Genomic DNA, 60948 nt, shown 5'->3' on the forward strand with positions numbered 1-60948 from the left:
GATATTTTCAATATTTATGATATATATGATATATTTCGTTTTTTTAGTACACGATATATTGTCCGAATTCTATATTTTGGTCCTTGCCCATAATTCATTTAAACAACAATATCATAAATCATAATGGAAACTTAATTTCTCAAAATTCGCTTCACCCATAATTTTGATGGTAAACTTTGATAAAACACCTTAAGACTATATATATATATAGTAAATTAAGTAAAGGCTACCTTGTCAGCTTAAAATAACATCCTGTCTTGACAGCTTATCTTAACAGACTAAATATCCAAGTCTTTCGTCTATCTTAAAATATTCCACTAATGCAACCAATAAGAAATTGTCATATATAACCATTTGGTACCACTGAACGGATAAGAAGACTGACCGCCTGACCGCCTCTGTGCATAAACACGCAACAGAACTATGCTACTTGCAACAGATTTTTAATAACTAAACTAAACGCACGTTTATGGCAAAAATGTTTGACAGCTCCGTCAAAACGTTGTGTGAATTTGGCCAATTTTTCAAATTAAATTACGTTCGTTCCTAAACATAGACAATCTAACGGCGCTTTCAATCTTGTAATCTTAATCATTTCCCCAGCTTTTTAGATTCTAAACATCTAAATTATAGTATAAAATATCAGGATATGGGAATTTATCGATATTTAATTTCTAGATATGTATCGTAGATATATTTCTATTTTTAGAGATATTTGATATTGTTTCACATGCAAATATCGTAGATATATCTAAAATTTCTAAAATATTGTAGATATTGTAGATATTTTTAATATATCATGATACATCATTTATATTTATTTGAAATATAATAGTAAATATTAAATAAAATTGTTATATACACAAAATATCACAAAATATCTCTAAATATCACAAATATCAACCTCATCGAAATATCATCGATATTTAGTAGTCTTATATATTCTGAACATATCATGATATTTATATATTTTTTTGAAATCTAGATAAATATCCTCAAATATCGGATATATCGGGATATTTTGTAGTATAATCTAAACCATCTTTGAGTTCGTCCTTACATTACCTGACAATAGTCCTGACAATAGTCGATAGTAACCAACAAACAATGTGACTGGACAAGTGGAATACATTCAGTTATGAGTTCAGATGTTCAATATCTTCCAATTTGTATTATGCTCTAAATACTTACTGGTGGGTGGTGACGGCAAATTATGCAAATTAATACTTGATGCCTAGCACAGTTATTATGTGAACCTGTCATCTCAGATAGCCAACATCTGTTTAAACGGGTTTTTTACTAGAAGAGTCAACAGGGATGAAATCTGGTAATACATGGTACCGAGAAAAGAAAACAAAAAACATCATGGTACGTACTCCTAGCATTTTACAAAATATTATGATATATCGTGAAATATCTCAATAAATATTGAAATTTCAACAAAAGATATATAAATATCGCAATAAATTTTAAGATATATACAACTTTAAATATCAGTGATATTTCAACAATATTTATTATATTTTTGATATTTTATGATATATTGTGATATTTAGTGATATTGTGTTTAGATAACAATTTTATTTAATATTTACTATTATATTTCAAATAAATATAAATAAGATATCGTGATATATAAAAAAAATAGCAAGAAATATTTATAATATCTATGATATTTATCAATATTTTAAATATATCCACGATATTTGCATATCAAACAATGTAAAATATCCCCAAAGAGAAAATATATCCATGATATATATCAAGAAATTGAATATCGATAAACACTCATATCCTGATATTTTGTAGTATGCTCCTTAATTAGTATCATATCCTGATATTTTATAGTATGCTCCTTAATTAGTACCAATTGTGTGAAGCAACAAATAAAATGACCATAGTCAGAAATAAAGCTGATGGAGGAGCTTTTGACCTCTCCAACACATAAATTTGCTTAACTAACTATTTATCTTCCTCTTGTTAAGAGTCCGAATTTGTTCACCAGCATATCAGCATATTTGGCGGGTGAAATCCACCAGCGCTAGTAGAAGTCCATGTTTATTACTAAAACTCGTTTTATTTTTTTTATTTTTTATTTTTTTTAGAGAAACTAATTAAAAATATATATGCAAAAAACTAATAAAGGAAATAACGATTTCCTCTACGATTTTCTCTCCAAAATATTGGAGCACTCTCTCTCCCACTTCCCATCAACTTATGTTCTCTCCCTCCATCCCTCTCTCTTCTCTACGAGTATTTATTTATTTATTATTATTATTTTTTTTAAAGGATGGAACCAATATTTGGAATGACATTCAATAGTGTTAAACATGCTCATAATTTATGCAATGTTATTTGTTCTTGTTCTAGCATTGATATCAATTCATCTTATTTCAATAGCTAATATGTCTAATAACTTGAGTACAATTATAATGGTGGAGATTTATCCTGAAGTATAATGCCTGCTGAAAACAGAGTAATATCCTCTGTTTTTGTACTCTGTACTAAATTAGGCATGTAACTTGTAGTGGCCAAATGGGGACATTTTTCTCGGCTTCTTTAGAAATAAGAAAGAATTTGTTCTAGTAGGTTGAGATAAAAACAGTAACTGAAAGAATAGTAATTTGGATACAAGAAAGAATTTGTTCTAGTCAGTTGAGATAAAAATAGTAACTGAAAGAATAGTAAGACAAGAAACAAAAATCCATGTGTAAGGCTCAAGATTTTGTTTGTGGTTGAAAGGAAAAATCATAGTAGTTTCCTATCTTCTTGCTTGACCCCCTTGTTGAAAATTATTAAAACTAGTGGAGAAGAAGAGGAACGAGTGAGAGAGAAGAAGTGGGAGAGAGAGTATGGAGGGTTTGGGGAGAAAGAAGAAGTGGGAGAGAGAGAGTATGGAGGGTTTGGAGAAAAAAAAATATTAAAACGTGGAGAAAAAGAGGAAAGAGTTGGGAGAAAAGAAGTGGAAGAGAGAGTACGAAGGGTTTGGGGAGAAAATCTTGGACGAAATATTTATTTCTTAGAATATTTTCTGTTAATTAAAAAAAAATTAAATGAAGAGTTTTATTAAATGATTTCACTACACGTGGGCTCATTTTAGCGCTGGTAAATATCACCAACAAATATGTTGGTGAACAAATTCGGACTCTCTTGTTAACTCTTCACCCTTTTAAATAGGTGTGAAGTACAACTGAAATTCTGAAAATAAGGAAACACTTATCACCTACGACTAATATGGACTCTATTCAAATAACCAACCACTCTCCAACAGAAAGACCACTTCCTATTCTAACAGAACATCTACTCACCCACTACTAAGAATTACTACTCACATGTAACACATCAGCTGGTGAATAAAAGCAATTGCTGGTAGCCTGGAAACAGGCACATATGAAAGGACAAAAGGAACAACTAGCTGATTCTCATGGAAATGATCTATGACAAAAAAGATAAATATGTCATAACTCCACGCTTGCCACTTATTTTTTGCAATGCAGAATAACATAAGAACCACAGCACAGATGTGTGACTAAACTCCCTTCACCCACTTTCATGCTAGGAGCCGTCTACCAACTCTAGTAATATAATCTTAAGGTATCACAGCACGACTGACTCATTGAGCTTTCCATCGGCAATGAATGCCAATTCAAAGACACGATTTTCTGTAAGGGTCCGAAAGTTATATATTGATCTCTCTTTCCTTATATTTTACCTAGCAGAAGGGAGAAACAGAGACTCCGGCATAGCTTCCACTGTACACCAAATGATCCCAAATGAAAGAGAACATAACATCATAAATGATTAACTAAGATACAGAGTGCTGTGTTGTCAAAGGTAGGCCAAGGTGGCCCCTTTTCCATTAAGTAGTTGGAAGGTGCGGTCAAAGAAGTAGTAGAGGACTACCAAGGCGCCAACTTGGGAAATCTAGCACCTCTCACATACCTGAAGATGTGGTTCACAAGGAAACAAACCCAAAAATGAAGATATAGTTGATTATGAAATATTACGCTGTACAGTTTCATGAATCCATAAGTATACAAGTGTTGGAGTTCAACTTGAGGTACTTGCATGAGAATGATGAGATCCTACGAAGGATGGAGGAAATGGTGAGGGGTTACTTTCCAAGGGCTCACAAGCAAGTGATCTACCTACGCTTACAGTTTTATAAAGCAAACTTGGAGAAACAAAGACTCCTGCATAACTTACGTCCACCATATTTTGGCTTAAAAGGAAAAATAAAGTATCAGCAGTCGCCGATATACAATTGGTGCTATGAAGGATACAGACAGAAAAGAAAACGGATCAGCTCGATATAAACAATTAGTGCTATTGCTCATTCAGTCTGAGCTACTTTCATGATGACCTACACAAGTAAAGAGAAAATGCAAGATAGAGAGTATTCAATATTTACATAGCACGAACAATAATAAGGGTATATTATCCTTAAACAGTTTAGGTCATCTACCTTCTCCTAATGACATAGCAGAATTGAGAGCCAAGACTCCTGGACAATGTACCATAAGTCCCCCATATCTGGAGTATGTGGCAACGGAAAAAATGCATGGTGTTGCTCTTCTGACAGTGCCTCTTCTGGCTATTGTTTCATCAAATCACAGAGGATAGTTGTAAGGGAGTGATATCCTACTTCAGGAATATCAGGCGCGTACTCAGCATGATAGAAATACCACACCGACCTATGTAACCAGATCGCGTCGACAAGCTGAGAGAACGCTCCAGCACAGTTCGCGCCAACACGCGAATCAGGCTATAACGTGACTCGATCAGCTTACCTTCTAGAAGCAATCATGAATAAAGAGACACATGCACAAATCACTGCCACTAGCTACTGACCACTGCTGCAAGCTACTTGCCCAGACTACTAGTCCCCATCATCACAGCAGACCTATAAAGGCAGTTCTCGCACGCCTCCTTAATCTACACCCCACGTTTGTGATGCACTTTACACGTGATAGGCGAGGATTCATTTTCAGCATCTATAAATACCCCTCCTATGAACTACGCCAGACCTGATTCTTCTCTCCCTTCGAAACCGAGAGCAAGATACGTAGGCAGTTCGCTCCTAAGCCGAACTCGGTCCCTTCAATAATCCATTCCAATTCCCATTCAACTGTGTATGTAAAGGAAAACTAAATCACGCCTTTACATTGGCGCCGTCTGTGGTCTCGATTACTTGAGACACCATCTTCACACAAACCAAAAGAACTAAAAACCAAAAACCGAATATCTCAAGCCCACGAAGCATGGCAAGCCTCGAAGCTCAAGTTCAAGGCCTCGCAAACCAGCTAGGCTTAACAAATGAGGCAAGGAAATGCTGCTCTTCGTGCACAAGTTGTCGCTCAACAACAGCCAGCTGGTAACGTCGCTGAGAACGGCATCAACGAAGTTAATCAACAGATTAACGAGTCATCAACGACGACCCGACGAGGCCTTGATCACGCAAAGACGCAACCCAGATCGTTCAGAAAATGCTCAAGACATACTGCGCTTTCCCGTTCACCACAGAGGTACTCAGTAAACCTTCTCCTCAAGATTTTGTTCAGCCACGTTTCCCAATGTACGATGGCAGCACATGCCCCGGCCAACATGTAGCCTGCTACATTCAAAGCCTGGCCCTTTACAGCTCCCCGGAGTTCGACCATCTTCATTATCGTCTCTTTCCCGCCAGTCTTAAAGATGGCCCACTCGATTGGTTCTTTTCACTCGAAGTCGACTTCGATCAAGACCTTTCGAAAGCGATCCGATTTTTGCCGGTCGATGCGTGCCTGATAATAGGCGTAAAAAGCAAATCTAGATTCACTCTTCCAGTTATCATTTGGAGAGAATGAGACCATCCGCCAATTCCTAGGTCAGTTCAAAGCCAAACTGTTATGCATGGAGAGTGGCCTCAAAGAGTCTTTTCGCCATTAATCGGCATTCTCCAACGCTTTGTCGGTGCGAATACGACCTCTCAAAGTATCTGATGAGGTCGCGTCCAGAAACCCTGTCAGAGTTGTACGCTCGGGTCGACAAATATATTAAGCAGCAAGAAGGGTTACTATCAGACGACCAAGAAGTCGCGGAGATCTCTGACGACACTCCACCTGCCAAAAAGCGGCCCAGGTCACAAGCACCCAAATCAGGGAACCGTTTGGATAACAACAGAGAGTTCGCTGTTTTGACACGCTCTCCCAGTTACATATTAGAAAAGATCAAGCTAGCTTCATATTTTCGACCTGACGTGCGGCAACCGACTGACTGACCTGACAAACCTTATTGTGCATTCCACAAAGCAAAATGTCACGAGACCGATGCTTGCTGGGGGGCAGAAGCACTATCTCTAGGACCTCGTCGAAGCTGGATAGATCAAACAGTACACCAACATTGCCGACGATGACTTGCGCCATAAGCTCATGGCTCCCCGAGTACGCAGCAGATCTCCTCCTCGCCAGGAACGCCAAAATGTTCAAGCTTCCCTCCCTGCGGGGCGTCCCATAGACCGTTCGTCATGAAGACGCCAAAGACTCGTCGATCGTGACAACGGCAGAACCATCCATATGATCACTTTCCCAGATGATTCCGTTACTTCTTCCAGAGAGAAACGAAGGCATGTGGGCACTCTTCAAGAAGTTTATCATTTTTCTTCACAAGCATCACACGCCCCGCGAAATTCAGGTCGCCAATCAGGGGATATCACCTTCCGCGGAGGCCTGACAAAACAAGGTCTCCCTCCCTCACAATGACGCTGTCGTCCCATGTAAATATCGGCCGACCGGGCGCTTAAGCCATTCTGATAGACCCGCAGCTCATGCGACATTTTGTTCTACCACACAATTCAGGAAATGAGCCTACCCAAGTCAGTCTTCATAGATCCTATTGCTCCTCTTTATATGTCCAATGGCTCCAGAGCCAACCCAATCAGTGATATTATACTCCCAGTTTCAGTGGGATCAAGAGAAGATAAAGTCAGCTTCAATACGTGTTTCAGCGTCTTAGATATCAAGTCATCCTATAACATCATCCTAGGACGGCATTGGATTCATCAAATGCAGGCCGTACCGTCTACACTGCATCAAGTCCTTCGCTTTCCAGGCCCCAGGGGCATGATGGAGCTTCGCAGCAACCAGCTCGAGGCCTATCATTGTAATCAATTTCTTTTAGCGAACAAAACAGCTGACCTGTCAGCATAAGAAACGAGCCCACCAGCTATACCATGGCCAAAGACTTGGTCGCTGAGGTCGAGGCGGCCAGACTAACTTCGATCGATTTGGGGCCCCGGAAGAAGGTCTATCCATCCGTCATTGACCGAAGTCGCTAGAGGCGGTTATTGATTCACCATCAAGACCCCCGAGGTCGCCCCCCGCGTCAATGATCCACTGTTTCGACCCCCAGGTCGCCCCACCAGATCCCATACAACCAAAACAACTTCTGGAAAGTACTCCAGCTTCTGTTGTTATGACCACAGAAGTCATCCCAAACCCTGTTGTCGTAACCACAGAAGACGCTCTGGTTCCTGCAGCAACTCCCATCACTCATCAGACCAACAAAGCATCCACAGAGCTCAGTCCCCCAGAGAATGCTCTCCCAATACAAGCTACGACACCAACTGAAAAGAGGCAGCGAGTGAACCTATGAACGGAAGACGACCCTAAGTTCGTCTATGTAGGGGCTAACCTCGACCCCACACTCAAAGCCCAGTTTGTAAACTTTTTATCCATAAATAAAGATGTTTTCGATTGGTCGTATATTGATGTGTCAGGTATAGATCCTAGCGTTGCATGCCATAAGTTAAATGTCAACCCTAGTGCCAGACCAGTTCGACAGCGACCTAGGAGACTATCACTACGTTTTCAAAAAGCAATCAATGATGAGGTCGATAAACTCAAACAAGTTGGCTTCATCCGAAAGGTCAACTACCCAGATTGGATTGCTAACATAGTGACAGTTCTAAAAAAGAATGGCACGGTCCGCCTTTGCGTTGACTTCACCAATGTCAACCAAGAAACACCCAAAGACAGCTTCCCATTACCAAGGATCAACTAACTTGTGGACCAGACCTGCGGCCACGAGCTCCTCTCCTTCATGGATGCATATAGTGGGTACAACCAAATACCACTTGCTGAAGAAGATCAAGAGAAAACGTCCTTCATTACAGAACAGGGAGTTTATTGCTACAACGTCCTCCCGTTCGGCCTCAAGAACGCTGGAGCGACATATCAATGATTGGTAACTGACATGTTCTAGGATATGTTAGGCGATACCATGGAAGTCTATATTGATGACATGGTCGTCAAGAGCAAGAAAGTAGGTGACCATCTCACTCGCCTTGAGCAAGCGTTCTCCAGGTTACGCAGAACCCGCATGAAGCTGAACCCAGAAAAATGCCTTTTTGGAGCGTCTTCTGGCAAATTACTGGGCTATCAGGTCTCACAGCGCGGGATTGAAGCTAACCCAGATCAAATCCAAGCGTTCTTGGATATGCCCGACCCGCATTAAAGAAGCGATCTGTAGTTTCGCCGCATGGTCGCGGCACTCAACCGATTCATATCCAGGGCATCAGACAAATGTCGACCGTTCCTACAACTCCTCAAAAAAGGCGAGCAGTTCTCATGGAATGATCAATGTCACCAAGCTTTCTCTACTCTCAAAGAGTATCTCACAACACCTCCCGTCCTAGCCAAACCAACAAATGGAGAAATGCTGGGGCTTTATCTAGCAATATCAGACTTTGCTATTAGTTCGGTTCTCTTCAAGGAGGACAACAACTCAGAGAAACCAATCTACTTTATAAGTAAGACACTAACTCCAGCCGAAAAGAACTACTTTTACATCGAAAGAGCAGTATTAGCACTATTATATTCTGCAAGGAAGTTTAGGCCATATTTTTAAGCGCCCCAATCAAAGTACTCACCGACATCCCGTTGAAGAAAATACTTCATAAGAAAAATAAGACAGCTCGCATGGCGGTTTGGGCCGAAGAGCCCAAAGAACATTATATCGAGTTTGTCCCACGCACCTCGCAGAAAGGACAAATCGTGGCTGATTTCCTCGCCGACTTCCCTGTAGACGATCTACATTGGGAGCCAGAGACAGACATCCTACCCCCCAAGCACAACGACAAGACTGTTTGGTCTCTCTTTGTAGATGATTCCAGCAACCCCAGCAGAAGTGGAGTTGGCGTTGTATTAGTATCGCCCGCCGGAGCAGTGATGGAGAAATCAGTTCGCATCAACTTTGCGACCTCCAACAACGAAGCGGAGTACGATACAGTAATTATGGGGCTTCGAATGGCACTACAGCTCTGTGTACAAAAGCTTTAAGTCTTTAGTGACTCGCAACTGGTCGTTCACCAGATTGCTAAAGCGTACACTACCCATAAAGGTAATCTTTCTAAATAACTTAAAGTTGTTAATCAGTTACTTCTATCTTTCAAGAAGGCCACCATGCACCACTTTTTGCTTGACGAGAACCGTCACGCAAACAGTTTAGCTTACTTGGCTACTCAAACACCGAGCTGCACCCCGAGACAACTCCTCATTGAAGTAGTTAACCAACCTGCCTACCATGTAGAGCACGTCTTAGAAGTCAGTGACCTATGCCCACTCTCTGAGGATCAGATGAGCCAGACATGGATGCAGCCCATCATAGAGTACATCCAGAATGGCATACTCCCAGAAGAGCGTACCAAAGCCAGATAGATTCCATATCAAGCACGTCATTATTGTGTATTGAATGACAAATTGTTTTGAAAATCCGCTGGCGGACCTCACTTGAGGTGCATAAGTCCAACACAAGGCCAATTGATTTTTGCTGAGATTCATGAGGGAGAATGCGGCAATCATGCTGGAGGTTGCTCTTTGGCCCACAAAGCAATCTCCCAAGGATACTTTTGGCCTCGCATGCCAATCGACGCCAAAACTTATGTTCTCAAATGCATCAAATGCCAAACCTTTGACCACAATATCATCCAGCTGGCTCGCGAGTTGATCAGCATTGCAAGTCCTTGGACATTCCACATGTGGGGCATGGACATCATGGGACCATTCATCCTACAGAAAAGCACCGGGTTTCGCTTCGTCCTAGCTGCAACCGATTACTTCACTAAGTGGGTCGAAGCAGTTCCTTTGGCACATGTCAGAAACTTCATTTGGACTCACATAATCACCAGATTTGGTCTACCACACACCCTGATGATGGATAACGGGTCCCAATTCAAAGGCAAAATGGTCAAAGATTTTCTGGCCAGGTGGAAGATCATTCGCGCATTCTCCACTCCCCAGTACGCTCAAAGTAATGGCCAAACTGAGGCCAGCAACAAAGCCATATTAGAAAACTTGAAGAAAAAGATTGAAAAGAACAAAAGCCAATGGCCAAACCAACTAGAGAACATTCTGTGGGCTCACCACACCACAGCTCGCTCCAGCACAGGCGAATCACCATTCTCCTTATGTTATGGCACAGAAGATGTTATTCCCACCAAGCTGACAATCACGACAACTAGATCCGAGCTTGTCGAGTCAGGACACAATCTTGCTAAGTTGAGGAGTAAGTTGAGGACTAATACTTCTAGGATCACCTCCGTGAGAACGCTCTCAATGAGCAGCACACCTTCAGAGGCTAAATATGCTCTCCGCGAGCAGAACGTTCTCAAGAGCTTACAGGCTCATAGCCTCTCCAAATCTCGTTAAGTTGAGGACCTATACTTCTAGGATCAACTCTGTGAGAACGCTCTCAGTGAGCAGCCACGCCTTCAGAGGCTAAATACGCTCTTTGCGAGCAGAACGCTCTCAGGAGCTTACAGGCTCATAGCCTCTCCAATTCTCACTAGTCGAGAACCTATACTTCTAAGTTCAGCGCAGTGAGATCGCTCTCTTGAGCATACTTAACAAGCAAAACGTTTTCTTAAAACTAAATCTCAGGCTTCATAGCCACAATATACAACAAGCATCATAAACTGAACACTAGCTACAAGAAATCAAGCATAAGCAAAAGCATGTATTCCATACACATCCACCAATCGAACTGCCTGGCCAATGCCCGGAAACCAGTTCCAATCCACCGATCTGCTGGGTCTACCCAGAAAATCTAGATCGGCTTTTTGAACAATTGGAGCAAATTAACGAACTGCCACTTTCATGGAAACCAGTTCCCTGTATCAATTAAGGCGAACTGCTTAGGCAAGCCTGAAAACACAACTTTATTGTTTAAACTCTCATAGAGAGGAGAACAGACAAAGCAATCATCAAACTTCAACACTTTTCAAAAACAAGACGAGAAATCACCATCAAGGAGCAGCCACAACATGTTTATCCTTTGGGGCAGCACTGGTCGAGGGAGTGTGCCTTGCAGACCTCAACACAACGCACATACCCATACCCTGGTCCCCATATGCCTTCTTCAACTGGAAGTATTTCTCATCCAGTTCGCATATTGATACGTGACTATGGTATACGATCTTAAACTTTCGTCGCGCGACCCTCTGACATTGCTTGGTATACTCGGTGACTTCCGCTAACTTCCCTTGTAGATCAATCATCGCTGCAACAAGCTTAACGTTCTCATCAGCAGCAGCACGGTACTTATGTGTCATCACGTCCAGCTTCTTCTTGTCAACTCCCCACGCAGCTCGCAGACATCCCAGCTCGACTTGGGAGTTGACATCAGTATCAGCATGCTGCACAGCATTCTTCAGCTTGTCATACCCCGCCAGAAACTACAAGTACAAAATCAAGGTCAGGATCACTCACGAAACAGAGCGACAAATCTAACAAATAAACACTCACTAAACAAGTAGCCATGTCTATGGTTCCCAATAGCGTCTCCATATCTTTATCCTCAACTTCAGCTTTATCGCCGTCCAACACGATCCCTTTCAGAAGACTGGTCGCTATGGGAGCTGAGTGGAAGCTGCAATCAAAATGTTTCATAGCACATTTCTTCCCCGTCCTCCCCATATAGTAGAATTTGCTCCCCACATCCCCGATACGAGAAGGCAAACTCTCACTAGCGACGTGGTGACCTTGCCCCAGGTCGCTAGCTCCCTCAGCAACTTGATCGGTGTCACCAACTTGCTGAGGCGACCTGAAGACAATGCCACCCGTCGAGCGACCTAAACTCCTAGGTCGCTTGTTGCTCTTGGCCCCTGAAGCTACAACCTTTCTTTTGCCACGATCTCCATGCACATGCGGGTGGAACTCCATTTCCTCCATTATCAAAGGGGAGGTCTCTCTCAAACTCCCCTCTCCCCTAACATATTTGTGGCACCTGGCCATAATGAAACCTACGCAGGACGCAGGTTAAACAAACAAGCCACAGGTTTCTTTTCAAAAACCAAATAGAGAAGCCAAACGTACCTGAGTAAAGCGACAAAGCAAACGACGCACCACAGTTGGGAGAAGCGAAGCTGCAGTAATAAGAAGAGCAAAGGAAGAGCAAATGCCTTCGCTCTTCCAAGAACACTCCTATTTATGATGAAGTAACGTATCTTCCCAAGACAGGTCATGATGGCATCGAGACGCCAAACGGCAGGCCACCTGGCAGCCATCATTTCATATCTCCCGACCACCCATATTCCTACACGTGCCACGCACGCACTGTAGCTCAAGCAGCTCCAAGGTAGAGAACACCCCTTACGTCCTCAAGATATGTGCAACCTACAACGTTTAAATCAAATAACAAGCATGACAGATCAACAAAGTCACAGGTCATCGAGACTATACCCTCCGTACAACAAGTCGCAACAGCATACACACGCTTACAGAATGCAAACACACATATCATACACAATCCTACTTGAATAAAGCAAGACAACATATTTCTCATTCACGAAAAGGAGAAAATTGATGACCTCAGTGAAGCCTCAATTTGCAGACTAATTGAGCTGCTGAGGATACTTAGGAAATCCAGCTCAGTTAGCCACTATTCATCATTATCACAAACAAAGCAGAAAAACGAACTGCCCGGGTTATCCCAGGAAACCAGTTCTATTGTTTCCGGCCAAAAGCCGATTACAAACACACACACCAACTACCATTCTCAAACAACATCATTAAAACTTTCAACAAGAGAGACGTTCAACACTTGGGTAGAGCTCGGATCGCCAGAAGACGCCACAACTGCCTCGGTTAAGGTCTCATCCAGCTCGCCAGAGTCCCGAGGCTGATCAATCACCACACCAGTAGTAGGAGGAAGCACGACCACAAGTACAGTACTAGTATCTTCGAGTGTCCCGACCTCGCGTTCCCCCGAAGCTCCACGTTCATGTTCTCCTTGCAGCTCCTCGTATTTTTTCTCCAGCTCCTCTACCTCAGCACGAATGGCAAGATAGGCATCCTTCGCCTCCAAGGTGGCAGTTTTACATCTTTCAAAGATAGGCGTCGGCAGAGCCTTTACTCTTCAAAGACTTCCACCTCGTGCTTCAGCTCGACCGACTCGTTCACTGCAGACATCCTCTCCAACGTCAAAGAAGTGAGTTGCGGCCTTAACGCATCCAGTTCTTTCTTTTCAGACTGCTCCACCTCTCGAAGAGTCGTCAGCTCGTCCCTCAGCGTCTCGACCTCTGTCTTCTCTAGCTCGGCGAACTGAGCGGCCGTTTTCAGCTTCTGGTACCCAGCAATAAGCTAAGACAGTTCGCACAACGATCCCCATTAACATCGAGCAATAACAGGATGCACAATACAACAAAACAGCCTAATACAGAAGGAACTTACCAGACACAGTGCCTTATCCATGCCTTTGAGGTTCGATTCTAGCTCCTTGGAGTCCAAGTCTTTTCTATCTCCATCCAGCATCATCCCCTCGAGCAAACAAGAAGCTATCAATGCGGACTTGTAGCTACAATCCGACCTCCTCACATAGCGCTTTTTACCAGTCGCTTCATCTACATACATCAGGTTGTGCTCCAGCTCATCTTTCCCAATGCTAGCATGCCCTTTACCAGTATCTTTCATACCAACCTTCCCTTTCATCTTGCTGGAAGTATCTCCAGCAACCCTGGTCGGAGCGACCTCCGTGGCCTCCTCACCCAGAACGCTGAAGTTGGGCATTGACCTCGCCCTCGAGCTACGAGCCGCCCTTCCCCCGGTTTGCCCTTCACCACCCCCCAGTGCGGTCTCAGCTACCCTCGTAACTTTGGAAGGGCGAGACTCTAGGTCATTACCATTCTTCATCGGCAAGCGAGGCTCAGGGATTTCAAAGAGGATATCGTCCAAGTCGAACGGAGTGTCCTCCTGACCAACTCCAGACCCAGACGCACCAACACCCCCAGCGGGTCGCTTGAACCCAGAACGGCTTCAGTTTTTATCTTCCCTCGTCACCAGATCACTCCTACACTTTTCCATCACAGGCTTCCTTGAGGTTCTCCCGCTCATCTTACCTCACGCCCTGTTCTTTTGCACCTTCCTCTTCTCCCTAATCGCGGGTCCTCCCCGTTCTTTAAAGAAATGCGCAACTTCCGGAAGCTTTGCTCGTTTCTCAGCTTCGCCAACCTAGAGAAACTCTCAATCACCTCTCGGCTCGTCTCCTTTTCTAGGGCGATATCCGCATGCATAAATCTAAATAGTCATATCAGTAAAGTCAACCAACGCAAGATCAAGATTTTCAGATAGTGTACTGGTACCCACCAGTAAAGTCGCATATTTTATTTTTCATACTGAACCCACTCGCACAATAGTTTCCAACAAGCAGCAACGGTCTTTTATCCCAAGACTCGTTACTCACACTATCCAGAACGCTCGACAGCTTAGCTAGGGTCTGCAAGCTAAAGTTAAGCGACCGAGATCGTTTTAATGAGAAATGCTCAATAATATCAGCGACCTCTATCTGGTATTCACTATTGGCGTTCAACAGGTCAAACACCTTGAACAACTGCCATGTGTTACCCACAAAATGAACAGGCGCTTTGCCACAGCGGTTCAAGAACTCACAAACCAACTTCGAGAATGGTATCGTCATGTACGCCCTCAGCTGCCCCTCACAGATTATAACCCCATAGTTCGGTGGGATGTACCTATCATTATAGACTAGAGCGTTCTGATCGGGCTCATGGATCTCCAGACCGCTTACGGTTATCCCATATTTTTCCTTTAAATAGGGGAACGCCCTCAAAGCGTAATGGTCCCGCCCACACCGGGGCGACGACCGCTAGAAGACGACCTTTCACAAATACTGTGCTAGCTTCAAAGAACTACAAACGCAGATCGAGCCTTATCTTCCCCACTTCCAGCCTCCTCAACTGCCTCATCTTCATCACCACCCTCACTTACCCCACACACCGACTCATTTTTCTCTTCCTCTTCATCATCCCAACCAAGAGAAACTTCACGAACCTCATGAGATCACGTATCATCTAAGTCAGACATCTCTCTTTTAGCCCTAACAGTTCTAGCCGCTAGTAACTAATCGAACGTCCTAACAACTCTAGAACAAAGACTAAGCACGAAACACGAAGCAAGAAGCAGGAGTTCAACAATGGCAGAAAACTAACCTGAAAGTTGTTGCTGTAGTGAAGTGTTTTCTACAAGGCAAAGCAGTAAAATGATGTTTCAAAGAACCAGCGCAATCTTTGAACAACCGCCCCTCCAGTTTCCAAGGCATCATGATTACACCCTAGCCCTAGCCGCACACGACTTCCAACAAACTGTCATGTCTTTTCAAATCCCGAAAAAATGGGGTGGCACGTTTTCTCTGCAATTGCTCAGATCCTCTCACGTGTCAAACATCTATGCCCACTAGTTCACAGGATAACACAGATCGTTCTCCCTAACTCGTTGGATATTTCCACATCTAACATACTCCACACGCTTTCCATCGTTCTCTCGCCCGTAGCTTCCATGACCAAAGACGCCTCTACCGAAGGGGTTGTGTAAGGGAGTGATATCCTCCTTCAGGAATATCAGGCGCATACTCAGCATGATGGAAATACCACACCGACCTGTGTAACTAGATCGCGTCTACAAGCTAAGAGAACGCTCTAGCACAGTTCACGCCAGCATGCGAATCAGGATATAACGTGACTCAGCTTACCTTCTAGAAGCAATCATGAACAAAGAGGCACATGCACAAATCATTGCTACCAGTTACTGACCACTGCCGCAAGCTACTTGCCTAGACTACTAGTCCCCATCATCACAGCAGACCTATAAAGGCAGTTCTCGCACGCCTCCCTAATCTACACTCCACGTTTGTGAAGCACTTTACACGTGGTGGGCGAGGATTCATTTTCAACATCTATAAATACCCCTCCTATGAACTACGCTAGACCTGATTCTTCTCTCCCCTCGAAACCGAGAGCAAGATACATAGGCAGTTCGCTCCTAAGCCGAACTCGGTCCCTTCAATAATCCATTCCAGTTCCCATTCAATTGTGTATGTAAAGGAAAGGTAAATCACGCCTTTACAATAGTCTAACACGATCATAGTTGTGAATGCGATACAAGTAAAGAGTAAAAAACACCTATGGGTCCGACTTGCAATGAGTGAGAGGTTGAAGAGCACAGGATCCGTTGTATTTTTCTTCACATTCTTGGCTATTTTTTTCATTTTCTTGACCAATCCAATCTCTGATCATTCCAACAGGAAGGAGTTTAACATAAAAGTATGTCACCATTCTTCCTGTTCCTGTTGCAGGCCTCATTAGACAGGAGTCCCTTACTAAATAAAAGCAAAAGTGAAATAAATATAACAAATTCATTTTTGAGAAAATGATAAAAATCTTAAAAGGAGAACCAAGCTAGGCTGTCTACTATCAACATCCAAATTATTATATACCATACACACATTACGACCTGAAACCAACGACCTACCAGGCAACTTTATAACCCGATTTTCAATCTCCAAACCAAGAGGACAATATCTACCCACAACCAACAACGGCCTATGACTCCAGTCCTCCTTACTAACCCCCACGATAATAGGAGATTTCCCTTTACCGACCTGAAATCTAAAATTCATAACACCCGATCTCCTCACAACAAAATGCTCCAGCACATCTGATAAACATATGTTATAGCCCCTGTCATTCAACAAATCCAACACATGGAAAAACCTCCAACTATTCCCTACGAACTGACAAGGGGCTTTTTCCAAAAAATTCAACACCTCCACAGTAAGACGGGATAGAGGCAACCTCATCCCAGCCTTCAACTATCCATAGCAAGCAACTACTCCTCCACCCCAAGGAACGTAGTCGCTATGAAACAAATTCCTCTCTCCCCTCAGGTCGTACATGGCCAGGTCGACTTCCACCCAACCAAACTCCTCCCTCAGAGAAGCATAACAATCCTCCGACTTAGGCCTCCTCGGATCCTCAGCCCCCATCTCCAAAGATGAAGACTACGAGGCCTCTGTACCACTACAGACCCTATCATCAACCTCTTCATCACTTACCGTTCTCTCTCTCTATTCATCAACTTTAACCTCACCACTCAAACTATCACTAGTCATAGACATTTCAAGTTCAGAGCAAGATTAAAAGATCAATTTTTTTAAAGTTGAAAACATGCACCTGATAGCAAAGGAAGAGAAGGTTCTCTCTTTTCTTTCTTTCTTTCTTTCACTCCGGTTTTTTTTTTTTTTCCTTTGCTTGAAAAGTGAACAGATGAAAAACCTTTACAAGTCAAAACCCTTTAGCTGCCAAATCCTCGAGAATACAAAAACATTTCCTGTTCCCAAAACCTAAATCATTACTCGCCCACAAATCGCCATAATTTCGGGCCCACGAATCCAGCCCAACAGTTCCCGCACATTCCCTGAAACCTAAATTCAAAACAAAATAGCTGTCAGACACGTGCTTTCAAACTTTACTTTTTAACCATTCTTGTTCCACACAACAGCTGTCCAAAGAACAAATAAAAAATAAAGGAGGTTGTTTAAGTACCCTCCGTTCCACACTACAATATACGTGTCCACATAACAGGTCGTCCAACACCATCATACCGTACCCAACGACCCAACACCCAAGTCGTCCGAAGCGTCAGTTACAGCCATTTATGGAAGGATATCAACTAGCGCAATATTGGAGCTCAATCAACGCCACAATCAAGGAAGCATTAACTTTGTAATAGCAGATTCATGGCAAATCATCAACATAGCACACAAGGTAGATCTACAATTCATAACAGTCCAAGCACATATCTATAAATAGAGAGAGATGAACTATGTAAGGCTTGACTCAAGTTTAGTCCGAAAAACTTAATACGTAGACAACTCTTATCCCAAGAAGAGTGCAGTCATTTCCTATTACCCAAATCATCAGGTCGTTGTCTAAGTAACACCAACATCTACAGCCTTCCAATTATCTCCTAAAACTTCATCCACTTATCTGAAACTCCTGCATAGTGCATGACTAGACAAATTTTTTATAAGAATAAAAAAAAACAAGAAATTTATTTACAAAAAAAACAGTAATGTTTTTTATTGGGTCCTATTATTGACAGACCATTTTTGTGTTAGGCAGACCCCAGCCCAAAATGGGGTCTGCAATTTGGTTGGGCACTACCTGTAGCCAATACACCCCCCACCAACGAAAACCTAACTGAAAAGAAACCGAGAAAAATGGTTACAACTAGTTGTTTCCTTCTTCTCTTACCCTTCGAGCAATCCAGCCTCCAACGACTGATCGAGCAATCATGTTTGGGTTGAGGAGTATGTGTGAAAAGCCAAATATTGGGTCGAGAGTGTGTTTATTACTTCAAAGAAACAATGCTTCCTCTAATTGTTCCATCATCTTCTTTGATCTAGAGAGAGATAGAGAGAGAAGGATGGGGCCAAATGAATAGAAATGAAGCTTAGCTTTTTTTAAGCAAGCGATGTTGTTCATCAATTTAACTTCCATGACTATGATGCTTACCTTTTCAAAAAAGAAAGGAAAATGTTCGAGTTGAGTGTCGCGCTAAACGAAGTGTCAAAGAAGCATAATTCTTCTCAGCAATAAATCCTCTAAGCTTCTTCTTAGCTTTGTCTACTGTTTTCAAGTAGTCTTCAGTCGCTGTTGAATAACACTTCACTATCTTGAATACCTTTTAGCATTTAAAATGATCCTCATTGCTCCACATGTGTGCTATGACTGATTCACTACTGTGGTGTTTGATAAAAAAGATAAGTTGATAAAAAGAGAAGATACGGAAATCAATCAACTTGACTAACATACATTGATTGCACTTCATCGGAAAAAAAAAAACAGTCTTTGTGGAAACAACCCAGCCGTTTCCATCTAGTTCCCACGGCCCACCCATGCTGTGAGGTTTTGTTTCAAACGATATACAGCGGCCGAACACAAGAATTGGTCCTTGGGGGTCTCGTTTTCATCCCTCCTAAACTATGTGGGGGTGCCGTTTGAAATACATTTATGGTTTTTTAACTTTAGAGCTACACTACCGTGCCGTGGGAGGTGTCCATTCAGTGGTTGGGTGCTGAAATTAAACAATCTAAACGACTCCGAAATTAAAGGCACCAAACGACATCGTGGTGCCTTTTAAACACCGATCACATTTTATGCAAATTACACCTACCATACACATAATTTGACATTAAAACATAAAAATTGTCTGCCATATACTTAATTTGACAATGTAGTAGTAGTAGTAGCATGGGTCATCAATTTTAAAGGTTTGATTGAGATATGGAGAGGAAATTGTTAAGGACTTGGGAGTTTTGAAAGTGAAAAGTGTATGAGAAGGCAAAAAAATGGGGTCTTTGAGGGTAAGGGCAATAAGAGGTTGCAATAGGATACTCTTGATATAGATGGGAGGTGCCCAATACAAAATAAGATTTTTAGTACAATGGCAAACTTGTAATATTTCTTTTTTTTATTTGGAGTCTGCCCAACACAATTTGGTAGGTGCCCGTAGCGGATACCTTTTTATTTGAACTAACAAAACCACTGAAATAAACTTACATCCATAAACTAGAACGAAATAAAATAAAAGATTGTGTGAATTATGGAAAAAAAACTTTCTAAACTAGGGTTTTAGAAACAGAGTGTGAGGTATGTTACTCTGTAGGTGTATTTATACAAGAGTTTGCATTTTTCTACGTACATAATGTGTAAGCTAACCGAGTAACCGGTTTGGCATTATGTTTAAGCTATAGGTCCTGTATTGGGCAACCACTGAATTCGATTGGGCAACTTCCAGCCCAAGCCCAATGGCCATAGCCCAATACACTCTCCTCACCTCAATGCATATCGGTTACTAGTTTTTGCAACCGTTCTAACTGGTATCATCTCTCTCGCGAGTTCTGAAACAAAAAAAATCCAATTTTGTTTTTTTTTTCACTCTCTTGCTGCCTTAATCGAAAAAAACCATTTATATATCGGAAAAAAAACGATTTTACTCACCACATCAGTATGTTCTATTTCATTCCATTCTTTGTTAAAGCCTTGAAGGGCCTGGGTAAGTTCATGACGTAGATTGTATCCAACTTGGATGAAGGAGGGGCATATTTGATTCTGGGGGCATACGTAGTTGGGCAAGACCAATTTGGATTTTAATTAATGAAGTTGTTCTATGATCAATTTGTACTGATAAAAAAAAAACGAATTGTGTTCTTTATCTCGATAAAGGAGAGTGTCCAACTAAGGAGCTCGTAATAGTATGTCCATATAATGATTCTATGACCAAAAAAATAATAGAAGACTACAAGATATGAAAGTGACCTAAAAACAAAATGAACTTTTTAATTTTTTTTTAGTCCAAACGACCCAGCTATGTCGCCTAAGAGAGTCCCCAAACGACCTAACCATGTTGTCCTAGAGACTGCCCAAACGACCCAGCCATATTGTCTAGCTAAAAACTCAAGAGTTGTGTTTCAAACGACATGCGCAAACCGCTTGAGTGTACACTGAAATGACATGGCGAGATCGTTTGAGTGTACACTGAAATGATATAGCGAAATCATTTGAGTGTATACTCAAACAACATGGCGAGACCGTTTGAGTGTACACTCAAATGACCCGGGGGTTTCAACATGGCGAGACCGGTTGAATTGGTTGTTGGGCTTGGGCTTTCATGGCAAACTTGTAATATTTCTTTTTTGGGAAAACTTGTCCAAACCCCCCACTTTTGTCACCACTTTTGAATAATCCCCGCACATTTGTAAACATCACGATTTGCCCCCGTGCCATCTGACTTTCATTCCAATTCCGTTGGTATTTCACCTAATACCAAAAGTGTAGGAACCATTATTTCATAATGTGAATTTCTACAAACCGTGAAAACCATGCGCAGCGGAATTAATGGGTTCTCACGATTTTGGATAGAAAATCATACCTGTAGATCAGCTTCTTGATATCTCTGAGAATCCAAGCTTTATGAAATCAACAACCTCTTGATCTTCTGTTGTATTCCTATGCACATAGTGGACATTGTGTGGGCAATGATCTTCCAACCTCTTCTTTCTCTCTTGGCCTCTATCTCTCTCACACAACCTTATAACCGAATTTTGTATCTGTTTTTGCTTGAGTAAAACCTTGAGAGTTAAGTGTAAAAAACAGCTAGAGAATGAGGTTTCTTTTTATAGGCTACAACATGGACCATGAGGAGAAATTAGGGTTGGGCCTCCTCGACGGGCTTGGGCTTCCCATGTTCGCCGAAACACACCCAAGTCCGCCAACAAATGACTTATTCCACTAAAGGTCATTGTTGCAGACTACCGCCTAATCCCAAATTACGCGGTTACGTTTATGGGCTCCATATTATATGCTTGTTGATCTCCCGTGTTTTAAGATATCGAATACCCGTTGATTAAGTCAAGTTACTGACAACTACATTAATCAACTTCTTATGTCTTTGAGTAGTACCACTCAACCTCACTGTCATGTCGGATTAAATCCACCTGCAGGGTTTACATGACAATCCTTATGAGCTCTTCAAGGGGACATCATCAGCCCGACTTCTTGCGGTATACGGATTCCTTCTATAATCAACAACACACCTTACATACAATGTCATTACCCAATCCATCGACACTACAAGAAAAAAAGCTTTATATCACTGTTAAAAACCGTCACAAAAAGTCTTTTGTCACTGTTTTTTTTTTTTTCTAAAACCGTGACGGAGTGAGAGTCATTTATTTTTTTCCAAAACCGTCACAAATATTTGTTCCAGACTAGCCTTTCTCTACCATAAAAAACGGTAACAACTGCTCAAAAACCGTCACAACAAATCATATCATTTGTGACAGTTTTAAATAAACTGTTATGCATTCATTTTTTTTAACGGTCATAAAAAATACCATCAGTAATGACGGTTTGGGTAAAACAGTGATATGTATATATTGTTTTTTTTTTATTAAAAAGAGAAAAAAGAAACGTAAATATATATGAAAACTCACAAAATTGGGGACTTGTTATAAACTACACACTTGAATAAACTACATACCTGAAAATGATCCATTAAATTTCAAGTACATTCATATATAGTGCTAATTTCATTGAAACATTCCAATCCCCTTGGATAACCACTATATATTTGTACTTAATCGTAAAACGTAATGAAGTAAATAACACATTTCCAATCTAATTCATATAAATTTAATCAGCCTACTCCAAATCCAAATGAAAAAATAACCTAATACTTGACACTCTCAACTGTTGAAAGTAACAATAAGTTTGAATACAAAACATATCTGAGGTTAAGACACTTGTGGACCAATTAAGAGATTCTCCAAATTTTATATCTCTCGTATGACATGATTTCCATGGCAGCATATCAGTTCGTGCAAGTGATGAAATGTGCTATTGACGCACATAAAAAAACATTGGTATAAGATATTTGCAAACAAAAATAGGTATGCTTCCATAAAATTGTTTTGCATCTATGTACAAGAAAACACAAACTGCTAAGTAGGGCAACTTATTCCCTAACCAATAACTCGGTGGTAACACGTTTCTCGCTGAAAAATTTGCACTTCTGGAGCTCCTTGTAAAGTTAAGCCTTTCAATCGCATATTCAAATATCAAATTTACCCGTCCCGCAAATCATAAAATGAAAACAAAGTAACTTAGTCATATTACTAAGAAGAGGATGAATAGGATGACAAAAAACTAACTTAATAAGGTATTTAAACCATAAACTGAGGTAGGAAATAAAAATTAATCTAGTGAAACTATTTACAATTAACCTTCTAAGAGTTCTCCTGCAAAGAATACACTTGAATTAAATCCAGTAAGTAGACAAAATTTTTAAGCTAAAGTCTTATAACACATTGGCAACTAGGGTTGGTTATCGAGCTACCCGAGTCGAGTATTGGCATGTTCAAGCTCGACTCGCACATTTAGCGAGCATGCTCAAGCTCGACTCGAACTTGACTTCGAGCTTAATATAGGGCTCAAGCTCAAATTCAAGTTCGACTCGACTCGTTCAGTACGAGCTCGAATTCAAGTTCGAACACAAGCTCCAACTCAACAAAAGAAGAAAGAGATTCACAGTTTGCATTTCAAACTAAAAATAGTTCATTTACCGTACCTAAAAACACAAGTTCCCTAATAAAACAAAACCCCATCTTGCAAAATGATTTTAAACTAGCTATTTGGGAAGAAGACTAGACTCACCTCTAAACTAATTAAACAGAAGTCGACGGAACTCAATCTCGCCTTGTCGCGAGAATAAAAGAAAACCCAATAGCCACACCTAGGTCATATTTTGAATTTTCACACTTAACTTTAGTGTTTACAAGAGATGGGTCACAAAAGTTTTTAAGGTGGATAGATGGTTAATTAGTAAACTTTGGTTTCTCTTAAGTAGCTTGTATAAGCTATTGGCGTGAAAATGAATGGAGAAAAAAATGGGTCTGTAATTGCTTTATTCTAACCTTGTACACACTTTCAACGAACAAAGAAAGCAATAATGTGAAAAGGCATATGTAAAGTGACATATTGATCAAGCACACCAACAAGCAAAAAACAGGGAAATATGAAAAGGGGTGCTTACCTTAGCTGTATTGGACTGTATTCCTTATTCTACATGCGTCCTTTCCTGCCTCCCTGGCTATTCCTAAGGTTCCTTTTGCCTCCCTTGCTTCAGCGTGCTCCTTCATTCGTGGGTAGAACACCTTCTTGGTAATACCTTCTGAAACAGGTTGTAGCAGCTTACAAGTGTTAGAGAGGGTCAAAGCAATGGAAAGTCATATTCGAAATGGATAAAAAGCGCAGCTTTACAAGTAAGGCACCACTGTAAATATATTTAAAAAAACACTATAACTATCAAACAAACAAACCAAACAAGAGGACTCACCTACAAGATTGAAAAACAGTACCTTGAAACAATACTGCTAACTGCTACAAGATTGAAAACAGTACCCTGGGGTAAGGTTGTAACTTGTAAGATCCTATTACCAGTTCATTGAGATGATCGAACTAGGATGTTGGCATTAGGCAACGATCATAAGTTTTCAAAGGTTTTGAATACAGCTGGTCTTTTGCAGTTACCCAAAGCCGATCTTTTGCAACGTCAAAATAGAAATTTGATAGATCTACAAATGCAAAGCGTTGAATTATCCGAAAAATCACAGATATGTCAAAACAAAGCCAAAACTGATTACTTTCGATACTCATGCATCGCAAGTACAAGCATTTCTTCTACTTTGCCCACAACAGAAGTGATTGGATGCCGACAACATTATAACATCGGGTCTGCAAAGAGTGGGATGCTTTCGAAAAGGAACCAACTTTGGTGGAGTAATTCCAAAGATCTCTCACATTTTGATCCGCCCGCACGGGATACACCAACCCATACTTTTTTCCCTTGATTAGACAATCTCCGAATATGGAATACTTTCAAAGAATTCCATTTCCCATAGATGAAAGAATTTCAACCTGCAGGTCATAATATCAATGAATAAACATGATATAGGTCCAACTTTGAATGCTAGAAGCAAAGTCGCAATTCAAATTATAGAATTCAACTACTCAACCGATCCGATGGTACTTCTACCGTGTGTTTTTAGGATAGCCCCAAGAAAGCTTCACGAAATAGTTAAAAGCATTTACCAAGAAAATAAACACCATTCTTGGTGCGAGCAATGCATACCCGAGAGTAGTTATAAATATGCGATGCAATTCATCAAAGATCATTCTTTGGATGCACACGCCTCATGTAATTTAGAGGACAAGTTCGGCATCGAACTGTGGAGATAAATCTTTGCATCTAAGCTGGAACCTATTAACTTTCCAGAGCGAGTAGTCTCCAAAACCTTATTCACCTCAGTTCTCAGCTGGCCAAACATAAGAAATAGCATCAATTTTCACATAATATGACACTATGCTAGAAACACTTTATAACTAATATTTAGCACAATTAGTTGAAGCTTTCGCCAACAGCTTTACATCATCGATACTGGAGGCACGTGATTATGACCTATGACCGTTTCTTTAGTTTTATGGAAGTGCCAAAAAGTATGGGCAATTGTTAGATGACGATCATAATTCCAATCACAGCAAGAGTAGTTAGCAAGGTCTTGGATGACTTGTTATTGTGCTAAAGTTTGATCGATATTTAGTATCATTCGGTGGAAACGCTTTCATCTCCAATTAACTTCACAACACAACAACAAGAAGATAAAAAGACCAATTTAGAGACACAAATCATTAGAACTTGAGATATAAAAGAATAAAGAATGAACCTTTTGTTCGTACTGAGGTGAGAGAGAATATATAGTTCAAATTTGAGAACCTGCATCAAGTAAAGATAAACAAATAAAGATTAAGAAAATAAAAAGTCTTATAGAAAGAAAATGAATCACTATTGGAGTTCGACTGAAAACTTGAAGTTGAACGGTTATCGGAGTTCCCAACTAACCAAAATTTTCTTTTTGAAATTGGAAAACTTAAGAAGAGAGAGTCGTATGCTTTTCCTTTTTTTTTTTTTTTGTAGAGGAGAGCACGTACTGCTCACTGGGCTGAAAGTGTTCGAAGGAACGTGGCCTCACTGGGCTACTAATTTGTGTGTCTAAGTAGTTATTTTTTTTTGAAGTTGTGGCGGTACTGACCGAAAACTGAATCATAGTTCGGAATTTCGGAAATTCTGAAATTCCGACAAATTCAAAAACCGGAATTCATTAAATTTCGACCCTTGTTGTATTCGGAATTTCGGATGATTTCGGAATTTCGGATATTTCGACCCTATATTCGGAATTCCGTTTTTTTGAAAAACCGAAATTCCGGGCGGAATTCCGGAGTTTCGTTCGGAATCACGAACTATGAACTGAATGGGTTATATAATACATTAACATAAAGTGGGCGTGTTGTGTTTCAAATTAGTTGTTTTTTAATGGAGTTGTGGGCCCGCACTGGATAAAAACTAGTTTGGTCAAATAATGGGTACAATGGTCACTTAAAGGTCGGATAATATGTAACTATTTTAGTGAAATGGTCACAAATAGTTTTCCACACATATACACCTTCTTTAGAAAAAATGATTTGTGACTGTTTTGAAAACGCACGTCACCAAAAAAAAAAACTTTTAACACAAATACAAAACTTTTTTCATTATTTGTGACCGCTTCAATAGAAACGATCACAAATAACATTTTAAAACAGTCACAAAAAGCCTTTTTTCTACTAGTGCGAGTTTATTGATTTACAAATGAATCTCACTCATTGATGATTTAAAGCAATGCACAATGCACGTAAGTGCCTGTTATTATATCCGAATTAAGAGGACAAGCATCCATAATAACAAAGGCGTTTGTTCTCTTATATAGTCAGTATAAAGAGAAACAACCTCACTTGGTCCTGCTCAATACACACAAAAGTGTACTAACAGAATTCTATAGTCAAGATAGACTAATACCAAATTATACTACAACCGTACCAATGGTTTGTCCAAATTCATCTAGGTTGTGAACGTTTACTTATACTTTATAAGGTACTGATGATATGATATTATGTGTGTCACCACACACCACATCATCTACAACATAAAGTATTGACATTACACGATATAACCCGATAACATATATAATATGCATAACATTTACCCATATAATTCTCATTCAAAATATAAAGAATTAGAGTTATTACAAAAATAATGCTTTTAGTATATAACCCTATAAAAAAGTACCCCTCAATGGGCCATGCTGCACAACACAAATGGGCCATGTTTGTAGAAGTGTTTGTATATCTATCTTATATACACCTGAGTTGCACTGGATCAAACCTTTTGTTGTCAACAACCCATCGTCTTCAACCTTTAGTAGTTCTGATTTTTTTTTAAGTGACAATTTAATAATAATATTCAAAGAATGTTTTCAGTATAGATCAATACAAACACACTTAAACAAAAATGTTTTCTTATGCTTCCACCTCATGCATGGCAAAGGAAAAGCCTTTACTTTATCCTGGATTTGTTTGCCATAATGGATTCGCCTTTCGATTTCTCTTTCAAATTGATCACTACAAATTCTAACTCGACAAACTTTCCTGCAGAGATGGATGGGTTTGTTGTGATTTTGATGTGCAAACAGTGTTGAAGAAACTCTCCACAAGTCACGATTTTGTCTTTGCTTTGTCGATTCCTAACAATAAGTGCTCCTATTTCTCTTAAAGTTTGACTCACCTCAAAGCATAGATTTTTAATCTCTTTTTGGAAAAGTCATTTGTTTGGGATTGTAATAAGTATATGGGGTCGATCTACTACAGGTAGTTCCATTAAGTGTTGGTTTCTTAGAATTGAGGAAATGAATCAGTGTTTGTTTTTTTATATAATGGCGGGAGGAATAAAGATCCCCACAATAGATCTGGTTTGTGCAGTGTATAGTCTTAAACCCATCGTTTGTTATCAACAGCCCATCATCTTTAACCTTTAGTTTATCGTGAAGAGCATTAGTTGTTAGGGTTAATTTGTCCAAACCTTCAACCCTCAATTAATGACTTTGATTATTTAATATTAAATTATTAATATTTAAACATGAAATATTAATTTTGAAATATTGAAGTGAGGAATTAAATTTATTTCAATTGTGATGTTTACAAATGTGGGGGGGTTTATTATAAATAGGGGACAATCATGTACATCATTGAGGGGTACTTTTGGTATTAGGTAAAATACCAACGGAACTGGGATAGAAGTCAGACGGCGCGGGAGGAAATCGTAATATTTACAAATGTGAGAGATTTATTAAAAAGTGGTGACAAATGTGGAGGGTTTGGACAAATCAACCCTTCTTTTTTTGGGGGATTGTCCAATGCAATTTGATGAGTGCCCAATTAAATCACCTAAACTAACCAGTTTAACCATCAGTAGGAGGTAAAAGTAATTATCGGGTGTTGACTGTTGACCCGGTTTGTTAAAAAAAAAGCTTCTTCCTACCAAAGTAAAAATAGAAATTGCGTAAATCCACTGCCAATGGTAAAGTAGAGGTAACTTATAAATCTGTTATCTGTCATCTGTTGCTGGCATACAGATACAAGATAATATTTGTTGCTCATGCCCCTAAAATAGAAGGATCGAAATTGATTTCCAGCACGCTCTAATTAACATCCAATCGAGTTCTACACGGAAAAAAGAAGAAAACATGTCCATAACTTAAGAATCGGTGTACTTCACTTGGGAAAAATTGAGTGAAAATAGTTGAAGAAAAGAACGAGAAGTAGAAGACAATGGTTCTTGAGGGAACCAGTAGACAGAGGGGTATGTTAGTCATTTTGCCAATGTGTTAATATGGAGCAGATTTTGTAATTTGATTGATTCTGATTTTGAACGGTCTATCATTATGGACTGGATTCCTACAATTTGCATATCCACAAAGATGAATGAAAGCCAATCCCCTTTACTAGCTTATGCGGTTATGCCCCTATTTGTGGATTATGGGCCATTAGTCCACGATGATCTAGCCCGTAGGCTTACAGATAGTGGGCTAAATGCCTAAATTAGCCTTCGTTGACTCATTACCCAATCATGTTCGGCAAAGCCCCCACAGTCATGGACATCAATTTGCTAGATGTTGCACTGAAGACTCCAGGGATCTCCAAATCATATTCATGAGGTTAACTTTGATTCTACCAAACTGGATTGTAACAAGAACTGGGTTTAAAGGTAGGCAAACTTTATGAGGCTTCAGTTGTTCAACGTGATAATTTGCTTATGATATGATATACTTGTTTCTGTCCATGTTTAAAAGAACAAAAAGTTCTTGTTCGAGTTTTTGTAGCATTTTTCATTTACAATTAAGCACACAAGTCTCGTCCCATTATTATTATTATTTATTTTGATAATTGAATTTTATTGATAAAAAAACCAAAACTATAAAGTGAATTAGAAAGATAGGAATGTTATATGGAGATCCTCATAGACAAAGATTCAAGACAAGACACCATAAATACATGAAAAAAACTGGAAGAATAACAAATATCCTACACCTAGAACACGATAGCAGATGATGGCCAAGCAACAAAGTCATTCCAATTGAGCACCAGTCCCTGAAGCGGTAGTTCCCTATCCATAGAACATGTAACATAGATAATGAATAAATAGGAGTTATCATTCCAATTGCCCTCTCACAAAATAGTGACATCCAATACCATAGAAAGGACTTCACCTCCAAACAATCTCGTCCCATTTGATTTGATCTTGCTTGCTGCTTATGTTTTTCAAACTTTTTTATGAACACAAGTTACCTATGACACTCAAAAAAGAAAAGAAGAGACCTCGTTGTGAACTGAAAGCGTCTCAGGAGACGAAACTCCGTTTTCAGTCTGAACAAAATATTGGCAAAGAAGTGCCAATGACACCATACAGGACCATTGTCATAGACTCATAGGCAAACAGTGGATAAGAGGAGAGAATTAGAAATAGCTAGTAGGCAAGCTGAGGATTTGACACGATGAATCCAAATTTAATACCAAATAAGTTTAGTTTCTCATTTTTTTATAGAACTCCATTATCCAATAATTATCAACGTAGCACACCTTCTCCATACCAGCAAAGCCAGCAGCCTTCGCCAAATTAGCAAACTCTTCTTCTGTCCTTTCTTTGGAAACTGGATTTAGTAACATCATACCAACATCAATTAGGCAGAGGTTCTTTGCAGCAATACTAGTCTCGGCAGCAATAGGTTGGATAGCGTCCACAACTATTACTTTCCCATGGTCAGGCACTGCTTTGTAACAATTCTTCAATAGTTTTATGCATTTTTCATCGCTCCAGTCAATTAGTATCCACTACACAAACAAATATCGCGAATTCAAGTTAATACATTGAAGCATATATAATAACGATCAAATTTGTCGTACCATATATGCTTTAATCTTATGATACATCTAAATTTCAACTTACCTTCAGGAATATGGTTTCACTAGTGGGAACACTTTCAAACATGTTCCACACCTGCAACCGATCAGAATTCTCTTTTAATTTTTCCTCAATTGTATGACCTATGATCGAGCTAAAGCCCAATCGAAGACATAATCCATAATTAACCACTAAATTGAACACAGATGAAAAATAATTTATACCAGGGTAAGATGGTGCTTGGGCAATCACGTGCGGTAAATCGAAGTTATTGCTATGTGCAGTTGCATAAAAAAAATGCAAGGTTTTAACATATTTGAGGAGTTTTTTTTATTTCCGGTTTTCAATTTTAATTAAACGTACTCCTATTTTGTAGAACATCAATTCCTAATTAAACGTACTCCTATTTTCTATTACTACCAAGTGAAAATTTTAATTTTAAAGTTGAACTTCAAACATGTTTGATATTACGGTATTCAAATGTATCTCAGTCGAATAGGGTATGAAATGGATTCAAATGGCATGAAACATAGTCACAAACAACAACTAAATAGATATGCACGTATGCTAGGCATATATATAGCCATATAGGGTGACAAGGAGCATAAACATCGAGTCATGTGAACATTAACGTTAGGATAAATAAAGAACCCTCTCCGAATGCGGTTAGGGGGCACTTACTTGGTGAAATTAGTCCTATTTTAGCTATGATGAAGCAAACATCCAAGGAAAAATACAAAGGTAAAAACCTTGATGGATACATTAAGAAGATTTGGGATGACACTCTTGGTTCTATGGCATATAGGGTGACAAGGAGCATAACATATGCTTGTTGTGAATTAATGTGGACTTTTTTCTATGATTTTGAGAATGCATGCACATAAACATCTAAGAAAAGATCATCCAGTCTTAATGGACAAACTTTTATTAATTTGGTGGTAGATAGATGCTTGTGTTGCTATTCTTATGTGCACCCTAGTGGGTTATGTTCATGAGTGTTTTATAATTGTATGGCTGATAGTTTTAACTCTTTGGGATTTGTAGTTCTCTTAGAGAGGAGAGGTACCCCTTTAAAGATCATATATATTCTTTGTGGATCTTGTCCTGGTGTGGGTGTGCCTTAACCACATAATCTTTTCCAAAAAAAAACAAACAAACAACGTTAGGATAACATAAGAACATGTAGGTATAATAACGTTAAGGAGACAAGGAGCATTATTCAATTTTTAATACGTAAAAGAACATAAGAATATGTAGGTATATATATCGAAAATGTTATCCCAAAAACAAGATGTCAAAAGGCATCGGAAGACACGAGTAATTTCTAGTGCCATATAACAACAATGCACTTAATAAATCACCAACAGAACAACGGAAAACTATATGAAAATGAAAGCAATAACAACTAGAATTAATTTACTGAACAGCTGTCCATGTAGGCCTTGTCCTGAGATAAAAGTACAAAAAAAGCGAGCGAGACGCCCTCTTCATTCGGAACAAAGTACTTGGAAACAGGTGCCAAGCCATACAATCTTTCAACTATGTCATCTTCATGGGTGGCAAGAGTGGAAGTGAGTACATTGTAGCTAGCAAGAAGGCGTAGAATTCGATCAAGAAAACCAGCAGTATTTGGATTTTGAGTAGGTAGATGAGACGTAATATCCTTTGGCGACAGTTGGGCGCCTGGACCTGCTTTAGCTATGATCTCAAACAAGTTGAGTACCACTGCCAGTTTCATTACCATGGGTATACTTGTAGTGCATGCTAAATTCATGGCAAACATAAAGTCATCATGTTCAGCGGTAGTGTTCTGTTGGTTTTTAATGTAACCCATATTTGATATGATTTTGGAGAAGGATGAATTTTGAGGCTCAGATACAAAGCTTCCAACCATGATATTCTGTATTTATAACGTGAAAAATGGAGCCCACATGATGCATGGTAGACACCAATATAATACTTATGTTGCCATGGTACGCACTAAAAGAGAGGCAATTACATACGGGTGTTTTTCTGAGAGGTGTGAACTCATTTTAGCTTTGTCCTAATATGCTTTTTTAAATTACCGAACACAAATGCTTATTATGGTCAATTTCTTAAGCAATGCCAAAGGAACTCTTCGTATTATATTTTTGACTCTGGTTAGGCTTTTCGAAGTTCAAACCATTTTTGCCAACTTGAAGATGTGGTGGAGAACTGGACACTGGGGAGTATTACAATTCCTTCTTGGCGGGTATCACTGGTAGTCTGGTACTCTGGTACTGCACGTTCGATCCAAAAGAGAAATCAAACAAAAAACTTAATGAATTAATTGCCCCAATAAATCGAAAAGTATTAGCTATTTAGGTCTTACAATTCACAAACATCACTTGCAATTTTTATTAAGCTCAATCACTAGTCACAACACAACAAATTCTAGATGTCGATGCCTAGGCACATAATTGTGGACAATTCTAGAGGTCATTTAGTTTTAGATGTCGAATTGGTTGCATCGGAAAACATTTCATTTCAAGGTTTCAAAGTCTAATGGAGTGTCTTCAATGAACAATAACAGAACTGATTTGAACAAACATATAGGCGCCAGAAAAGGGAAAAGTCAACTATCTAAAGCGGGCACGGTCCAATGTCATATCAGCTTAATAGTGTTGTGCCGCCACGAATCAAGAGCAACGTTTACAACTGCATCGCGAGTTTACGCACTTACGTCACCCGTGCCATCCGAGACTAAAGGCGACTCAGCTCGCCAGCACTTTGTCTCGTCTCTAGCTTAGCCGGCAACTCAGTACATGAGAAACACGTTCATCATGTGTCAATACTTGCTTCCAGTTGTCGACTTGTGGGCCAAGAATTGAACATGAGCAACAAGAACAGGCGGATGGGCCGAATTCAATAAAGCCCAAATCAAAGATCCCTTCCCAGTTACACCAACTCAAACTCTCAAAGGACCGGTGCGGCTGCTCAGAGAAAGCTGAGCTCCATAATCAGTCAGGTCAGAGGACTGGCAAGAGCACCAAAGAGGCAAAGACTACATACCAATATGCCTAGGGGACAAAGTCATCATACATTGGTTTCTGTTTCCAAATATCGACAGGATCCACTATTGAATTTGCATAATCTGCGTTCTCGAATGTTGCCGGACTTAAAAGCCCAAAAGATTTCTCCAAAAACTCCATCCATGAGACCTTAAAACTAATTTTGGGCACCTACATATTTTGCATCAAATCACCACTGACTTGGGCCACCTACATCTATGAATTCTTTTTTTATTTTTCATTTTTGATAATTAATAAGCTATTTCTAAAACCCTTAGGCCAAGGGTGAGATGGAAAAAAAAGGACTGAGAACCTTACAATTGTCCTCCAACTCTCCAAGTCCCTAGATCCAACACCTATATATAGAGATTAAAGAAATGGAAGAAACCACTGTACAGTTCGAACAGTTACTATATAACTCACCAATTGCAAATTTGACTCTATTAGCCTTGGGAAAAAAAAAAGCTCCAAGACGTACTCCAAGCTAATCTGTGAATTTTGTGTTTTTCATAAGTGGCATCTCCAATGAAAAGTGTGTTTAAAAAGTGGGAAAATGCTTTTAGGAGAAACTAATCCGACTTGATTACAATAATAATAATATATGTTACAACAAGGATAACTAGACAACAAAAAGAGGAGAAATTTGTTCTCTTAAATACAAACTACTAACAAATAATGATTACTAATGGTAAAAGAAAGAATTATTTAATTCATTCGATAGTTAGAAATGTGATTATTACACTTCTTATATATATATTGCTTATTGCAACATCTCCATTAATGTTTAACTCCTACATTAATGCAACTTATTACATCTCTCACGAAACATGGAGTCTTTAACCACGTTACGATGCACAAATAAACCGCATCATCACTGAAAAAATCTGGCTTAATAATTACTTCTAACAATATAAATGCACTATTCACGTATGCCAAGGCGCTGGTAGGCCAGATATTGGTTTGGAGATACGATGATCATACTAATCACATATGATTTGCATACAAAAACAGGCAGGAACTTCATTGACCCCTGACAAAGAAAATGCTCAATTCTGGTCCGCTTGTGCGGTCTGGATTTATCATGTAGAACGCTTCTGAATCTTTTGATCCAACCACTCTTTCGAATCGACCCCTTATATATGTAAGCTCTCCATCCATCGATTCTTTCTGTCCATCAGATGGACAGGGAAGAACTCCAGCTCCCATTGAAACTCCACGTAAAAGTTGCATGACATGAAGCTCATCTTCAGATGTTTGTTTTCTCCTAATTGAGTAACCACTTTTATGTCCATTACAATATACAGCCCAAACATACTCTTCTAATAGTTTTTTCTTAGAAGTTTTTGTTTCACTCTCTAAGGCAATTCTCACTAAGCCAGAAGTCATTTCCTTGTGAAATGTAATCGCATGTATTGGTAGCTCTATAACAAATGAAGGTATACTCTTTGGATCCTCTTGTATAGTCAAGTTAAGTTTACCTCTACGATAACCGAATAAAGTCCCTGTTGTTGTAGTTGAATTGTTGGTAAGTAGACCCTTATTCGGACGACCTAGTAGTGCCACCATTTTGCACCCTGAACTTAGAAGAGGGAAAAGTTTGAACATCCGAAGGATTGTACCCGTCTTTGATCGCTTCTCGCCATTTGCATGCCTTAGTAATGACATTAATGCTGGATTTTCCATCAGTTTCCCTTGTAAAACAAATGAGGGCTTTTTTCAACAAAAGAAACCTGATCAGGAACTTTTCATCTTGATTTGCTGAATTCTGAAGAATGCAGAGATGGCAGAAAAAGGTAAATGAATATAAGTATGGGAGCGTTTAATGACTTTGCTATAAATATAGGAGGCACGTGTAAGGGTTATTATTTTCTTGAAGCAGAGTGAGGGAATTTGGTGTATATATAGGGAAGAACGAGGATGGAAAAATAAAGATTTTAGAAGGTGGTTGGTTGATGATGTTCTTGGAATCTCTGTAGTGGAGAGAAAGAGGGCCCCTGCTGCCAAGTTGTTAATAGTACTGAGGGAAGGCTAAAGCTTGATGTGACCAAGTTTAGTGATGGAAAGAAAGATGGGTGAATGTGATAAGATGAGTGAAGTTAGGATCATGGACCACTTCTTGTGGGGGAATTGAAGGAAGATGATCAACAAAAGAACTATGCGCTCTAGTTTGGCATGTGCTTGCTTCTCTTCATTACGTATATGGGCATATATCAAAATCAAAAACTTTATACTTTTTATTCCCCTCCTAAACACTCTTAATTATTGAAATGCAGCTCAGCGTTGATTGTTTGCTTACAAAGTTTCTACTCTGTCTCTTGGAAAGATCTCTAAACCATGCATCCATCTACATTTACATTACATACAAGATACAACAACCAACATATATTACGTAAAGGTATATTTAAAAATCAATATATAGGATGATATGATATCCAAGTTAATTGCATTAACTAAAACATTTGGCTACCTAAAATTTTGTAAGACTGAAGCAAATCATAGAGTGACAAGTTCTGTAATCTGTACAGTGAAATATTTCTAGCCTTTTGAGAATAAATATACCATCATTTCGCATCCTGTTAGTTGAAAAGCTGTTGGATTCATGTAGGCGTAAGAATTGTAAATCTGTTATCAATGGAACTCTTCAGATTAATTTCTTGTATGCCTTGCAAGCATTTTTCGGATTAATATTGAATGGTCATTTTCCTTATAATGAAAAAATAAAATAAAATAAAAAAGTGGACCCTGTGGTCCGTGGTACATTCACACTTTCTTTCCAATCTAGAGACGTCTCCAATCTATGTAGATTGTAGAATGTCTAGTAATCCTCTCTAGGTTGAAAACAGCCCTTACTGGAAATTAAACAAAAATACTTGAAAATAACATGTGAAATGGATAACATTGAGGATAATAATAGGTCACTCAATTCTCCTTTTGAATCTTTTCCAATATCTTCTGTTTACCTTTGTATGAAAGAACAAAAATTATCTATGTCTGAAACGAAGTTCACCAAGTGTTCTGTTGGCAGTTGGCGCCCTTCTAACCACTGGTGGGCTGGTGCTATATATGGTCTATTACTTTACTAGGTAACAGCGAATCGACAATCAATTCAAGTGCAGTGACAGCAAACTGAGAAGGGAATCAAAGTTTTCAAGCTAGGCATAATAATACTCGTGTATATAACTTCATTTGTATCCATTTTAGGATTTTTCCCTGCACCAGTTACCAAGGAAAATTATTAAAAAAAATAATAACAACAACAACAAAGAATTTCTAATTAATTTTTTTTTCTTTTCCAAACAAATCACAATGACATCAAAAGTCAAAACATTTTATTGAAAATTTGAAAGAATAGTATTACAAAGACTTATTTTTTAGACCTACTATTGTGACTCACTATTTAGATAATATTAGTTTGTATTGCAATACACATAGATACGTATCTCTATGTAAATCAACTATTAGAATTTTTAACACATAAGTAAGTTCAAATAGTAAATCAAAATAAGTGTATGTAATGGTTGAGTTATGACATTGAGAATGTTGTGTGTGAAATGGTTGAGTTTTTTGATAATAATGTTTGAATTGAGTATATATAAAATGAAGAAAGAGATAAGCGTAGATATATGGATGTTGATTTTCGACCGTTTTTTGCCTCTTTTTTCCGTTGGAGTATGCGATATTAATAGTGGTGCGCGACATACCACTAGCACGTGGTGCTAGTCAAAGTCAAAAAAAAAATTGAAACGAATGGCACATAATATTACCAATGTCGTTCCGCATCTGCATCCAAATTGCCAAATTTGCGAACAAACATGTGATACGATCGATTTTGAGACCACCTAGAAATGGAATTTCAAAAAAATTCAAAAAAAAAAAAAATTTGAAAAATTTAACGGATTACACTACCCTAGATACTCTTAAATAAATTGAAATAGCAGGTCAAAATAAATGGGTCGGTTGTAGTGAATAAAGATAATTAAAAGGTACGATAATAACTGTTAGTGCATCACCGATTCACCGTACTCGTCTCTCTGATACAGTTCACACGTGATTCGATCAGTTTAAGTAACTTATTGGTTACTTTAAACGAAGTACAGACGAAGGAAACTGACCTTTCAATCGGGGGATCATGATGTCTACAATCATACCTCGGTTGTATTTCTTTCAGACAATCAGACTATATATCAAAGCTTTGAAATTCCAACTAATCATAAAAATAAAATCTCTTCAACAAACATCTTTTTGGGATTTTTCTTCCTCATTAGTCTATTCATAACAACCCATAATTGTAATGCTCAATGACTTTGTTAACATCCATCCATTTAAAATAATTGTTCGTCTCTCTCAATTTCTTTTTGTATTTTTATCATATCACTGAGACTTTGTTCGATTGCTTAGAAGATTTTCTCAAGAAAATATGTATTACTTTTCTATTAAAAAAACATTTTTCAAAAATATTTCTTAGGAAAATGATTATAACTGGAGGTGGAGCCAGGAGTATGTTTGCAACTGGACTGTAACTTGGCATTTAGATCCATAATCACTGACGTCAGCCATCAATGATCAAACTTCAAACCCAAACCCAATGCAAGCTTAAACTTGAATCCATAACTATTCCAAGACATATATGGCTAAAGGTGTCCCAGCACGTTGACAAGAGCGCCTCATCAAGCATTGCATTATTAAGTTCACGGCATCTTCAAACCAAAGAACAAGTGATGGAGCCAAAAAGCCGAAAAGCAAACAAGGACTTTCCAGGGAAAGGCCGGCATCATCTTAAACTTGACCTTATACTCAGTTTTTCTCAGTTTCATGCATCAAGCTTTTCTATAAAAAGATAGATAGATGTTGCAGGGCCCCTACTCCGATCTTAGGATGAATTGGTTATTTAAAAGTCCACAATTGCTTAATTGGTCCTGCAGTAGACACATGCAAATTCACTTAGTGGTGAGGTTCCACAATGCAGATTAAAAGTGCAAATACATTCATCTTTTCTAATGTGTCCATCATCTACAATTATATGGGATCCACCATGTGCTCACACACGCAACCTTTTCATTTCACCAATAGTATTAGATTGTTTTCTTATGTTTTCTTTTGAGTCCTGACATGTAGTAGTGTAAGTACCAAAAAGTCAAAAAACCCAAATAAATAATAGCCATTTGCCGTAACCTTTTTATTTTGTGGCCATGCTTCACATTATTTTCAATCAAAGTCGTAATACTCGGCCCGGCTTTTAAACCCATAGTCCAAACGGAGGCCCGAGTAATTTATTTGGGCCTATTGTGGTTGATCCGGTCCATTAACAGTCGATTAAAAAAAAACAGCTTGCCTGTAAAAAAGCCTGTGTGTTTTTTGACACCGACCACACCCTCTTTCCTAATTTAAACGAAATTAGAAGTTGATCAACATATATATATATATATATACCCATTCACCGTTTCTTTTAGTCTCTATTTATTTATCTTTTTTTTCACATTGGCGAAAAACTCCAACAGCTCTGACTCCAGGTACGAATTTTGATAAATAATATAAATTTTTTTTTTTGGGAATATTGGTTTGTTAAGAAACTGATGGTTGGTTTGATAGGATGGATGACGGTTTTGTATTTGAAACTGATGGTAATGACGATGGACCTTTTGATTATGCTGAGATTATAGTGGTGAGGCATGGGGAGACAGTATGGAATGCTGATGGAAGACTTCAGGTTTTTATTTTGATTGACCTGTTATTTAACTACAAGTAGTAAAGTTTTTTTTTTTTTTTGTGTGTGGTCAAATAAATTCAGTAAACCATGCTACATTGTTCATAGTTGTAAAAATTTCTGGGGCCCCAATGTCTAATAGCTTCTTTTGTTTATTAGGGACATTTGGATGCTGAACTAAATGAGGTTGGGAGACAACAAGCAGAAGCAGTAAGTTATTGATGCTTAGAGTATATTTCTGAATATCCTTTACTTTTATTGATACTTGATTGGGTACTTTCTTTCGTCAAGGTGGCTGATCGATTGTCGAAAGAGTATAAAGTTTCCGCTGTTTACTCATCTGATTTAAAACGAGCGTCTGAGACTGCTCAACTGATAGCAACCTACTGTGGTGGTCTTGAGGTATGAACACTGAAGCATTTTTTTATTAAGCTACTTGCCTGAAATCTTAAGTTTTATATGATGTAAAAGAATCCCTCAATATTGTAGTACATACATTTTTCTAATTTTTTCCAGCACCATTGGTGAACTTTAATCGATCTCATCACATTCATATAGGAGATATTTTAATACTTGTAGACACCCCACTTTTGCCCTTGGGAAGATTCTTTTACAATTTTTGCCTTTGATTAAGTGACGATCATATATATAATATATAGGGTGATTTGAAATTTGTTTCCCCATTTACATAAAGTGTGTCCTTTTGATCTTAAATTACTATCATTTAATCCTGTTCTTAGTGTATCTATGATTCTACCGATGAACTTCAGTTAAAATCTGATTACATGCCCAAAATTCATCAAATGGCCCTCTGACACTTCGATCCCAACTTCCATGTTTTCCACTCACTTGTTGGATTTGTGCTGTCATAATTGAGTTCTACATGAAATGGTCATTTGAAACATGTTTAATGTGACTAGTGTTTTGGTCAACTTATAAGAATCTACTCTGTAATATACTAGTTCCAAATTGTTATTTTCGTTTGGGTTTCAACTAATGCTATCGAATCCATCTACTGCATGTAGGACACAAAAATGGGGGCTGTTAGAGTATAACAAGTAATAGTTATGGTAGAATATAGTCCTCTTAAGACTGTCTTAACACATGTTGATGATAATCGGAGGAATCAGTTTTTCATTTCACCTGAAATGAGTTTACTTGTGTAGTGATATTTTGTTATCTCAAAGAGTGTTTTTTATTTTCAGGTTATACAAGATGCTGACTATAGGGAAAGGCATCTCGGTGATCTTCAAGGCCTAGTTTTGCGTGAAGCACCCAAAACTAAACCTGAGGCTTATCGAGCATTTCTATCTCAAAAACAGATCAAGATATTCCAGTAAGTCAGCCACTCCTCATTTGGAATTACTAGTTTGTTTATTACCGATAAAAAAAAACAAACAATTATGCCAAAAAATAAACAATACATGGACTGTTAGTCTGTTACAATATGGCTACACTTCCCTAAAAGAGACGCAACATTGATGATCAGATGTTTAGACCTATAATAATACCCGTCAAAGCAATGATTGTGAAGATTCAGCACCTAGTACTAGTATAGATGCATCCTTAATTGTTTTAGAAATGGAGTATACCATCACTTTTGCAATATGGTCTAAGTGTTGAGTCCATAACACTATCTTTTCAACCAAGTCCATCTCTTATTTTTCTCATCCCCAATCACAACACTAAATTATGACCTTGACTTTAAAGAATTTACGAGTTCAAGATTTTGTCGTTGTAATATCTTTGAAGAGTTACTATGATTCATATGACACAATGGCGACAAGGTTATTGCATCATTGCCATAGTGTCATTTTTAATGTAGGATCAGCAATCGAACTTAAGAATGATTGTACCAGTGATTTGCTAGGAACTATACTTGCCATAGAAATAGATTCTACAAATAAGAAACACTTTGATCATATTTTGGATAGTTATCTGAAATTCATTACTTAACCTCATAATTACATTCAGGGTGGAGGAGAAAGTCTTGATCAACTTTCAGATAGATGTACATCTGCACTAGAAAGAATTGGTGAAAAGCATAGAGGTATGTTAGTTTGTTCATTAATGACAATTCATTAATATTCCTTTACATTCTACTCGTCTTGTTCATTAGAAATCATCTCATTGGTCATATAGTTATTGCAGATTTTGCTTTCCTATGTGCATTACCCTGCTTATGTCAGCTTGTCGAAGTATATGTTTATTAAGACGCGCATTGATGCTACTTTCCTTAAGAGTTTAGGCCATGAGTCAACATTTTGCAATCCATTCTCCAGCATGCTAGTAATTCAAATATGACTTCACAAATACACTATCTGTACTAGACGAGGTTTTAGATGTTCAAATTTTACACAGGCAATTGCATCATCCTTTCTTCTTAATGTGGTTAGAAAGATGTGTCCAAGATCTCAACTTGGAAAGTTCAGCATTCAAGTTATGCATGAACATAGTTCAGACCGAGAATGTGTCTATAACTATGACACAAATCTAATGGGCTAGATATATCGACTGTTTCTTCTAGCTTTCAAAATTGGTCACTCTCTCTATTTGCATTAGGTGATTTTAGATGTGTTGTGATATAGTGTTTGACTTGTTCTTTTGAGGAAATGTTATTGTTGTCAATCATAAACCAAATTTTGGCTCATCTGCTTCGTATTAACTTAAACTCAATAATATGTCTGTCAATAAATGGCTTGATAAAGTCACTATGAATTTCTTTCATTTCTACAATGATTAAGAAGGGGTGCTTACCATCTTAAGTATCTTTATGCCCCTGCATTCAGTTTGTAAGGCTGTAATGGTGTTGAACACACAATATTGAAGTGAATCCCACCTTGACCTTTATCAAGTTACAACTAGGTACTTCACAACGAAAAAGAAATGCTTTCCATTTTGGGTGAAAAGCTTCTTTTTCTTTTTTTTTTGGTTGAAAGCAATGTACACAATCTACTTAATAAAATAGTGTCTAAACAAGCTACTTTAAGGAGTAGAAGATGCTTATAAAAAAAAACAGGCCCCTTTAGTTCTTCTCCTGCTCAAGTTCTGATGTGGTTGCTTTTTCCATTGCAGGTGAAAGTGTAGTTGTCGTTACTCATGGGGGTGTATTAAGAGCACTCTACAAGCGAACTTTCCCAAAGGAAAAATCTGTAGGCAAAGTACTGAATACATCTGTGAATGTATTTCACTTATCTGATGAAGAGGATTGGGACATCGAAACGTGGGGTGACGTGAGTCATCTTAGTGATACCATGTTTATGAAGAATGGATTTGGAGGTGACAAGAATTCGGGTTAGTTCATATATGAGACCCAGGAAAGAGGTTGTTTCAAAAGGATTGAGTTTTAGCTAGTTACTTGTCTATCCAGTTGAATTGTATGGATAAAGGCAATGAAAGTAAATTCTTCATATATGATCATACTGGTGTATTCCAATGATGTTTGTTTCAGATTTAGCTAATCAATGACTACGTTCCCAAATGGGCCATAACCAAAATATTTGTATGCAGTAGTAAGGTTGCACAGTTCATATTTCCTTGGGAGCATTTGGCACCTAAAATCCTTTTCTGACAAACATTTTCCACCTGAAACTTTGTTACGTTAGTTAATATCGATCTCCTATTAAAAACGTATGAATTGAGATGAACATTGTCATCGTAAACAGTTAAAAAGTAAAAACATGTCTCTACTAACACTCAAGTCCTCGTTCTCTCACTTGTTCACTCTCTCCACTTCATCACTCTCACGCAAGACAAATTATTATCCTCGTAACACAATAATAATAATAATGACTTGTTCCTTTTCATCGAAACTAAATAATAAGATAACCGCTCCATATGGTACTTGGAAATCTCCAATAACAGCTGATGTAGTTTCCGGTTCGGATAAACGGTTTGGTGGTTTCGCTCTTGACGGTTCGGGTCGTCTTCTCTGGGTCGAATCTCGTCCTAATGAATCTGGGTAAGTTAATTACTTGATTATTATTTTAATTTTTTCATGTGTTTAATTAATTATTATATTAGACGAGCGGTTCTTGTAAGAGAAGGGGAGAAACCAGGAGATGAGGCTGTAGATGTGACACCAAAGGAGTTTGCAGTTAGGACTACTGCTCAGGAGTATGGTGGTCAAGCGTTTGCCGTGTCGGGAGATACTATTGTTTTCTCTAATTATAAAGATCAGAGACTCTACAAACACTTCATTGGAGGTATGTTTTCTTATTTGTTTGACTGCTCTGCACAACCTGATCATACATCATTGTGGTCGGCCTTACAGACTAGACACTGTGAGACCCGTAGAAAAATATAAAAAGTATTCCAGAATCCTGATCCTTAGTAGGTATGTTTTCAAACTTACCAGGATATATAGCTCTTACATCACATGGATAGACACGATATATCACTTATTTTGAACAGTCCAAGTAGTAACTACTGTGTATTTCTAGGACCAATTTTGTGGACTATTAAATTTCAATTAAAAAAAAAAGGGCAATAGATACTATTTCAAGTGATTTAAAATCATGACCAGTAGAGAATCAAGCTTCTAGACTTATTTAATGGTTTCGTTCTCATTATTTTATTAGTGTTTTTATCAACCATTTTTGTTAACAAAGACTACTTGGCCTTTTCATATAGATAAGAAACATTCTCACACATTTAGCGTAAGTATGTCTTTCACTTTGCAGTGGCTTTGCATTCACATTCGTGTCCTTGTTTCTTTTTTATGTATTCATGGGCTCCTTCTTAGAGTATCTGGCAATTCTTATGATATTTAGGTATTTATCGATAATGTGGACTTCTACAATACTTGTTAATTGTTGACATCTAAGAGTATGTCTGTCTTCCCAATTTGGGCTCTGTTTGTTTCCTTTGTTGATTTTTTTCTCCCTCAGATTGTTGGTTAGAAAGTGTGATATGGCTAAATGGCATTAATCTGACCGGGCATTCCATTTGTTTTTAGTAGATCCCCTTCCTTTGCCGCTTACTCCAGATTATGGAGGACCTGTGCTTCGTTATGCCGACGGAGTGTTTGATTCACAATTGAATTCCTTTGTCACGATAATGGAAGGTAGATTACCCATAAACTATTTAAACCTTTGGAAAATGTACTCCACTTGTTTTAGAGGAGCTAATTGATACTTTTCATCTTGAATTTTATCCATCTTGTAGATCATCGAGAAAGTAGCTCGAATCCAACTACAACAATTGCATCGATCAAGCTCAACAATGAAACTATCCAGGGTAATATTTCATGATCAAATTATGCGTGTAATTGTTATTTTTGTTTGTTTGTTTGTTTGTTTGTTTGTTTGTTTACCTTGTGTATCTGTGTGTGTGACACATTATACTCTTTTTTTACAAGAAAGTTTATCTTTTCATTATTGCGGCATTTAGATCCCAAAGTGTTGGTTAGTGGAAACAACTTCTACGCTTTCCCACGTATTGATTCAAAAGGACATCGACTGGCGTGGGTTGAGTGGGGTCACCCTAACATGCACTGGGACAAAGCAGAACTTTGGGTCGGTTATATTTCAGAGAATGGGTACGTATTATTTTCTGTTAAATTCCGACAGATTTTTCGCTCTCAGTTACTTTATATAGTATGTCACTTCTTGAGAATGTAAATCCTCCATGGAGATATGCTATTTCGTTCCCTAGTTTGTTTATTCACTGTCTTTAACTTTTTTTTTTTTTTTTTTTTTTTTTGTTAAATTTTGTGCAGAGATGTCTACAAACGAATTTGTGTTGCTGGTGGTGATCCTACCATATTAGAATCTCCTACTGAGCCTAAGTGGTCCCCTAAAGGTATTTTCCTGAAAATTTTCTAGTATCAAACTTGGGTTGGAAATATCTGTGAAACTTTTCTACTTGTTTAAATTTTACTACAAAATAGAACAGGTGAGTAGTAATACAAACTAGGGGAAAGTTAGTTAACAGGTGGAACTTCTTAACATGCTAAACTTATAAATATTCAAAATAGATACAGTAAACTGTTCCTGCACATTAGATTGCTTTTTTTTATAATCGGTTCAGTAATTTAGTGGTCTGGTTGGAGATCTAGTTGTCTCAGATGCATACAGTTTTAGCCTTTTTCTGTTTTCTTTTTGTGCAGATGAGCTATACTTCATTACAGATAGGCATAATGGATTTTGGAATCTCTATAAATGGGTAATTCAGCTTCTACATTTTGGAACTTTATTTTTAGGGCATCTATAACATACATATTGGTGTGACTAGGATGTAATACTCACTTTTAGACGTTAGATTGAAAAGGTCCTAAATTTTGCAACCCAATGTTTGTTTTACACACTGTTAACTAAATACACTGGGACTACACTCAAGTGCATTAGGGCCATATTTATTAGCCAGAAAATAATAGCTAGGGTTGACTTAAACACTGGGAGGGAAGCACTCACCAGAAAACCCTAGGCAACGGTCCATACGACAGTGCTGGTCTGGGGAATCTGAGATCTGTTTGAATCTTATACTATGATGAGAACTGCTTTACTCCAAAGCCTGAACTGATTGAGAGAGACACACCAATGTATGTCGTGGGGACCATGGGTCTTAAGTGGTAAATACACATACCACAAAAGTTTCCATCTTACACTTCAGCAAGTAGAACTATGCCTGACCTCTAATGTTTGTTTATAATAAGAATGCATGCCTTTTATTCATCCTGTATTCTCGTTCTTCACTTCTTCCATTTGAGATATAAATGACCGCTGATTGCTTGCTAAGTGCTGGTTTATAGAGCCTCTCTCTGGCTCTGCTAATTGTATGCTTTTTGCCTGTGTAATTGAAAGTTACAACACTTGATATGACTTCCGTACTCATGATAATGCTCTTATAATGATTTTTTGTACGCTCATCGGATGTCAAGTAATGCGGTTGTTTTGTTTTTCTACATAGATTGAACAAAAAAATGAGGTGGTGCCAGTCTATTCCCTGGATGCTGAGTTTACAAGACCCTTGTGGGTTTTTGGCATATGCTCTTATGATTTTATCAAGAACACTGAGAAGAACTTACTCGCTTGTAACTACAGGTCTTTGCTAGAAACACGTACCACAATCAGCTTGTTTGTGTAGGCTCTGGAATTGTTTCTTAAAAATGAAGCTAATGTGGGTGTGTACTGATAACGTGCAGGCAAAACGGGAAGTCTTATCTTGGAATTCTAGATGATGCTCAGAAGCCTTTAGCTGTGCTTGATGTTCCAGTTACTGATGTAAACAATATTGTATGTTCAAAGACCATTTGAACTAGTTGCTGGTAGTTAAGTGTTATCTAAGTACTCTGAACACATACATGAAGACCAATAATGCTTTTCTGTGATTTTTATGTGCAGATTTCTGGATCCGGTTGCCTGTATGTTGAAGGTGCATCAGCAAGTCATCCATTATCAGTGGCAAAGGTGTTATTCTGGTTTATTTTTTTAATTTTTTCTTAGTTATGAATGCTCAAAGGTAGCAGGTTGTATTGACGTTATCTGTGGCTGGTTTGTCATTTCACAACATCCATTTTTTCACACTTGCAGGTGATTTTAGACGATGGGAATTCAAAAGCAGTTAATTTTTCAATTATTTGGTCCTCTTCACCAGACAGTACGAAATATGAGTCATATTTTAGCGTGCCAGAAGTGATTGAATTTCCAACAGAGTTTGTCGGTCAAAATGCTTATGCCTATTACTATCCTCCATCCAACCCTACTTATCAGGCTAGTCAGGAAGAAAAGCCTCCCTTGTTATTAAAAAGCCATGGTATGTTCTCTGTGCTAATTATTTTCCTAAGTATTGGCCCCCAAGATAATTTGGATTTCACCCTTCATGATGTAAATCTTGTGCCTTGTTAGTGCAGTGGAGTAATTCAAGATAATTTGACACAATTCATGATGTACGAATTGGGTGGTTGGATGATAAAAAAAAACAATACATTGAGTTTAAAATTAACTCTTCGTGAAAGTTTTTAGAAGTCTATGAACATAAGATACCCAAACTTTTGCCAAATCAGTTCGCGGTACTGTGCACGAGCAATTATGCTTTCAAGCCCCAGACCTCTGGTATCATCACCCAAAGGTTTTCCGACTTTGCCAGTCGGCACTTGCATCAAAGAGTTACTGATCTCATTTAAAACAGGCTTGCCAATCAAAAAAAAAAATGATCCAATTTCTCTTTATCTAAACTAGCCACTATGCACGTGCCACATCACTTTTTTCCCAACAAAACCAATTAAGTGGGGCCCTTGATAGAAAACGAAATAAAGCAACTTTGGTGCGTCGTCAGTGATTTGGGTGGGGCCAGCAGTCAAAAAGTAGCAGAAAAAAACATAAAAAGATTTAATAAATGAAACAAAATTATGGAAATGCCCCTGTGACAGACGCTATTTACAGAAGTGCCAGCGTGACAGAAACAGAATCACTATTGCAGAGACCACAGATTTTTTATACTGTTTAGATGTCATAGTGCACTTCATTCTCAGTTCAGGTTTGAAAAAACAGAATATACTTGTTTGTCTGTTTCAGGGGGGCCTACAGCTGAATCTCGAGGAATTTTAGATCTTAATGTTCAGTACTGGACTAGTCGAGGTTGGGCTTTTGTGGATGTTAATTATGGAGGAAGTACTGGTATGTACTGAAATATCTGTTGTATTTTTACATTTTCTATCTTGGTTAAAGATAATGATATATTGCTTAGATGCGGAATAATATGGCTTGTTTTAGCTCGAGTAAATTGTTTTTTACCTTTTCTTTTGCTCAGAAAAAAGGTAGTTTCTGTTATTACTGGTAAGGTACAGATTATTAGACTCTTTCTACAAAATGCCACAAATTTACAATACTTTGGAAAATCTTCTGGCTTTTAGGGCTGTCACTGAATTTCTTCTGTGCCTTTATGATACTTAGGAAACCTCATTTTATTGCCAAAACACCATGATATATTGTCATATGGCTTTATAACTTCAATTTATAGTGAAACCAAGAAGTCGCCAGTTTTTTGCTGATTCTTTTAGATACAAATGCAAAATGTTGTTTGTATAGAATTTTGTGATTCCGCCTTTAGAACCAAGTGATGGACGCAGAAGAATAGTAGCTAATGCAAACGATGTTTATGTTCCTGATGTATACAGTTAGGATGCAATCTGCATCAAGAACTGAAAGATTCCTTGGTTTCCCTTAAAGCGACACTTGTGGAGAATTGTTCAACACCAGTTTTGTTTTGCTAACAAATAATTTGGTTATTATTTTATTCAATATTAACTTTCACATTGAATTTTGAATCATATCCTTGATATCACGAATATGCAATTGATTATGCCTAGAACTGAACGTTTTGTCTATGTAAACTTAAAGGTTATGGAAGGGCATATCGAGAACGTCTTTTGGGACGTTGGGGTGTTGTTGATGTTGATGACTGCTGCAACTGTGCTAATTTTTTGGTATGTCGTAGCCCTTTTCACTCCCTTCAGAAAATCTTTAGTAGTGTAGAGACATGATTAGACAATGCTTTAGTGTGACAAACAAAAAGCTCTTCTAATTTTAAGGTGGAGAGAGGAATGGCTGATAGAGAACGACTTTGTATTACTGGAAGGTCTGCTGGTGGCTACACAACATTAGCTTCTCTCGCTTTCAAGCGTACATTCAAGGCTGGTGCTTCCTTATATGGTGTAAGTTCCATATCTTCTCTGTAAGTATATGCATGAAATGTTTTGTTGTTCGCTGTAAAATGGCCACATTATTATCATCTTTCTTTGTGACAGAACGAAGGTTCGACCACACACAAAACTGCACACAACTTTCTATTTTATTAAACTATGCTCTCACTTGACATATAAAATTAACTTCTCAGATTCCTTTGTTGAGTTTCTTATGCTGATTGTCATAAACTTTTAAATGTGTAGTACCTACTGTAAAGAAAGTATCCTAAAGTCTGTGTTTGTAGTTACACTGTTTTACAAGAATTTACCAAATTTTTGTAAGACTATGCACTTTGTTGGATAAGAATATAGGGATATCTGTTTGATGAGCGCTGGGGATGCTGCTCATCCATAGTAAAAGGACATTAAGAAAAATCAAAAGAATGGAAAATAAGAGCAGAGAACAGAATGAGAGATTGGGGGAGATGGTGGAACATTGTAGACAACAATCATGAGGCCAATGAGTATCTTAATTACCATATTATTCTGTCTTGTTTGAAGTTATGTTATTTTCAGTTTCCTTCATTTACCTTCTGCTACAAATTAGTTGGAAAATTGGCATGCAACTCATATCTGGTTTGGCCTGTTGAGCAGGGAGTTTGAGAAAGATGGACTGTTTTAAATTAGACAATTAACAAATGTTTGAATGTACTTTTTTGGCGAGCAGATAGCGGATTTGAAGTCTTTGACCGAAGAAATGCCAAAATTTGAATCTCATTATATCAGCAATCTTGTTGGTACTAACCAAATTGTGATTCATTGATTCATTTCGGTATTTTAAGTTTTGTCGTTTTATTTATTTATATATTTTTTCCAGGAAGCGAGGATGATTTTTTCCAGAGGTCTCCAATCAACTTTGTTGATCAATTTAATTGCCCTGTAATTCTGTTCCAAGGACTGGATGACAAGGTACCAACTCCATGACACAAGGCTTAAGAATTAAATTTTCATTTTTATACGTGAATAACACTAGTGATCTGATTCAGATTCAATCTGCAAATGTAGAAAATAAAAGCAACATAAGGAAATATGCAATCTCAAAACTCAGTTGTTTCCATTAATAAAAACAACATAATAACAAGTTTATATTCTCCTTCTCTCAGAGAATGGCACAAATTTAAACGATTATGTATATCGGAACTCATTTCTTGTAAAAGGTTATAGAACATGGCAATTTGCCAAACGCGTCTTGAGATTACTCTTCAAGAATGGTTTTAGATGTTCGAACTTTTAAGGTACCTGATCTAAAGAAATTTGGATGCTAGCTGGCATATCAAATGTGTTTAGGTGGCATATGGAATGTGTATGGATGTTGTCTTTCTGTATATCGGGGTTGATGCCTTTTGGTGCCGCTGGGCTTGGAGGGGTACTTGGGTATTAGGTTTTTTAGCCCCTAGCCAGTGTCCTAACTATTGACGTAATTGTTACTATTCCATATGTTATTTTTACGTAAATAAAAAAGAAAACAAAAATCTACTTCTTATTTCAAGAAAACGAAGTACAGAATACATTTTGCCATTTTTCACAAACAAAACAAAAGAGAATATCTGTATGGCGTATGTTTTGTTTTCACTCATTTGTTTCAGTTTAATCTGAACCATTATGTATGGAACCAATATGGAAGCCTCCAAGTAGAAGGAATCTAGGTGTAACTGTGTGAGCTCATGCTTTTAGTATAAGTGCATTTTCTTGGACTCGTTATGTTTGAGAAATAAGATCTACGTGCAACTCTAATGCTATTATGCTTATTGCGAGGTGTTGAATAATTTAGATTGTGACACCAAATCAAGCTCGTAAGATCTACATGGCTTTGAAGAACAAAGGATTGCCTGTCGCTCTTGTGGAATACGAAGGAGAGCAACACGGATTTCGCAAGGTGTATTTTGTGTATTGTATCACAATTATGTATTTGGTGATGCTGACAGCTGGACTGACTTCTATTTAATGTACAGGCTGAGAACATAAAGTTCACTCTAGAGCAACAAATGATGTTCTTTGCTCGTTTGGTGGGGCACTTCAAGGTGAATGATGACATCTCTCCAATCAAAATTGACAACTTGGACTAGCGGTCAGTTTTGAAGTTTCAGTACCCGGATGTGTCCGTCTTCTGTTGTGTTGGTTCGTGGTGGTGTGGTTAGATGGTTGATGCATTTGGAGGTGAGAGCAAGCGTGGCTAGTTACATCAGGCCCTTTTTGACCGATCAAAAAAGAAAAAATGACAGTGAGGTGTTGCTCAATTCCATGTCAGGGGTTGGATTGGATACTACTAATCGGCTGCACTGGCTAGGTCTGGTGGCAGCTTTAGATGTATATTTTACAACCAAGACCCATTAGGGTGATATTGTTGTAATTTCTTCCAAGCAATGGGCACCTTAAAAACTTGAGAGCAAATGGAGTGAACCTGCTGGTGCAAAAGAAGGCAACTGAACTTATTTTTTTATTCTTTCTAAAGAATGAAATGATGACTGCAGTTTTATTCTTCAAATTTTGCTGACATGCTGGAAAAGTAAAATGAAAGGAAAAAGCTTTGGCAGTAACGTTCATCCGGATTCATCTATCCTGTAGAAGCAGTAAAATAATTTTGTTTTCAAAGAAGTCGTTAGAAGTGAACTTGTTATCCGTCCGGAACGGTTTAAATATTTAAGAGTTGTGGGGGGCAAGGAATTCTCAGGGAGTAGCTTGACGGCTCTGACAATTCCGTCACCACTCACCACCGTCTCATTCTCACTTGCACTGGCTTCTTCAAGTAAAATGGAATTACTTTTCAAACAAAATTCCCAAAAAAGGAAGGAAAACGAGTGTAAAACTTGTGATTGTGCACCAATGACGACTTGAGTATAAGAACCACTTGTCCTCTTCCCAATGATGACCACTCAAAAGACACTCTGAAAATAAATGGTCATTACTAGTATCTAAATGCATAAGCACAGTTCAAAGAGCAAAAGAATGGCTTCAGAGACTCCATCATCATCAAAGAAAATTACTAGTCCTTATGGTTCATGGAAGTCACCAATTACAGCTGACATAGTTTCTAGTGGTGGGAAAAGTTTAGCTGGCTTGGCCCTCGATGGTCATGATCGTCTTCTCTGGGTTGAATCTCGCCCTAATGAATCTGGGTAATCACTTAAACCCTATACCCTAGATAGTCTACATATTTGTCTATTTGAGTTTTTCTAATTATTTTTATTTATATTTTTTTGGAGTTTAGACGAGAAGTACTTGTGAGGGAGGGAGAGAAAGAAGGAGATGAACCTATTGATGTTGTTCCTAAAAGTTTCCAAGTTAAAACAACTAATCAGGAATATGGTGGTCGAGGGTTTTCGGTTTCAGGAGACACTATAGTTTTTTCTAATTATGAAGACCAAAGGCTCTACAAGCTCTTGATTGGAGGTCTGATTTCCTGTTCTCTACCCTTTTATTTGTTTCGTTTAATTTGCGACTATTATATTTAATGGTGTATATGAAAATGTGTTGGAATTATATTCTAGTAATGGGGCATCTGACTCGTTGTTTGCAGATAGTTCTCCAGTGCCAATTACACCGGATTATGGTGGACCCGTTGTTCGTTATGCCGACGGAGTGCTTGATTCGAGATTTAATAGATATATCACTGTAATGGAAGGTATGCTACTTGTAAATAAGTTGCTTTTATTGGTGATTTCTTTGTTTTATGATGCCATCATTCATGGTAAGTACTTATGCTTTACATTTGTAGATACTCGAACAAGCATTGAAAATCCAACTGCAACAATTGCAGCATTCAAACTCAGCAATGAAGATATACAGGGTAATATTCCATGATCAATTATTAGTGCATACGATTTTTCGATTTGGTTTATTCTCTCTTCATAAAGTTTGTTCTTGTGAGGTTTTCCTTTTGTCATGTTAATAGTTCATATGTCCAAACTTTGGCTAGTTTTACTTTTACATTTAATTTTTGTGGCATGTAGAAGCAAAAGCATTGGTTAGTGGCAACGATTTCTACGCCTTCCCACGGTTGGATTCAAAAGGAGAACGATTGGTATGGGTCGAGTGGAGTCACCCTAACATGCACTGGGACAAAGCAGAACTATGGGTTGGTTATATTTCCAAGGATGGGTGAGTATCATATTCTGTTTATGCTGGCATACTTCTCAGTCTCCAGATAAAATCTCTTAGTTTGCATCTCTTCCAACTATATATTCAGAAAGTTCAGCTCGGGAAGAATTCTCTGTGTATAAGAATCATGTCATTGTCATGTATTCGTTGGTTAAAGTCTCGGTATTAGTCTGTGAGATGAGTTCATCCTCCAGTGAACTTTAACTTGACCTTTAGGTCAATTAAGTCATCAGCCATTGTCATGTTAAACGAAAGGAGAACTGTTTCATGCCAATTGTGCTTTCACTATCTTTAACAGTACACTCATTATGATTTGTACTGATAGATTTACTAAAATCCTTGTCTGTCTTTACAAACTTATACAGTTTGGTACATTGTGTAATTTGTGTAGGGATGTCTACAAACGAATTTGCGTTGCTGGTGGTGATTCCACATTATTAGAATCTCCTACTGAGCCCAAGTGGTCCCCAAAAGGTACTTGTTTTGTTTGTATTACGTATTTAACTTACATATGTGCAATCAGCAATATATTTGAATTCAGGAAGTATCGAATGTTGATAGAAAAAGTTCGAGGACGTTTCCAAAAGTGTGGGGTATTTAACAAGAAAATATTAGAAAAGAGAGGAAAAACTAATCTTTGTTTCATATGTATATGTGGGAAAAACTAGGTAAATATAAAACATGCAAAAACCTCACATGTTGAGGTCATTTCAACCTCCTATTGAGTTTCAGTTTGTTTTAATGTTCTTTACCTGATTTATATGGAGTGAAGGTATTTTCCCAGATCTACCGCACAAGTGGAATAAGCTTAACTTCTTTTAATCTTGTTCAGACTTGATGCATGTCATTCTAACTAATTTAAGTTGGAAACATAAGTTTGTTTATCTGCCAACCTCTAGATTTTGTTATATATTACATCCCTGGACATTTTTCTTTGGATTTGTCATTATCTTACTGTTCTAGAATGTTGATACCCATGTGCTAAACCTTGAAACCTAATGGCTACCATGGTGATCTTGCTTTGAGTGTGATATGTAGTTGGGAAATCTATTGAAGAGATTATTCATGATCTTACTGTTACTTTTTATGCAGGAGAACTGTTTTTCATCACAGATAGGCACAGTGGATATTGGAATATTAATAAATGGGTAATTTATCTTCTTCTTTTGAAACTCATCTCTAAGAACAGAGTAGATTATAAGCTTATAGCTACTTAGCTAGTGGCTCCTATATGGTAATTGTTCTTTTTAACAATTAAGTGTAATTGCTGCTTAGGGCTTAAAACTATTTTGCAAAGTGTATTCAGTTTCTATGGTTTTCCAGATGTAAGCATTACCTAAACCACAAATAGGAAATTTTGGCAGGACAAGACTTTTCGCAATAATGCTACTTCTCTGGTGTAGTACAACCTTTTATCTATGCTTATCTTGGCATCTATTCATTGTGTCTTTTTTTTCTTTTATATTTTTCTTTTATTTTTAATATAGATTGAAAAGGAAAATGAGGTCATTCCAGTTTGTTCCTTGGATGCGGAGTTTACAAGACCACTGTGGAGTTTTGGCATAAGTTCTTATGACTTTATTAAGAACAATGAAGACAACTTACTCGCTTGCTGCTACAGGTCATTAGAAGGAACTCAATACTAGTAACTTCAGATTGTTTGGTTATGTCTGAAACAGTTTTCTAATGATGCTAATCAAGGTTTCAGTTGATTGTATGCAGGCAAAAAGGGAAGTCTTTTCTTGGAATTCTTGATGACAGTCAGAAATCTTTATCTGTGCTTGATGTCTCATTCACTGATATAAATAATATTGTAAGTTCAACTACAAAGCCACTTTCTATTGGCTTCTTAACCTTTTCAAGTTCCTTGAACATATATAAAGGTTGTTATACAATGACCAATGTTGCTTTTGTGAAATCTATTCTTAGGTCTCTGGGTCTAACTGCCTATATCTTGAAGGGGCATCCGCAACTCACCCATTATCAATAGCAAAGGTGCTGTGCTGTTTTTTTGGTTCTGTTAAACTTTGTGTTTATGTATTTGCGTAAATGCTTGATGTCCCCTTCTTTTGTGCTAGCAGGTAACTTTAGATGTTCAGAAACTGAAAGCAGTTAATACCTCCATCATATGGTCCTCTTCTCCGAGCAGTACAAACTACAATTCATTTTTTAGTATACCGGAGTTTATTGAATTTCCAACAGAGATCCAAGGTCAGAGTGCCTATGCATATTTCTATCCGCCATCCAATCCTAATTATCAAGCTAGTCAGGAAGAAAGGCCTCCCTTGCTATTAAAAAGCCATGGTATGTAATGATTGCAAAGGCCTCCCTTCCTATTAAAAAGCCATGGTATGTAATGATTGCAAATATTAGTAAAGATTGATTGTATATCTTATCATCATATATAGGCATTTTTCCTTCTATGGTTAATTTATTCATCTTGTGGAGAAGGAAAAAAGAAAATGCAAATCAAGTTGTTGCTGTTGATCATAGGAGAGAATTGTAAAATTGTGATTTAATAGTATCTTCTACCTTCAAGTTTAACCAATTTACGAAAGATTGTATTCTTTAAAGATTGAGATATCCTCTCTACCTTAAATATATGTGTAGGCTCTTTAGTGTTCATCTACCTCCCAAAGAATTCAAAGGGAAGTAGGGACCTACTAAAAAATATCTAGCAAAAACATAATCGCATCGGAAAGGTGATCTGATTGCTCTTATTAGTTTTTGTATTACATGCTGCATTTCTTTCCAAGTTGAATAACGAAAAAAGCACAGATGCACCACCAATCTTGAACTTCAATGTCATTATTATTGTGACTATGCTTCAGGAGGGCCTACAGATGAATCTCGGGGAAAGTTAGATCTTAATACCCAGTTCTGGACCAGTCGAGGTTGGGCACTTGTGGATGTTAACTATGGAGGAAGTTCCGGTTCGTACTTTTTTTATTATATACATTGTTATTGTCATTTACATCACACTTCCACTTTTATAAGCTAATTCCTATTTGCAGTTTGTTACAAGCCTGTTGCACCCTTTATTATTTGTTTCTAATTCATTGTTGTTAATGTTTTTCTATTTTTTGTTTGAGAGAAGGTAAGTAAATATGTATTATGTCATGGGATAAACAAAGCAAAAGAATATTTGTCCTCGTGTTCTATATCCCCACAAAGATTGAACTTTAAATTATTTTGTTATCTCATCACTGGTCATTAGTTTACTCTATACTAATGGTTTCATGCGTGTAAACTTGAAGGTTATGGCAGGGCTTTCCGAGAACGACTTTTGGGACATTGGGGTATAGTCGATGTTAATGACTGTTGCAGTTGTGCTAGGTTTTTGGTACTACTCTTAACCTTTTAGCGCACTTTGTAACCCAAAAGTCAAGGATTGAAATATAATACCAGGAGACTCAGTTAACAATATATATCTCTGCAATATCACTGAACAAGTTTTTGAAGTTGCCTAAAAGTTTTGTGAGTTACATTGATATATACCCGTACTGAGCCGTTAATATATTCCCTGCTTGTTGTGGACTGGCATGCTTAGATAATCATGGTAACAAAACAAAAGCTGTTTTCTTTTCAAGGTGGAGAGTGGAAAGGTTGATGGAGAGCAGCTTTGTATTACTGGAGAATCTGCTGGTGGTTACACAGTATTAGCTTCTCTTGCTTTCAGGAAAACATTTAAAGCTGGTTCTTCGTTGTATGGTGTAAGTGGAAATTATTATCTTGATACAGTGCATTGCAATCCAGCTATTTTGCAATTTAGAAATATTGTGAAAAAACAATTCCGCCAAGGTTTCATGTCAAAATAGGAAAATTACTGAAATGACTTTTATATCCTTCAAGAGTATAAAATCACAGCACGTGGTTCCAGATATGGTGGATTTTATTGTATTAATCTACTGTGGTATAGAATACTAACAAATGCTCGAATTAACTGTTTGATTCACAGATAGCGGACTTAAACTCTTTGAAAGGAGGGTCAGTGAAGCTTGAATCTCATTATATCGATAACCTTGTTGGTAATAACTAACGTGAAGATTGAGATGTCTCTTCAAGTATGAAGTCCTTTTTGTTTCAATAATTAGATGTTTTCTTTACACTAACTGCAGGAAGTGAAGAGGCTTATTTTGAGAGGTCTCCCATCAACTTTGTTGATAAATTTTCTTGCCCTGTAATACTTTTCCAAGGACTGGATGACAAGGTACCGAGCTCTATAACCCGAGGTCTAATGATTGGTTATTTTCTTGAACAGTTGAAAATGTTTTGTTTCATCTTAAATGTGCAAAAGTTACTATAGTCAATTGGGCAATAATCTCAATCCATCAGAAGACTTGGAAATTGTTGATACACATATGTAGAAGAGGTTAGGTCTCTGCACCAAGAAACAGAAATTGGACCTCAAGTCCTTCTTTTCGAGACAAAAACATATTTTCGCCGTTCTGTCTTATGACGTCATGGTGCTTATTCCAAGATAATGATACAACATTAAAAAAAAGTGTTTTTGTGGTCTCAAAAATAATGAAAGGGGTTGAATCTCTGGTCCTTCGTGCAGATGATTTGGATTCTCTTCAAAAATGCAAGAAGCCGGGAAATTTTATTGGTATCATGTTAATGATCATAAATAAAGAAGTGTTGTGATAGTGTAATACGTAGATATAAATCATATAATGAACACCAGACAACGAGCTTGAAACTAGCTACAGATTGAAAATTATATATTGTACCTGACTTCATACTGGTTCTGATTGTTGACCTCTTAGCTAAAACTGCAATTAGTACACTTTTTATCTTTATCTATCTTTTTTAAGGAATATGATATAAGGCGACAAGGCATAATTTTATTTTGGGTGTCTGCTATTCTATGTTGTGATGAATTTTTTGAATATTAGATGGTGTCACCTAGTCAAGCTCGTGATATGCACATGGCTATGAAGCAAAAAGGTTTACCTGTTGCCCTTGTGGAGTATGAAGGAGAGCAACATGGATTTCGTAAGGTAGTCATAAACTTAATGTCCAATTCATCTGTTTTCTAATGAAGACAACATGGCTGACTCGGGATCTTATTGTAGGCTGAGAACCTGAAGTTCACATTAGAGCAACAGATGATGTTCTTCGCCCGTTTGGTGGGGCATTTCAAGGTGGCTGATGATATATGTCCGATAAAAATTGACAACTTTGACTAAGTGGCTCAGTGCATTCAGAACTATATTGTGGAAGGTATGCTAACACCATCTTTAATATTAAGTTGTGTCTAAGGTGACATATAATGCACAAGCATCCAGTAAGAAGGTCTTCTAAACTATTTCCATGGCATCTATGAACTCGTCCAATTTGTAAAAAACATGTCAGCCAAATGCAATGCGCAAATTTGACAATTGATTAAAAGTTTTAGTCATTGGGAAATATAATTACAATGGATAGTAATACAGTAGTAGTACTTCAACTCGATTAGTATCCATACCCTGTGAATACATTTGATAATGTTGCCAAACTTAGTGTTAATTGATATTCATAAAACTATGTTTATATGTAAAATGAGGTAATGATGTAAGGAGCCCCATGATGTAATGCATGTTTGCTACTTCAATTATGTGATGAGTTCTTCTTTGTGATTATTGTTTTATCTTACCGAGATGACTATTTATTGCTTGATTTACCTATTTTGTTCATTATCTCCTTTTTTCTTGTGTTTATTCTTTTTGAGTTGTGAAGTTCAGCTGCCGAATCTTTTCTTGTGCAATCGCGGGCCTCTTACACTCTTGAAACCAGCATTTTACAGCAAACTATTGGAGCTAATATCCAGAGTTATGGCACAGACTTCTTGGGAGTTGTACTTAGCTAGAAGTTTACTTTCCGTTGTAGTTCAAAGTTTGCTACAGGTACAGCATTAAGTCGGATGGTCATCGGCATTAAGTCGGTCCTTATTTTAGAAAAAATTTGGATAATTTGTCCATATTATATTTGTCATGCTATGTGATTGGTAGTTTATGTCCCCGTAATGTAATTTACTTGGTAGATTGCTTCTTCTCCCGTTTTTTACAGATTGCATTGGGGTAATTAATATAGAGTTTTAGGGTTTTCTTTTCAGGAGAAACAGAAAAACAGAAGTAAATATATGTGAGCTGTAATCCCTTCTCAACCAAAATGTTGGATGCCCTTCTGGTAAGACAACAAAATCAATTTTACCTACCTTATTTCATTCTCAGCTCTGGCATGAGATCCTTAAAATCAGGTAACTTTGTGTCACTAAATATCTCATCTTTCCATCTATAAACAGAAGAATGTATTTTGTAGTCAGATTGATTACTATACAGTTGTATCACCATGCTTGTAATCCAACTGTCTCAATAATCCAAATATAACAACATAGCCTTGCAGTTATAGTGATTGTAACATTTAACCTACTATTCACAATTTCACATTTCCAAGCACAAGATATTCCAGCTTTAGGTTGCTTTTAGATATGTTCTTTTTCTACGAGGAAACAACCCTCATGTGGGTAACTGGGCAACGTTACTGCATAGGCACTCATCAAGTAAACTGTTGAGCTTGATCATACTCGTGTGTACAATCTTAACAACGCCTATGCGGATATAAGTTTGGGGGCCTACTGCAACTTGCGATAGTAGTTGCTGATCATTAAAAGTGTGTGACCAACTTAATGGCTGGTAGTTGTTTTCAAGTAGTTAAATTTCACCTTCAACTATCCCTTCATCTACCTGTTGTTTTTACCTTTCTTTGCAAGAAATTAAGACTTTTCCTCAAGAGAGAAAAACACCTTGATTAGCCCACAAAGCCAGTTTATTTTGGTCAAATTATTTTTTCTTCCTAGTCAAGATTTAATGATTGGATTTAGAGCGAAAAGAGAGTGGGAAGCCCACTAAAAAATGGTACAATGATCATCAAACTGGTGGGAAAGAATTTTGAAAGCAAGTTTTCAGACAATGGGACCCGTATGTGTTGTGTCCATTGATGAAATGCACTTAAAAACCAATTAACTTTCTGTTAAATGATCAATATCGTTGAAACTTAACATAGTTAGTTGGTCAAATGAGTAAACAAATCCATGAGCTGTACCATGTTCCACTGATAAAACTAAACGCACATACTGTATCTTTACGTATCTATATGACTATATCTCCATAAGTTTATGGTTACCAGTAGCTGGATTTGTGTTTGTGTGAGTTGCAGTTGAATGGAATCTTCAATTATAAAGTTATGTGTTGTTTGATTCATTATATTTCTATGTGTTTTTAAAGATGCTGATTGATATATCGAGTGTATAAGTATAACAATCAGTGACAATAGTATCTCATCGAGTTTGACATAACAATGCCACAAAATTGAAACATTAAAGTGTGTCACCGGTCAATTGGTCATTCTCTAATCTTATCATTGTATCTGTTCTGTTACAACCATGTTTGGACTGTCATATGTGTGTGTTTACAACTTAAGAGTTATTACTTATTACAACCATAGCGAATTTATTGGAGATGATTTGTATTGCAAGAGAACATAACATAACATTTAATGAATTAAAACTGCTCTGTACGTATGCTTCTGTAACTTTCCTTTTGGTTGGCTTAAAGGTAGCGAACACACACGGAGAATGTGGTTTTCAATTCTTCGCAAGTAAATGAATGCAAAACTAGTACACAATTTCTATTTTGTTTTTCGATAAAGAGACACAGTTTCTCGCCAAATTGTTAATAATTGTCCAACTCGTAAATAATTTTGAGGACGACTCTTAAATTTGGAACATCCGAACATCCAGCTCTAAACCAACTGACAAGGATAACATAGGCCAAAAACGAATTGACTAGTCTTTACTATTACAGTACTGTCTACCAGTAATCCAGTATGCAATAATAATGCAATCACTAATATGGAGCGAAATGAAAATCCCTAAAAGGAAAAAACGAAATTCATTAATAAGATTTTGTCGGCAATTAATTCTTCTTTTTTCTGTTTTTTGAGTACGTGAAACTGTGAAAGTATAATAGCATTTGCTTTAGGATTTCTTGGACAGTGCAGTACATTCAAAGACTTATTAGATCGAGACAGTAAACGGATCCAGATTTGTGATTCTGTGGGCCATGGGTGGTGTTTATAGTGCTGTTGTCTTTGGCGCAGTCAGTTTATAATAAAATATGTAGTTGACATCGAATCATACATTTTTGTTGCTAACTTCATACGTAA

The 60948-nt window shown here is 37.8% G+C and overlaps 4 protein-coding genes and 1 pseudogene across 11 annotated transcripts; 3 read left to right on the top strand and 2 right to left on the bottom strand.

Annotated features, from left to right (window-relative positions):
- Positions 1 to 29812: 29812 nt before the first annotated feature.
- LOC147519472 (caffeic acid 3-O-methyltransferase pseudogene) lies at positions 29813 to 32130 on the bottom strand (annotated as a pseudogene). The gene is made up of 3 exons (XR_015213145.1): positions 31636 to 32130; positions 30267 to 30518; positions 29813 to 30151 (listed from the first exon to the last, which is right to left on the bottom strand). The product of XR_015213145.1 is annotated as a caffeic acid 3-O-methyltransferase pseudogene (transcript).
- Positions 32131 to 34124: 1994 nt separating this feature from the next.
- On the bottom strand, positions 34125 to 35075 carry LOC147519473 (MIZU-KUSSEI-like protein (Protein of unknown function, DUF617)). Its single transcript, XM_086591064.1, has one exon. It carries the CDS (start codon positions 34934 to 34936, stop codon positions 34274 to 34276), a length of 663 nt encoding a protein of 220 aa, XP_086447190.1. The 5' UTR covers positions 34937 to 35075; the 3' UTR covers positions 34125 to 34273.
- Positions 35076 to 38617: 3542 nt separating this feature from the next.
- LOC147519474 (Phosphoglycerate mutase family protein) lies at positions 38618 to 42454 on the top strand. The gene is given in 8 exon segments (XM_086591063.1): positions 38618 to 38763; positions 38843 to 38960; positions 39117 to 39167; positions 39249 to 39359; positions 40163 to 40268; positions 40271 to 40293; positions 40932 to 41007; positions 42033 to 42454. Coding segments are annotated over 7 exon segments (708 nt in total). The 5' UTR covers positions 38618 to 38763; position 38843; the 3' UTR covers positions 42257 to 42454.
- A 148-nt stretch (positions 42455 to 42602) lies between these two features.
- On the top strand, positions 42603 to 51127 carry LOC147519475 (peptidase uncH-like). Of its 2 annotated transcripts, none has more exons than XM_086591059.1 (18): positions 42603 to 42918; positions 42981 to 43162; positions 43918 to 44022; positions 44124 to 44195; positions 44349 to 44496; positions 44677 to 44759; positions 45067 to 45122; positions 45867 to 46000; positions 46102 to 46192; positions 46301 to 46366; positions 46490 to 46712; positions 47474 to 47575; positions 48299 to 48384; positions 48490 to 48612; positions 49310 to 49379; positions 49460 to 49551; positions 50414 to 50518; positions 50595 to 51127. In XM_086591059.1, exons 1-18 carry the CDS (start codon positions 42638 to 42640, stop codon positions 50706 to 50708), a joined length of 2133 nt encoding a protein of 710 aa, XP_086447185.1. In that variant the 5' UTR covers positions 42603 to 42637; the 3' UTR covers positions 50709 to 51127. The 2 variants fall into 2 exon arrangements, with proteins under 2 accessions (XP_086447185.1, XP_086447184.1); XM_086591058.1 differs by having other exon boundaries at positions 42611 to 42918; positions 43915 to 44022.
- Positions 51128 to 51203: 76 nt separating this feature from the next.
- On the top strand, positions 51204 to 59130 carry LOC147519476 (peptidase uncH-like). Of its 6 annotated transcripts, none has more exons than XR_015212227.1 (20): positions 51204 to 51758; positions 51851 to 52032; positions 52160 to 52264; positions 52358 to 52429; positions 52593 to 52740; positions 53132 to 53214; positions 53833 to 53888; positions 54228 to 54361; positions 54463 to 54553; positions 54670 to 54735; positions 54822 to 55044; positions 55572 to 55673; positions 55998 to 56083; positions 56331 to 56453; positions 56699 to 56768; positions 56859 to 56950; positions 57639 to 57743; positions 57819 to 57966; positions 58462 to 58628; positions 58824 to 59130. XR_015212227.1 is itself a non-coding variant. In XM_086591060.1 (19 exons), exons 1-18 carry the CDS (start codon positions 51559 to 51561, stop codon positions 57930 to 57932), a joined length of 2052 nt encoding a protein of 683 aa, XP_086447186.1. In that variant the 5' UTR covers positions 51204 to 51558; the 3' UTR covers positions 57933 to 57966; positions 58462 to 58702. The 6 variants fall into 6 exon arrangements, 2 of the variants coding, with proteins under 2 accessions (XP_086447186.1, XP_086447187.1); XR_015212226.1 differs by having other exon boundaries at positions 58838 to 59130; XR_015212229.1 differs by having other exon boundaries at positions 58467 to 58628.
- Positions 59131 to 60948: the final 1818 nt, after the last annotated feature.

The sequence above is a fragment of the Coptis chinensis genome, chromosome 2, assembly GCF_015680905.1.
Source record: "Coptis chinensis isolate HL-2020 chromosome 2, ASM1568090v1, whole genome shotgun sequence".
NCBI lineage: Eukaryota > Viridiplantae > Streptophyta > Magnoliopsida > Ranunculales > Ranunculaceae > Coptis > Coptis chinensis.

Coding starts and splice junctions, on each gene's coding strand:
- LOC147519476 (XM_086591060.1), top strand. CDS start 51,559: ATGCATAAGCACAGTTCAAAGAGCAAAAGAATGGCTTCAGAGACTCCA. Junction 52,033..52,159: donor CTACAAGCTCTTGATTGGAG/GTCTGATTTCCT, acceptor CGTTGTTTGCAG/ATAGTTCTCCAGTGCCAATT. Junction 56,084..56,330: donor GCAGTTGTGCTAGGTTTTTG/GTACTACTCTTA, acceptor TTTCTTTTCAAG/GTGGAGAGTGGAAAGGTTGA.
- LOC147519475 (XM_086591058.1), top strand. CDS start 42,638: ATGTCTCTACTAACACTCAAGTCCTCGTTCTCTCACTTGTTCACTCTC. Junction 46,713..47,473: donor CTTGTTATTAAAAAGCCATG/GTATGTTCTCTG, acceptor TGTCTGTTTCAG/GGGGGCCTACAGCTGAATCT. Junction 48,613..49,309: donor CTGGTGCTTCCTTATATGGT/GTAAGTTCCATA, acceptor TTTGGCGAGCAG/ATAGCGGATTTGAAGTCTTT.
- LOC147519473 (XM_086591064.1), bottom strand. CDS start 34,936: ATGGAAAATCCAGCATTAATGTCATTACTAAGGCATGCAAATGGCGAG.